Source organism: Cyprinus carpio, chromosome A14 (genome assembly GCF_018340385.1).
Source record: "Cyprinus carpio isolate SPL01 chromosome A14, ASM1834038v1, whole genome shotgun sequence".
Taxonomy (NCBI): Eukaryota; Metazoa; Chordata; class Actinopteri; order Cypriniformes; family Cyprinidae; genus Cyprinus; species Cyprinus carpio.
In genome coordinates this window covers 27,473,808-27,527,512 of record NC_056585.1, presented here as the reverse complement: position 1 = coordinate 27,527,512, position 53,705 = coordinate 27,473,808, and the positions used below count along the sequence as shown (strand labels likewise).

The 53,705-nt window shown below is 33.8% G+C and overlaps 1 protein-coding gene and 1 pseudogene across 1 annotated transcript; one reads left to right on the top strand and one right to left on the bottom strand.

Moving 5' to 3' along the window:
* Positions 1–389: 389 nt before the first annotated feature.
* On the top strand, positions 390–42,344 carry atp10b (ATPase phospholipid transporting 10B). Its single transcript, XM_042770560.1, has 21 exons — positions 390–1,062; positions 11,930–12,134; positions 13,862–13,947; positions 15,566–15,630; positions 20,573–20,764; positions 21,145–21,272; positions 22,897–23,149; positions 23,827–24,041; positions 25,508–25,657; positions 27,700–28,231; positions 29,303–29,409; positions 29,494–29,620; positions 30,979–31,163; positions 33,735–34,041; positions 34,125–34,201; positions 35,320–35,445; positions 36,739–36,939; positions 37,798–37,877; positions 37,962–38,067; positions 39,158–39,345; positions 40,939–42,344. The coding sequence occupies exons 1-21, from the start codon at positions 653–655 to the stop codon at positions 41,090–41,092; spliced, it is 3,894 nt and encodes a 1,297-aa protein (XP_042626494.1). The 5' UTR covers positions 390–652; the 3' UTR covers positions 41,093–42,344.
* A 1,926-nt stretch (positions 42,345–44,270) lies between these two features.
* On the bottom strand, positions 44,271–45,005 carry LOC122147548 (annotated as a pseudogene).
* Between the last annotated feature and the right edge of the window lie 8,700 nt (positions 45,006–53,705).

Below are 53,705 nucleotides of genomic sequence, written 5' to 3'. Positions count from 1 at the left end.
TAATGAAAGCACAAGTGTACCCAGGCTTTTGACTGCTAGTGATGTGTCTTTAGTCAACATACACTCTTAACAATAAAGGTACTTCACGATGCCATAAAATAACCTTTTTGTCTAATGGTTCCATAAAGAACCATCTGAAGAACTTTTCTGTTTCACAAAAGGTTCTTTATGGCAAAAAGAAGGTTCTTCATATTATAAAAAGCTAATAAAGAGATTGACTGAATGGTTCTTTGTGGAACCAAAATTGTACCTTTTAAGCACCTTTATCTGTATGTTGTTATTTCTATGGACGGCTGCATTGAGCTTGAGTATATCCTGCTCCGAGCTTTGATTAATGTAATTGGGTCGCTGTGGTGTTGTTGTGCCTTTGAATCTTGGCTTCAGACGCTGTATCTGTGGCATGCAGTGCTCTGACAGCATACCTTCAGCTCAGACAGGTGTTGGTTCCCACAGAGAGCGGTCAGGGGAGTTTGACAGGTGTAGACTCAACCCACTTCTTCTCTTTCTCTTTCTTTTACTCTGTACTTCTGTGTTAGTCTCACTCGTACAGGTGATGTGAGAGGCATTTCGGTTAGAGGGTTTAGAGGACCCTCAGGATTTCTGTTAAAGCTCTGAGTGTCATGCAGAGGAGGTTTGTTTGAGCTAAGACGTCATGACCTGGACAAACCCCCTTACCCTTCTTCGGCACGGCTGGACGAGGCACTGGAACCCGGACAGACCCGTCAGGACGGTGGTCTCCAACCTGCCCTTCGAAGATCTGAAGAAACGTGAGCAGCCCAACCGTCGGTACGAGGGCAACGCCATCAGAACCAACAAATACAGACTGTGGTCTTTCATCCCCATGAACTTATTCGAGCAGTTCCACCGTATGGCCAACATTTACTTCGTGGGCCTGGCCATCTTGAATTTCGTCCCGGTGGTGAACGCGTTCCAGCCGGAGGTGGCTCTCATTCCCATATGTATAATCCTGGCACTGACCGCTGTCAAGGATGGATGGGAGGACTTCCGGAGATACCAGACTGACCAACAGCTCAACAATACACCCTGCTTCATATTCAGCAGGTAAACTGATCACAACTGGGAAACTAAAATAAATGATTCATGCTATTAAAATAATTGTTATATATTATAATATAAAATATAATTTCAGTTTAACATGTTGGTTTGATGCAGTGGTTCTCAACCTTTATGACTTGAAGGCCCCCAGATATCCCTCAAACACAATATTATGATAAATCGGCTTGTTATTAAACTTTTTTTCTATTAATGTGGTTAATTGATTTAATATATTCATTCAATCCAGAGATCACATTCTGTATTCCGGAACTGTACTGTATGTTCTTCAGTAAAAACAATAGTTATTCAGGGAAAATGAAAAGAAATATGGTTTCAGTTTACTTCTTGTTTTTATGCATTTCTTAGATTTTTAATTTAGATGTTAATTTAATTTAGACTTTAATTTTTAATTAGGCAATTTTAATATATTAATAATAACATCATTAATTAATTAATTAATTAATTATATAAATAATTTTTTTAATTATTAATAATATATTATTTTTGTGAAACTGTTTTTTTGTGTTTTTATTTTTATTTTTGTGTGTTTTTTATATATTATTATAATAATTAATAACAATTAATAATTTAAATATTTTCAAATACCCTCTCATTGAGAGCCACTTGTTAAGTGTGATTAGTTTATAATTACTGTGTGATTAATTACAAATAATTAATAATTTAAATACGTTTTAGAAACCTTCTCATTAAGAACCACTGGTTTAATGTGATTGATTATTTAAAGCAAACACACAAAACCATATCCACCTTATTTTTCAATGCAGAAGAAAGCTATTTTCTGTGAATGTATGAAACGTCTGATTCATTAGCCACTGTACTGTAGAGAAATCTGTTTGCGCTACAAACAAGTGTATTTTTGTTTAAATTTAATGTTTATGATTATAAGTTATAATAATTTTATAACCAATACAAGTTTGCAATGTCAAGCAGCATAGCGGACTGTTTTGTACAGCTAAAATAACTGGAAGCGAATGACACGGGAAGCACTGCTACAACATCCGTCCACAACAAGCTCTTACGTTAAAAAATAATTTGGATAAAAAATTAACATAATTAGTAATGTCCCCTGACATGCATATCAACTCCATAAGGCACTTTGCCACCATTAAATCAATTCTGAAACACTGAAAGCAAATAATGACAGCAGTTTTATGTTTTGGAATGCTAAAAGCTAATAAACAGGGTCCGTTTGCACAACACATATAGAAATTACATCCAAAGATAACAGAATAAAACATTGGAATCGTAAGACACATTTTAAAAAGTTTAAAATTATTTCACTACATATACACTGTAAAAAAATGCTTGTAATTTTAACAGTAAAACACTGTAAAAATGCTACAGTAAAAACCTGTTAATTGGTTAACAGTAAGTTTCCATACTACTGTATATACGGTGAATAAATGTAATTGCATTTAATGTAATTTTACAGTAAAATACTGTTTTTGGAAGTGAAAAAGAAGAAGTAATTGTATAATTTACTGTGAAAAGCTGTAAATTGACACTCCCAGAATTCCTTGCACGACACTTCATATTAGATTTTTTTTTTTTTTTTTTTTTTAAATAACAGTTTCTTAATCTTACATCTAATGTTGTTAGATTAATGTTTATTGCATTATTTCAGTATCATGCGTGTCACCACGATGGGGATTAGTGTTTGTGTGAATGACACTGTGTGCACCTTCTATATATAAGTATTGCCCTCCTCAGCTCGTAGAAAAGCTTTTTGTGATGAGCTTTGGTTCATCACGTGACTTTCTCATAACCACCAGTTTTTGGATGTCAGTGCATTACAATAGTTCAGAACAGATGTTAGTACTTATGTTGGTTTATTAACATTACTCCAGTTAATGAAATACAGTATTTTATTGTGAATATAAGTCTGTAAAACCTAAAATGTTGCTACCATATTTTTTACAGTGAAGTTTTGGCAACCACAGCTGCCGGTATTTTACTGTAAATGTCACAGATTGTTTTTGCAGTGTAGCATCTAAAAAATGTGTCCATCTGGGATGTATTTTCATAGGCTAACATAACAATTATTAAACTCTCTAGTGCAGATCAATGAAGTAGCCCGTTAAAGCATTTAGGTCTCTGTACTGAGCGCTATGTGCATCCTCTATTAAGTGTATTACACTGGAACATTTGTATAGGTTTTAATAAAATATGTAAAATAAATGAAGTTACTGGTGACTATACAGTCAGTCGTCTCATGCTCTCTGTGCTCTTGCTCTCTACATCCCTCCCTCCCTCGCTCTCTCTCTCTTTCTACATCCCTCCCTCGCTCTCTCTCTCCTCTCCTACCAGCAGCTGCCCCCACCTCACTCTCTGCTCTTGCATCCCTCCCTCCCTCGCTCTCTCTCTCTTTCTACATCCCTCCCTCGCTCTCTCTCTCTCTCTCTCTCTACATCCCTCCCTCGCTCTCTCTCTCTCTCTCTCTTCTCCATCTTTCTGTGTGCTCTGTCGTGGCGCAGGCTCGCTTGAATTTGTGTTTCACTTCATCTGTGTTTCGAAACCCCATGGGAATTTTTGACCTAGAAATAAAATTTGTGGGGGAGATTTTTTTTTCCTTTTGAAGAGCTGCACAATGTCTTGCATCCAACGCATTGAGTGCATTTTGACGAGATCCTCATCATTGTGTTGCATCAGAGAAGGCATCGTTTAGATCTATTTTAAAATGACTGAATAGCTGGTGGGGAAAAAAATAAGTAATTCACCACACTTGAGAGGTGGAAGGACTGAGAGACTAGGGGTTAGTTAGAGATAGATAGAGAGAGAGAGAGAGAGAGAGAGAGAGAGAGAGAGAGATTTCACAGCAGTCACAGGTACACCTTGAGATATATTTTTACTTCCAAAAGAGATTCCAAATCCATCACTTATTGCCATGGTTACTTAGTCTCTTTCATTTTATTTTGAGCTAAGCCGCTGCTCCATTTTGTGATTCCCGGAGTGTTTCCAGACGGGGAGCCCAGGTGGCACAGGGGCAGTCCGAAACTCAAACCTACTGCTGTCCTGACATGCCTGTCGTGCCCAGAGGGGCTGTTAGAAAAGCTAGCTCTTTTGCACATTTCTATTATTCACAGTGTGCTGTTGTTTTAAGCGTGTCTCAGTTTTGGACAGCTGGGTTATATTTATCCAGACTTAACAGGCATAATGTCAACATGATGTTGAATGTATTTGTTTATTGACCTTATTTATTTACTTTCTTAATACTTGTTTCTGGTCTTATTGTGTTATTTAGTGCATGCTATTCCAAAAAAGAAAAGATATGTCTTCATAATATTTTATTAAAATTATATAGTGGATGTGCTGGAGCACTTTGTGGCTTAAATATATTTTGTGAGTATACAGATGCAGGTGCACTCATAAAAATAAAGGTTCCTTATTGGCTTTAATTGTTCCATGAAGAGCCTTAAACATCCATGAAATCTTTCCATTGCAGAACCAGTTCTTTATAAAAGGTTCTTCAGATTATTAAAATGCTCTTCACGCTAAATAAAAATGGTTCTTTTAAGAACTGACCCCTGAAAGTTGTTTGTTTATTTATTTATTTATTTATTTTAGTTAGAACTCAAAATAGTTCTTCTGTGGTATCACTAAAAAAGTTTTTAACTTTAACAAAACCAGTTTATTTAGATATTACCATTTTTAGGTTTCAATTTCAATGCACATTTCTGTATTATATTTATTTTGTGTGCACTCTTAAAGGAATAGTTACCCAAAAATGTACATTTGCTGAAAAATCACTCACCCTTGAAATATCCAAGATGTATATGAGTTTGTTTCTTCATCAGAACAGATTGGTAATATTCTGCACTACATATGAATCCTTTGTAGTGAATGGGTGCCGTCAGAATGAGAGTCCAGACTGCTGATGAATACAATAACCCACAAGTAATCCACACCACTCCAGTCCATCAGTTAACATCTTGTGAAGCCAAAAGTGGTGTGTTTGCAAGAAATAAATCCATCATAAGGGCATTTTAACTTTAATCCATCGCTTCTGGCTAAAACTTTTTCACTGGAGAAAGCAATATTATAGAGCACTTGTATTTTAGCCCGGAAGCAACGGTTTGAAGTCGAACATGTCTTAATGATAGATATGTTTCTTACAAACATGCAAGCTTTTTCCTTCACAAGACATTAACTGATGGACTGGAGTGGAGTGGATTACTTGTGGATTATCGTGATGTTTTTATCAGCTGTTTGGACTCCCATTCTGACGGCACCCATTCACTGCAGAGCATCCATATTTAGTGATAAATTTTCCCAAGTATGTTCATATGTAGAAAAAACTCATCCACATCTTGGATATCTTGAGGGTGAGTACATTTTCAGCAAATTTTTATTTTTGGGTAACTACTCCTTTAATTAAGAGTGCACACAAAATATTGTCCAGAAATATGCGCTGAAATGGTAACCTAAAAATGTTAATATGTAAACATCACTGAATCAACTTAAATTTATTATTTATATCAAACAAAACAAATTTTATGGTTTAAATTAAATATAAGTACTGTAGCTCTTTAAAGTAACAACTGCAGTATACCACTTTTTACAGTGTGAGTGGAAGAATTATGATTTTGGATATTCTTACAGTAAGTGATGTTGTGGAAGGTATTACTGTATGTGGAATCCTGATATTTCAGGCCTTCACTGCTTGCTTTGAGATCGTAGTCAATGCTTTTTGAGGCAGGGAGCACAATACTGTCTTCTAACTTTCTCTGCTGATCTGTGGAGTTGCCATTCCACAGTGTGATTGAAAAAGTTAATACACTTTCTATCACTACTCTATAGAACTGAAGCCTTTCGTTCTTTGATACCGCAAAACTTTTTGAGCTGTCATAGGAAGAAGAGCCTTTGGTGAGCTTTTTTGATGATGTAAGTTCTTTCGCTTCAGCACAAGGTTGTTAGCGCAGCACATTGAGTTAGAGAGGAGACCTCATTCCTGCAGCCCTATCTGTGATCAGATCAACCAGTGTAGTGTTGAGTTGGCATGACTGTGTTAAATACCATAGGTACAGAGAACAGCTGCATGGGTAGCAGTTTCTTCCAGCTGTTAAATCTGTTTAATTTGGAATTATTTCCCTTATTTTTCAATGTTGAAGTAAACCATTTCATGTGAACATGCAAGATATTTGATTCAATGGGCACTATAGGTAGTGGTGGGCGCCTTCGAAGTACTGCTTCGTTAAGCTTCGACACCTTTGTCATTTTTTTGTGTCATAGTAGTACAGAGTGCGTATTCAACTGCTAATATCACATGATTTCAGTACACAAAGCTTTGCTATATAATTTTTAGAATTTCAATGGCTCAGCTAGAGGCGCAGTTAACCCTCAAATTAAATTGTTGTAACAGTAAATTGTCTCTTATTGGTCTGACTAGCCAAGCCCTCTATAAAACACACAAAACAAACACTAAAAATTATTAAAATAACACAAATTATACAGACGCATCAGATTTAATGGTATCTGATGATTTGTAGATTACATTTAATAGATGAAATTTTTGAGAAAACATTTGTAGTTGGTTTGTAAAAGATGTGCGTTACATTTTACTAGTTTGATCAGCAGTTTTTTGACAGCATGCGGTGTTTTGACCACTTCAAATCATTTTGCGTAGCAATTAATTTGTAAATCTCTGTTTCTCCCATTATTAGCTATAGGTAGACTATACTAGAAACTAAACTAGAAGAAAAACAAAGTGCAGTAAACTGTAAAACGTTTTGTACTACAAACCAGTGTGTTTTTGATTATGATAATAAATCTAAATAATATTATATTACATACTAGTTTGCAATATCATGACTTTTTAGTAACTCTTTCTGCATGTACTGTAGGTGGCAACAAGTCTTTATGGATGAAGCACTGAATTTTTTTATTTAACCGATTTGTTCAAAAACTCTAATTATACGAGTGTGTCATTGAATAATTGACTTAACCAGTTTGCTGATTCATTCAGGACCAAAACACCACTTCTGTGTGTTGATTTTGCTATGGCTTTGTTTCAAACTATGTTCATTTGCCAGTCAAAAACAGATAAATTGGTAATGGTAAAATGTAATCAGTTCAATATTAAGCTGTTTATTAAACTGCTATACTATAAGCAATATTATATGTGCAGTCATGTAATATTCCTTAAATACACCACATTTTTTTGAGTATGTGCATTTAGTCTAGCAAGAGAATATTCAAGAGAATAAATGTACAGGCAACATCTGTTGTGCTTATGCACCATGATGCATGACAACTAGTAGCGATGCTTTTATTCAGTTGCTTTGCAAGGGCTGTTTTCTCTTTATGACATTGCTTTATCATGCTGGATTTTCATACCCGTAAATAAACAATTCAATTTCAAACGGTTCCCAGTCGTCAGACAATCCCTCGTTCCACTGGCTCCACAAGGGGACCTTCTGTCTGAAAGCAACAAAATCATTACGCTAATCTAATACTTCACACGCTTTTATGCTGTATAGTGTTGCTAATGCTTGTATCCCTCCCATTCTGGACATGAATGAACTGTGGTGCTTTCCTCCAGCGGTCATGATTGATTAGTTCTTATTCTACCCCAAAGGGAGAGAGTTTTATAATGTTGTTCACACACATAGTCAAACCCCCTTTCATTTAAAACAGCTCAGGGCAGACAAAGTGATGCTTATTCCGTCTTGGCTGTTTAATTCACTCTTGCTGAGAATTTTTACTGCTGTGAAATATTCAAGAAAATAAATAGCTAGTCCTTATGTTCATTTAGTGAATAGGACTTCTACACTTTCTGAAGAGTTGTGCTTACCCATGCAAAACTCACTGCCATGATCTTAGGGTGTTCTGGGTGGTTGCTAGGACGTTGCTAGGTGTCTAGATATGAGATGAGTTATTTAATCAAGTGTAATGCTAAGAGTTAGTGGTTTGTTCAGATCCCTAATACTAAATATAAATAACAACCTAGTGTTTTTGAGGGGTCAATAGTGACAATTCTGGCACTTTTTCCTAGTGATTATGTAATTTTGTGGCATGCACAGGGACTGGCTTTAAATCCTGATCTCAAATAAATTTTGATAATTGATTAGTCCAAGTAAAATTGAACTCAACTGAACAGAACTCGACTTTGAATGACCGCCTTGCATTTTTATGTATGGACACCGGAACTGATTTTTTTGATAACGCTGCTTGTGTTTCATGGGACAAACCCTACTCCAAATAAAATTAACTATAAATATATAATCTAATATATATAAATATATATAATTTGTGATAGAACATACTGCTCCCAAACGTTCATTAAGAAGTACATCTGCCACAAACAATGTTAAACTTTAACAGATAGTTGTCAGGTTGTCTGACTCAGATTAGCATGCATGAGCTTTAACGTTTGACATGGCATGCATTTGAATCACAAAAATGTGAGTAGGATGCAGTGTAACTAATGTCTCTTTTCCTGTTGAGTCACTCAGACCTTTCGAAAAATGGTTAAGCTTCAGTACATGCATGCACCTTTGCCACATACTGTATGATTTGTCATGCTTCTAGAGCAAACGTGTCCTAATGTGTTGTATGCAGTGATGCCTGTCATGTGAACTTGAAGGAATTTAGTTTCATCCCCTGCCATTTAACTGAAATGAATGCAGATATATCGGTGGATTAGATTGAAAAAGCATGCTTTGAAATGCTCACAAAAGCATTTGTATGCACCTACTCGTTCATAGTATAATACACTGTGAAAATAAACCAGAAACACTTGAATTCAAAACATATATCGCAGACAGTGCCAGTGAAAGGATGAGGATTTCCAGTTAGAGAGCAAAACCGGTGATTATGATTGATTATGATGAATTGTCATTGTAAACTGCATGCTGTGAATGATCATATTTTAACTCTCGCCACTGTAGTTTTCACTTTGAAGATGCCACGTGGATGCAATGAATTAAAATTGCAGTGAAGAGCAGGTTCAATTCAAGAGCAGGTGTTTGTCTCACACATCATTTTTTGACACGCACACATTTTGACTGACAGTTAAATGCCAGAAATAGACGTCTCGCTAATCACAGATTGCAAACAGTGAGTCCTTCTGGAGGAGCGCGAGATTTATCTCACCTCTATCAGAAACAGTCATCAGCCACTTCATTCAGAGAAATGCTTGCTTGGCACAAAACGGCTTGCTCAGGAGCTAATCTTCTTTCGTCAGCCATTTTATTAGTAAAAACATCACAATTAATTAATTGTCTTCACTTTGTGGTATAAATGGATTTAAGTTTGCGTAAAGGAAACGGGGGTATTTAGTGGGAATTATTTGCCTGGCAGTGGGGACTGAATAGTTAATTTGATATATATAATAATTTGACAACAGCAGGTTGTGTCATATTGTACCTCAACATCAAAAGAAAAAAACTGACATCTTCATTAGGAAAATATATTGTGACATTTGCAAGGCAAATAAGTATATTTTCCCCAATGCTTATTATCGGGAATCTAATGTTGTTAATTGTGTATAATTGTTATTAAAATAATTTCCCAATTAAAAATCTCATTACTGTAATATGGAAAAAAATATTATTTTTAAATAAATATATATATATATATATATATATATATATATATATATATATGTGTGTGTGTGGTGTGTGTGTGGTGTGTGTGTGTGTGTGTGTGTGTGTGTACTTAATTTCATAACACTTTACAATAAGTATGTGTGTGTGTGTGTGTGTGTTCCATTAGTTGGTTAATAATGCATTAACTAACATTAACTAATAATGTGCAATGCATTTGTTACAGTATTTATTAATCTTTGTTGAGTTAATAAAAATACAGCTATTCATTGTTAGTTCATTATTGCTCAGGTCCATTAAAAAATATAAACAGATACTTTTGATTTTAAAAATGAATTAGTTAATGTTGGAATTACCATTAATTAAGATTAATAAATACTTTATAAGTATTTTTGTTGTTGTTAGATTGTTAACCAATGTAGTTAACAGATGTTAACACATGGAACCTTATTGTAAAGGGTTGTGGTTAAGTTGTATTATGTAATTTTATTGATTATAATAATAATAATATTATCTTTATTAGGATGATTCTGATATTTTTTGTGGTTTATTTTTATTTTTGGATAGCATTTTGGGGTGAAATACTGTATGGCCTGGGCATATCTTTGCGAGGATTCACTCCAGACTTCCTTGCTTGCCCAAACATTAAACGCAACTTCATAATTTCACAGCTATTTTAAGAGAACATGGGAGCTCCACCCTGAAGTTATGTTTATAATCGCTCCTCTGTTGTGCGTCAGGCTTTGTGTGTGAGGTGTGACAGTGCTGCTGAAGAGCTGTCAGTCAGTACAGAACCCACCCGACCCAGTTGTGCGTGTAGAGCAGCATACCTGACATTCACATTGTGACTGCAGGATTCTTCAGCTGCTTGCTCTTCATTGACATTGAGACATGCCACAAGATGCAAACTTATCTAGTTTTATTGTATAAGCATGACACAAAATTGACATTTTAAGCAGGGTGTGCATAGATAAAAACCTGGAGATCAAGATGCCTGGCAGAGTTTATATATATTTATTCTGTGTGTGTGTGTGTGTGTGTGTGTGTGTGTGTGTGTATGTATCTCTCTCTTTCTCTCTCTCTCTCTCTCTCTCTCTCTCTCTCTCTCTCTCTCTCTATATATATATATATCACTATGGAAAAAATTAAGAGACCACTTAAAAATTTAATTTTTTTCTGGATTTACAATTTTATAGTTATGTGTTTGAGTAAAACATCATTTTTGATTTATTCTGTAAACTGATGACATTTCTTCCAAATTGTAAATAAAAATGTTGTCATTTAGAGCATGAAATCCCAGTTAGTCATAATAACAAAATAGAAGCAATGTTTTCAGACATGTTCACATTCATTTTTAGACAACACAATACCGATGTTTTAACTTTAGAAGAGTTAAGAAGTCAATATTTGGTGGAATAACCCTGATTTTCAATCACAACTAGCGAAAACATTTGTTATTTTGACCAATTGTCCTTTTCTGAAAAAAGAAAAAAAATCAAAATGACATATATATATATATATATATATATATATATATATATATATATATATATATATATAAAATACACATATATATGCTCAAATAGGCAACAATTATGTCCTGGATTTATTTTAGTCTTACCTAGTCATCAGTGCTGTGCAATAACTGATCACATGTAATCTGGATTATGTAATCAGATTCCAAAAATGAAGTACTTTGACTGTATTACATTTTAAAATACTCTAAATCAGACTGCATTTAGTTTTTTATTAATTACATGATTACACACTATTAACACAATAAAAATAAATTATTCATAATTTACTAATTCTCCCTAATTCTTTTTCATTTTTGAGATTTTAATTTCTAATTCACACAATAAGTTTTGTTATTTTGATTATTGTTATTTTAAAATTATTGATTTTAATCTTACATGTTTATGATTTAATTATAAGCGTTTCATTAAATTCACGAACCCCCTGCAGTTCCTTGACAAACCCCAGTTTGGGAAACTTTGACGTAATGTAATGTTTAAAGCACTTCATGTTGTTACTTTGTATTTTTATATCAGTTTGGCACAAGATTATCGTATTTAAATCAGTGTGATAAATGAGTTGGTTCAAAAGTAATCTGAAAGTAATCAAAAAGTAGTGTAAAAAGTATGTCATTTTGAATCAGTAACGGACTATAATTTGTAAGTAATTTACCCAGCACTGCAAGTAATCATTGAAAAGTGTGTCTGTGCATTTATATGCACTACACAGACACCGAAACCCCACAATGCATCAAAAGAGGACCGAATGAGGCATTAACTGTGGTCTCCTCGCAGGAAGCAGATGTGTTTCGTGGAGAGGAGATGGAAGGATGTCCGAGTGGGGGATTTTGTGAGAGTGCTCTCTAACGAGATCATCCCAGCTGACATCCTGCTCCTGCACACATCCGACCCCAACGGAGTGTGTCACATGGAAACAGCCAATCTGGACGGAGAGACCAGCCTCAAACAGAGGAAGGTGGTGCCAGGCTTTTCTTCTCTGGTAAGAGTGCTGCCTATCACCAAATACCTGCGCTAAAGTCTAAATCTTACACTGGACACACACTGAAACATTCACGAATGTCACTGATAAAGTATTAAATCAAGTGAAATGTGCATACCATTATAATGTGCACTGGGAGCATCATTCCAGAAGTTTCAAGAATCAGATAATGTTCATAAAAACAGTAGTTTTGAGGGTTGAAAAATATTTTAGGTTTTTTTTTTAGTGTTTTAATTGGGTTAAATTATTTACAAATAATACATGTGCAAATTAAAAATGTGTTGTTAATATTCAAAATGAAGAGTAAAAGTATTTTGGATAAAAAACACAAATGTGACCCTGGAGCACAAAACCAGTCATAAGGGTCAATTTTTTAAAATTGAGATTTATACATCATTTGAAAATTGAAAGAATAGTATTTTCATTGATGTATGGTTTGTTATGATAGGACAATATTTGGCAGAGATACAACTATTTGATTTGAAAAATGTTAATTTTGACCCATACAATGTATTTTTGGCTATTGCAAAAATATACCTGTGTTACTTAAGACTGGTTTTGTGCTGCAGGGTCACAAATAAGATGCCAGGTCTTGTGCTTCTCAATTTTTCCTTTTCAAAATGATCCCAATAATCTAAAAAATATCTCGTTCTGAGCAGTGACATTTTTTCTCTCTCTCTCTCTCTCTATGCTGGACCATTAAATTATGAAAAATAATGGATGTATAATTTAAGTTTACTGTATGTGACATATCTGCCTCTGTCAAAAAATACTATATTGAATAATTTGTTTGATATGCACTACCAAATGTTTTTTTATTGCGATTATTTTTATTTTTTATATATTTTTGAAAGCCTCTCATGTTCACAGAGGCTGCATTTATTTGATCACAAATACAGTAAAAACACTACTACTGTGCAATAGTTTTACCATTTAAAATAAATGTTCTGTTTTAATATATTTTAACTGTATGCTAATATATTTTAAATGTAATTTACTGCTGTGAATTTTCAGCATCATTACTCCAATCATCAGTGTCACATGATCTTCAGAAATCATTCTAATATGATGATTTGCTGCTCAAGAAACATTTCTGATTATTATCAATGTTGAAAACAGTTGTGCTGCACAATATTTTTGTGGAAACTGTGATACATTTTATTTTTAAAGGTTCTTTGATGAACAGAAAGTTCAAAAGAAAAGGATTTATTTGAAATAGAAATATTTTGTAACATTATAAATGTATGCACTGACACTTTTGATCAGTTTAATGAATCCTGAATAGAATAATGCTGAATATAAGTATTAATTTTCCAAATGAAATTACTGAGCAGTAGTGTATATTATTTGTTTTTATTATTAATTTTTTAAATCACCACCTTAAATGTTTTTATACCTTATTTTTTGACAGATGTTTCATTATACAGATCTACTGAATCACAAAAAGTCCATAAAGCATAACTCTTTGATTGTGTAATAGATAAGTAACAACTCCCAAACACTTGCATACCTTTCATACAATTCTGAATGACACACAAACCATGTACAGGAAAGACGTGTTGATGTTTATGTGCTGCTCGGTTTGCCACGTGTAGTTTCACTGTAAGCAGCAGTACTTTCTAGACAATGCTCGTTAGTCAGTTCAAATTACCATAGAATTTGAAAAATGAGGAAACAGAAGGAGGAAAAAACATCCTCTCATGTTTTCTCTCTCTCATGTGTTTCAGGGTGAACCATTTCAACCTCAAACATTTGACAGTACTGTAGTGTGTGAAAACCCCAACAACAACCTCAACCTGTTCAAAGGTTACGTGTGAGTATCTAAAATCAATTTCACTCAAATCATTCAATTTCATGCACAATTAACTGCATCACGACTCCATCACGACTGCCTCTTTTGTCAGATCCACACCGATGAACAGCATTTGTTTGGCCTTCACATTTTGTCATTCGCTAATCAGGGAAACTGCTTAAACCCTCTGATGCATCGCAAAGGAAAACATGTTCATGTTTCTTCTTTACTTAAAAACTAGTATATACTGTAACTATTACCAGTTTTCTCATCAGAGGAGCAGTCTGTCCACTGCAATGGAAAGTAGCGGTAAATATTTCAGAGGTTGATGCATGAGCACTTTCATCAGCCATGTTGTTTTAAATTGTTATAAATAATAAAATACACATATAAAGAGGACATTCATCTGAATGGGTAAGGGTCAAAGGTCATGGATCTAACATGTACCAGAATGGTACAAATGGGTTTTAATAGAGAACACCAGCATCAGTGTTAAAGGAAATAGTTCACCAGAAAATGAAAACCTGCTGATAATGCATCAGATCCTCTGCAGTGAATGGGTGCCGTCAGAATGAGAGTCCAACAAAACATCACAATAATCCACAAGTAATCCACACTACTCCAGTCCATCAGTTAACATCTTGCTGAAACAAATCCAGCATTAAGACATCTTTAAAGTGACAGCTTGCCCAATAATCTAAATTCTGTCATCATATACTTATCCTCATGTCAAGATATTTTAAAGAATGTTGGTAAGTAAACAGTTGATGGTACCTATTGACTTAATATGGCAAAAAATACTGTTGAAGTCAATGGTTACCGTCAACTCTTTGGTTACAAATATTCTTCAAAATATCTTATTTTGTGTTCTTCAACAACAACAACAACAACAAAAATAATCTCGTACAGGATTGGAAAAACTTAAATGATGACAGCATTTAAATTTTTCTGCGAACTATCCCTTTAACTTCAAACCATTACTAAAATATGAGTCCATGATCCGTAATAAAACGGCCTCCCGTGAAAATGTGGTTTTTATATTAATTATGGATTATGAACTCATATTTCGTGTTGTAAGCAACATTTTAAAGTAAAAACACCTTAATGATGGATTTGTTTCTGACAAACACGCAGCTTTTCACTTCTTGAGGCATTAACTGATGGACTGGAGTGCTGTGGATTACTTGTGGATTATTGTGATGTTTTTATCAGCTGTTTGGACTCTCATTCTGACGGCACCCATTCACTGCAGAGCATCCATTGCTGAGACACTGATGCAATGCTACATTTCTACAAATCTGATAAAGAAGCAAACTCACCTACATCTCAGATGGCCTGAGGGTGAGTAAATATTTAACACATTTTCATTTGTGGGTGAACTATTCCTTTAAATCTCCGTTGCATACTTTCCCCACACGTCCAGGGCATGAATTAGGCTGGAAAACAGATTTGGCCCCTTTTTTTGTCCTGTTGCAGCCATATTAACTGGGTTATCACACTGAGAGATGATTCTGATGTTCCCAAGCATTATAAAGCTCTTATCCTGCTCCTCCATTCAAAGACGGGCCCGTTCCTCACGTGGCACACAGAGGTAATTAGTCTGGGTGACTAAAGCAAGACGCTGTGTTTGATGTCACAGGGAGAGGCCTGATAAGAGGAGAACGGGTTTGGGAATGGGTTTTCTTCTTCTGTGGTGTTTTTATGGTGGGATGTATTGTTGGTGATGCTGGTGTTGTGGTTTGAGTAGTTGTGTTTGACAGGTACATTTCATCTCCACATTTAGCAGTACACTTCACAGTACTGTGTGCTCACTTGGGATACACTGAAATACACTACATTAACATTTACATTTAATCATTTAGCAGATGCTTTTATCTAAAGCAACTTACAAATGAGGACAGTCAAAACCAACAAAAGAGAAATAATGTGTAAGTGCTATGACAAGTCTTTGTTGGCCTAATGCAGTACATGTACTGTAGCAAGTACACTTTTTTTAAACAAATAAAAAGGAGACAAAACAGAGATAATGTTAGAGGGTGAAGTTATTATTATTGTTTATACTGATAAAAAAAGTAGATAGAATAGAAATAGAATAGAGAGTGCTAGTGTTAGAGGGTCAAGTTTTTTAAATGAATAACAAGAAAACAAAAGTAGATAGAATAGAAATAGAATAGAGAGTGCTAGTGTTAGAGGGTCAAGTTTTTAATGAATAACAAGAAAACAAAAGTAGATAGAATAGAAATAGAACAGAGAGTGCTAGTGTTAGAGGGTCAAGTTTTTAACGAATAACAAGAAAACAAAAGTAGATAGAATTGAAATAGAATAGAGAGTGCTAGTGTTAGAGGGTCAAGTTTTTTAACGAATAACAAGAAAACAAAAGTAGATAGAATAGAAATAGAACAGAGAGTGCTAGTGTTAGACGGTCAAGTTTTTAACGAATAACAAGAAAACAAAAGTGTAGATAGAATTGAAATAGAATAGAGAGTGCTAGTGTTAGAGGGTCAAGTTTTTTAACGAATAACAAGATAACAAAAGTAGATAGAATAGAAATAGAATAGAGAGTGATAGTGTTAGAGGGTCATGTTTTTAACGAATAACAAGAAAACAAAAGTAGATAGAATTGAAATAGAATAGAGAGTGCTAGTGTTAGAGGGTCAAGTTTTTAACGAATAACAAGAAAACAAAAGTAGATAGAATAGAAATAGAATAGAGAGTGATAGTGTTAGAGGGTCATGTTTTTAACGAATAACAAGAAAACAAAAGTAGATAGAATAGAAATAGAACAGAGAGTGCTAGTGTTAGAGGGTCAAGTTTTTTAAACAAATAACAAGAAAACAAAAAAAAAGTTTTTAACGAATAACAAGAAAACAAAAGTAGATAGAATACAAATAGAATAGAGAGTGCTAGTCTTAGAGGGTCAAGTTTTTTAAACAAATAACAAGAAAACAAAAAAAGTTTTTTAACGAATAACAAGAAAACAAAAGTAGATAGAATAGAAATAGAACAGAGAGTGCTAGTCTTAGAGGGTCAAGTTTTTTAACGAATAACAAGAAAACAAAAGTAGATAGAATAGAAATAGAATAGAGAGTGCTAGTGTTAGAGGGTCAAGTTTTTAAACGAATAACAAGAAAACAAAAGTAGATAGAATAGAAATAGAATAGAGAGGTGCTAGTGTTAGAGGGTCAAGTTTTTTAAACAAATAACAAGAAAACAAAAAAAGTTTTTTAACGAATAACAAGAAAACAAAAGTAGATAGAATAGAAATAGAATAGAGAGTGCTAGTGTTAGAGGGTCAAGTTTTTAAACGAATAACAAGAAAACAAAAGTAGATAGAATAGAAATAGAATAGAGAGTGCTAGTGTTAGAGGGTCAAGTTTTTTAAACAAATAACAAGAAAAAACAAAAAAGTTTTTTTAACGAATAACAAGAAACAAAAGTAGATAGAATAGAAATAGAACAGAGAGTGCTAGTCTTAGAGGGTCAAGTAGTTTTTTAAACAAATAACAAGAAAACAAAAAAAGTTTTTTAACGAATAACAAGAAAACAAAAGTAAATAGAATAGAAATAGAATAGAGAGAGCTAGTGTTAGAGGGTCAAGTTTTTTAAACAAATAACAAGAAAACAAAAAAAGTTTTTTAACGAATAACAAGAAAACAAAAGTAAATAGAATAGAAATAGAATAGAGAGTGCTAGTGTTAGAGGGTCAAGTTTTTAAACGAATAACAAGAAAACAAAAGTAGATAGAATAGAAATAGAACAGAGAGTGCTAGTCTTAGAGGGTCAAGTTTTTTAAACAAATAACAAGAAAACAAAAAAAGTTTTTAACGAATAACAAGAAAACAAAAGTAAATAGAATAGAAATAGAATAGAGAGAGCTAGTGTTAGAGGGTCAAGTTTTTTAAACAAATAACAAGAAAACCAAAAAAGTTGTTTAACGAATAACAAGAAAACAAAAGTAAATAGAATAGAAATAGAATAGAGAGTGCTAGTGTTAGAGGGTCAAGTTTTTAAACGAAATAACAAGGAAAACAAAAGTAGATAGAATAGAAATAGAACAGAGAGTGCTAGTCTTAGAGGGTCAAGTTTTTTAAACAAATAACAAGAAAACAAAAAAAGTTTTTTAACGAATAACAAGAAAACAAAAGTAGATAGAATAGAAATAGAACAGAGAGTGCTAGTCTTAGAGGGTCAAGTTTTTTAAACAAATAACAAGAAAACAAAAATTTTTAACGAATAACAAGAAAACAAAAGTAGATAGAATGGAAATAGAATAGAGAGTGCTAGTGTTAGAGGGTCAAGTTTTTTAAACAAATAACAAGAAAACAAAAAAGTTTTTTAACGAATAACAAGAAAACAAAAGTAGATAGAATAGAAATAGAATAGAGAGTGCTAGTGTTAGAGGGTCAAGTTTTTTAAAACAAATAACAAGAAAACAAAAAATTTTTTTAACGAATAACAAGAGAAACAGAAAGTAATAGAATAGAAATAGAACAGAGAGTGCTAGTCTTAGAGGGTCAAGTTTTTTTAAACAATAACAAGAAAACAAAAAAAGTTTTTTACCGAATAACAAGAAAAACAAAAGTAGATAGAATAGAAATAGAATAGAGAGAGCTAGTGTTAGAGGGTCAAGTTTTTTAAACAAATAACAAGAAAACAAAAAAAATTTTTAACGAATAACAAGAAAACAAAAGTAGATAGAATGGAAATAGAATAGAGAGTGCTAGTGTTAGAGGGTAAAGTTTTTTAAACGAATAACAAGAAAACAAAAGTAGATAGAATAGAAATAGAACAGAGAGTGCTAGTGTTAGAGGGTCAAGTTTTTTAAACAAATAACAAGAAAACAAAAAAAGTTTTTTAACGAATAACAAGAAAACAAAAGTAAATAGAATAGAAATAGAATAGAGAGAGCTAGTGTTAGAGGGTCAAGTTTTTTAAACAAAATAACAAGAAAACAAAAAAGTTTTTTAACGAATAAACAAGAAAACAAAAGTAAATAGAATATAAATAGAATAGAGAGTGCTAGTGTTAGAGGGTCAAGTTTTTTTAAACGAATAACAAGAAAACAAAAGTAGATAGAATAGAAATAGAACAGAGAGTGCTAGTCTTAGAGGGTCAAGTTTTTTTAAAACAAATAACAAGAAAACAAAAAAAGTTTTAACGAATAACAAGAAACAAAAGTAGATAGAATATAATAAATAAGTTTAAATAATAAATAAGTTTAAAAAGTTTTTTTAAACAAATAACAAGAAAAACAAAAAAAAGTTTTTAACGAATAACAAGAAAAAACAAAAGTAGAATAGAATGGAAATAGAATAGAGAGTGCTAGTGTAGAGGGTCAAGTTTTTTAAACAAATAACAAGAAAACAAAAAATTTTTTTAACGAATAACAAGAAAACAAAAGTAGATAGAATACAAATAGAGATAGAGAGTGCTAGTGTTAGAGGGTCAAGTTTTTAAACAAATAACAAGAAAACAAAAAAGTTTTTTTAGACGAATAACAAAGAAAACAAAAGTAGATAGAATAGAAATAGAATAGAGAGAGCTAGTGTTAGAGGGTCAAGTTTTTTAAACAAATAACAAGAAAACAAAAAAAGTTTTTTTAACGAATAACAAGAAAACAAAAGTAAATAGAATAGAAATAGAATAGAGAGTGCTAGTGTTAGAGGGTCAAGTTTTTAAGAATAAATAAAAGAACACTATATCTACTTACTACTATACTACTTTGCATATGTCATTATTTTGTGACATCATTTAACAATTATTGTTTTTATCAAAGTAATTTATCATTTGAAACATTTTACTCTAAAAAAAAACTTTCAAAGCACACACCTTTGTACCGTTTTTAACCCCGAAGTGTACATATTAATACCTTAAATGGCAAAGTTCACTCAAAAATAAAAATACTGTTATCAGCAAAATCTAAGAAGACACCAAAGACAATTATGATGTAACACAATATTTCTATTTCAAATAAATTCTGTTTTGAACCTTCTATTTATCAAAGAATCCTGAAAAAAAATGTATCAGCTTCCACAAAAATAATAATATTAGAAAGATTTCTGAAGACTGGAGTAATGATGCTGAAAATTCAGCTTTACATCACAGGAATAAATTCGATTTTAAAGTATATTAAAACAGAAAACAATTACTCTAAATTGTAATAACATTTCACAATATTACTGCTTTTACTGTATTTTAGATGAGAAAGTTAACAGATGTTTAATCAATCGATCAATGCATGCAGCCTTGTTTTTTCAAAAACATTACAAAAACCTTTTTATTTATGTTAAATTACTTTCTCATTCTTTTATTTAGTTTTCCCATAGCTCATCTGCAAAATATTTTGTTTTTATTAATCATAATGTAAATTTTAATTCATCCTCCCTGATCTTAATTCAAAAGATAAAGCCTGCCTAATATACTGTGACTGTAACATCTAGCAGTGCAATAAGCCCATGCTATACTGCTGAACTCTGTTTCTTAAGTCTTTAACATCCCATTTCCACCAGCAGCAGCGATGCAACAAACTAGAAAGCTCTCCCATTATAATCAATCACGCGATCATATAATAGGCGCATTATATTGCAGAAGTTCTCTATAGTCCACTGTTTCTCTTCTGATAAATTATACACATGACATGGCTTATAAATGGCCGTTGCTATTTTACAAATGTTCTTGTTTTTACGCCATGATTTATTCATTGCAGGACACGAGACCAAATCCATGTTAAATAACAGCGGGCCCAGGTACAAACGCAGCAAGATCGAGAGGAAGATGAATACGGATGTGCTCTTCTGCGTGGTTCTTCTATTTTTCATGTGTCTCATCGGAGCCCTGGGTACAGTACGGGGAACAAGCCCCTCGATAATTCAAGACACGCCGAGCACAAAGTACATTACTTTAACATACAAGCTGCAAAATGATGCTCGGATTCTGAACTCTGAAAATGAAGAGCTCCGTTCTTCATCATGAGATAAAGAATAAATTGTTGTTATGACCTCATGCAATCCTCGCACTCTTTTCTTTCTGTAAGGCGTGAGCCAAAGAAAGACACTACAGACACACAGAAATAATTCACTCACACACCAGTCTCTAATGAAAGCAATGATTAAGCTCACTCTCTCTTTCTCTGTGGTTCGAGCTAAGTGAATATCTGCATTGAAAACAGTACTGTCAAAAGCAATGTCATTAATGAATGTAAATGTCTCTTTCTCACAGGCCACGCGATCTGGTTGGAAACTTTTTCCAGCATGCCCTCATACATCGTCCCTGACAGTAATGGCAATTATACTCCTTCAGTCCTCGCGGGATTTTACATGTTCTTCACCATGATCATCTTACTACAGGTACACAATCTGTCACTCGCACATACATGACCCTGGACCACAAAACTAGTCTTAAGGGTCAATTTTTCGAAATTGAGATTTGTACAACATCTGAAAGCTGAATAAATAATCTTTCCATTGATGTATGGTTTGTTATGATAGGAAAATATTTGGCTGAGATACAACTATTTGAAAATCTGGAATCTGAGGGAGCAAAAAAATCAAAATACTGAGAAAATCATCTTTAAAGTTGTTCAAATTAAGTTCTTAGCAATGCATATTACTAATCAAAAATTAAGTTTTGATATATTTACGGTAGGAAATTTACAAAATATCTTCATGGAACATGATCTTTACTTATATCCTAATGATTTTTGGCATAAAAGAAAAATCTATAATTTTGACCCATACAATGTTTTTTTGGCTATTGCTACAAATATACCCCAGAGACTTAAGACTGCTTTTGTACTCCAGCATCACATATGTTAATTAAAAGTAATGACCATGTTTCACCAAAACTAACTAGTTTTAAACTTCATTTCTTCACCCCCATTTAGCCTAAAGGGATAGTTCATCCAAAAAACAAACAAAAAAAAGTCATTATTTCTCACCCTCAAATTTTGAAGAATGTAGGAAACCAAACAGTTACTCGTAGCTGGTTACACTTTCTATTAAGCCCGTATTTAAAATACATTATAAGAGTATTCCTAAGGCATTATAATGAATGCATAATGCATTATAAAAAACTTTATAATATGTTGTATGGTCTCATGAGTAATCATAACAACAGTTTTAATGCATTATAATATTTACTTAATATTATGATGATTTATAACACACAGTGAACACAATGCATCCACTTAACTCACAATGGATTATATTTCTCATAGTTATAATGTATTGTAAGCCTCGTATCTTGCCATTGTTAACTTAAAGCATTATGCATTCATTATAATTCCTTAAATATAGGCTTCATAGAAAGTGTTACCACATTTTTTTTTTTTTTACATTCATCTCTTTAAAATGTTGATTTTGGCCTGTTGCACTTCAGAAACCTTGAGCATGTTGACTGCTTCCAATGTCAAAAATCATATAACAATATCAGGATTTTGATATTCAAGCTATTGTAGTAAACCTTAAGTGTTTATCAAATATAAGGCATCTATTTATTTATATAAAACGTTCCATATTTTTGCACAAGACCATGTTAGCACATGGTTTTACTCATTACAAAAAGTGTTAATAAAATAAGAAAAAATGATCAATCTATTTTTTTTCTTTAATTTATGGAACTGTTGGGTGATCAGTAACTACAAGCCCATATTTTGATCCTAAACTAGCTGGCCCCAACTTAATTTTGACATCTAAGTTTGCAACACCGACTTATTTATGCAAAAATTGCCAACCTCATATGAAATAAATCTAAAATAAAATGGCTTATAATATTTAGTTTCACCTTCTGAGGTGAAATAATATTCTAATATTTAATTTCCCTGTTCCTGAAGGTTAAGCACCTCTTTTCACGGCCCGTTTGTTGATCAAGGAAAAAATCCTTAGTTAAACATATTGTAGCGTGTTCATGAGGCTGAGATTGCAGATTATTATCTGGCTCCTAGCAGTAATTTTTCCAGGACTTTCTCTTCAGGTAATGATCCCTGTTTCACTGTACGTGTCCATTGAGCTGGTGAAGATGGGGCAGATCTTCTTCATCACTCAGGATGTGGAGCTGTACGATGAAGAGCTGGACCGTCGGGTCCAGTGTCGTGCTTTGAACATCACAGAGGACTTGGGACAGATCCAGTATGTCTTCTCAGATAAGACAGGGACGCTCACAGAAAACAAGATGGTGTTCAGACGCTGCTCCGTCATGGGGACGGAGTACTGTCACGAGGAGAACGGTTTGTCTCTGTGATGATTACTATGATATAAGCTTTTACATATTTTTCATTTGTTCTGCAATATTTAGCTCTTAACAAAATGTGTCCCTGGAGCACAAAACCAGTGTTAAGTCTCTGGGGTATATTTGTAGCAATAGCCAAAAATACATTGTATGGGTCAAAATTATAGATTTTTCTTTTATGCCAAAAATTATTAGGATATTAAATAAAGATCATGTTCCATGAAGATATTTTGTAAATTTCCTATCGTAAATATATCAAGACTTAATTTCTGATTAGTAGTATGCATTGCTAAGAACTTCATTTGGACAACTTTAAAGGTGATTTTCTCAATATTTAGATTTTTTTGCACCCTCAGATTCCAGATTTTCAAATAGTTGTATCTCAGCCAAATATTGTCCTCCTGACAAACAATTTGACCCTAATGACTGGTTTTGTGTTGCATGACCACAAATTAGTTTTATTACAATTGAGCTTTTTTAAAACAAAAATGTTACAATTTTTGAAAATTTTAATTTAAATGTTTTTTTTTAATTAAAAATTTATTTATTTTTTATTTTATTTTTATTTATTTATTTTTATATTTTTTTAGTTAAATGTTTTCTTTAGTTTTCTGTAAATTGGTATAACTAGCTTAAGCATAAATAAGGGTGGCTGTTATTTTTGGCGCTCCTCAGCTGCTCGTTTGGCGGTCATCAGTGGAGCAAATGAAGAGGAGGAGGTCACCATCTACCAGCAGACAAAGCTTCCTCCGCTCTTCCCTCTGGAAGAATTACAGGACGTCCACACAGGAGACAAAAATCACGCCAACACTCAAGTCACAGCTGCCAGTCGGCGCAGATCAAAAGTGGCAGCAGAAGCCCAAAGTGACATGGCCTTCAGCAGTCCTCTGGTGAGATCATAGATCAGAAGATGCTGATATCTGTGTGTTCGGGTGAAGGTTGGGATTTCAGGATGATTTGTTTTGTAAGAAATGTCTCTTTCAGGCATATTCTAAGTATGTGACTCTACCTACGTTTTTGCAAAATCCAAAAGCATACCTATACATACAATGCAGTATCCAGCTGAAATGAACACTAAACAGTAAAACAACTTTAATTACTGTTCGCACAAATTATGATTACAGTGCCGATTATCGATTAATAAAGACTTATTTTTACACAGTTCCTTGCACAATAGTGTTATGCCCTCGGAGCACTTTTACCACAGTGCAGGATTTGTAAACAAATACATTTTGATGTTGGCAGTACATACTGTAAACAGCGTATAAATGGATTTTCTAATTTAGTAAACTTGCTCAGTAGCACACCTGGTACAGTGGAGGTTTAATTTCTGAATTGCTGAAATAACTCACCCAAAAATTTAAGTTTTTTAATTTTTTCTTTCTTCTGTTGAACACAAAAGAAGATATTTTGAAGAATGTGGGTAACCAAACAATTGACGGTAGCCATTGACTTCCATTATATTATTTTTTTTTTCCATACTATGGAAGTCAATGGCTACCGCCAGCTGTTTGGTGACAAACATTCTTCAAAATATCTTCTTTTGTGTTTAACAGGTTTGGAACAACATTAAAAAACTTCCATTTTTGGGTGAACTTGCCCTTTAAGTCTTGTTTTCTTATTTTTTTTATTTTGTGATTAAAATAAGAATAAATATCTGCCAATGGGGTAAGAAAAATAATCTTGTTTTCCCTTTGAATTAAGTTTATTTTTAATGGGGTAAGAAAAATGATCTTGTTTTCCCTTTGAATTAAACTAACTAAATTTATATATATATATATTATATATATATATATATATATAATATATATATATATATATATTATATATATATTTTTTTTTTTTTTTTTTTTTTCTTTCAGAAAACAAGATATTTGCAATGGAAAATAAGACAAAATACTAAGTAAGAAAATATTTTTTTGCAGTGTATCGGCAATTCAGTAGATGAGAGAGAAGCTCTCAGATGCCAAACCAATAACATAGTCAATAATTGGAAATGACAGCATATTAAATAATCTGAATAAAGCTGAAATGTGTTGTTTCTGACGTCTCGTCCCTGACCTGTCTTCCTGCATGCTCAGGTCTGCCCGCAGATGGCCGAGCAGTTTGGTGTCAGTTATGAGCACAGCGAAGCTGGCTCTGATTCGCTGTGTTTGGATCTGTTGACATATGGGGCCGCCGGGGAGCATTAAACATGGGCTACTGATACTGTACTGATCGTCTCGCGTCCCACTGCCTCTTCCTATAACATCGTGCCTTTTGTTGTCGTACGATGTTGTGTAATTTTCCATCTATGGAAACAGACCGCATGGTCTTGTTGTGCATGATGTAATCGCAGCCGTATTTCCTCAAACAGGAAACAGTGGTGGTTCCAGACAGGAAGCTGATTCTGGAGGTGGACCGTCAGATGGCGAGCATCCAGACCGGGCCTTACCTGGACTTTTTTCTGGCTTTGGCCATCTGCAACACAGTGCTGGTTTCCTCAGTGACGGCCCAAAGACAGAGGGTGAGAGTGAATGTCGCTGACCTTGCTGGAGCCGAGAGGGTTGGGGACGTGCTCAGAGCTCTGACACACAGCACAAAAACTGTCTAAACATTAACAATAATAGCCCGCCATGTAAACTACGCCTCTAGCACACTGAGTACCTGTGGACACAGTCTCGTTGCCCCGAGATATTTTATTGCTGCCCCTGCATGACTAATTCTTCTTTGGCCAGTGCTTCGTTTTATAATTACTACATTTTAATTCTCAAGCAAGCACTTACATGGGGCAGGCAATTAGATTTTTCATCAGTCGTGCCCCACACATCCGTAATGAGTCGAGTCTGAGAAAGAAGTTTAGTGAAGCTGAGTATCCTTCACTGCTGGTCAGCGCTGATTTCCCAAATTGCACTCGAGGACCCCGAGCGAAGCACTTTGTCCAGGGTAGAAATTATATTTGGCCTCAGACCTGTAGCACCGAGACGTTCAAAGACATCGGGTCAACATTAATTAAGTTGATTACCAATGGAGCATGATTGTATCACCCTGGGTCCGTCACAGCTTAATGTATGCGGGTCCACAGCACCTGAAGAACTCCAGTATTAGTGTGTTTTAGAGCATTATGAAGGAACATGGGCTCCGTTTCAATATTTGCAATATTTCAGGTTCATCATAATTAACCGAACACACAGTTATAAAAGAAAATTTGATTTAACTGATTCATTTTAGAATTGAGTTTTTACCAATTATTAAATATATATATATATATATATATATATATATACACACACACACACAACATCTACCTTTATCTCTACAGAGAGCAGACTATTTGTGATATTCCAAATAACCAATATGTACACTACCGTTCAACAGTTTGGTGTTCAGACTATTGTGAAATATTATAAATTGAAGTAACATTTGCATTTTAAGAAATTAAATTACATTTTCAGCATCATTAATTCAGTCTTCAGTGTCACACGATCCTTCAGAAATCATTCTAATATGCTGATATGCTGTTCAAGAAATGTTTATTCTTCTACATATTTATCAGTTATATATATTAGGGCTGTCAAATGATTAATCACGATTAATCACATCCAAAATAAAAGTTTTGTTTACATAATATATGTGTGTATACTGTGTATATTTATTATGTATATATAAATACACACACATGCATGTATATATTTAAGAAGAATATGTTATGTTTATATATTAAATATATTTTACATATAATATAAAATATAAGAATATAAATATATAAATGTATATACATGTAAATATTTTCTAAATACATAATTTATGTGTGTGTATTTATATATACATAATAAATATACCCTGTACACATACATTATTATATGTAAACAAAACTTTTATTTTGGATGTGATTAATCGTGATTAATCATTTGACAGCCCTAATATATATATATATATATATATATATATATATATATATATATATAGATATATATATATATAATATATATATATATATATATATACAGAAATAGAAGTGTTTTGTAAAATTATAATGTCTTTACTGTCAGTTTCATCGATTTGATGCATCCTTGCTAAATAAAAGTAATATTTATTTTTTTTAAAATTGAAATTGCATGTGAATTTCACATGCACCTTGCACATGCATGCTAAGAAATACTTAGGTTGTGTTCGAAAAGCATGCATACTTTGCATACTATTTCTGTAGCATGCATACTGAGTACAAAATGGAAATACCTATTGTATTTGTCAAAAAGTGTAGTACACAACAGATCCCATCATGCTGGATACTGTGTCCTACAATGCAATCCACTTGTGAAGTACAGTATAATGTTTTTTTTTTTCCTTCGTTCTTTAGTAATCATTTGAAGACTTTATTAAACAGATTTAATAATTAATTTTGGACATAAGTGAACTCTACAAGCTAAATTGGCATGCAAGGTTTCAAATGCCTTTAAAAAAATGCAATAATGCAGTAATGAAGCAGTAATAGTGGTGTAATAATGCAGTATTCTAGTATTCTGTGCAGCAAATCTGTCAAGCAAATAATTGCTCGTACTTTTTCAGGTCAAGGGGCGCCGTAGCTCCTCGTACTCAGGAGGTTCGTTTCATAACATGCGGCAGTGGTTCAGAAAGTGTGGTCTGGGAAAAGTTTTCACCTCCATGAAGTTCTTCAAGAGAGGAGGAGAGACACTCGCAGATCCATTCTCCATCGATGAAGACGAGTCCGACGGGTTTCACAGCTCCGATGTCTCAGACGCCGCGGGGCAGAAGGTCATTTCCAGTGAACGCAAGGTTAAAAGCGGTCTGTCTGGATCAGAGGAGGTGTGTTACGAGGCCCACAGCCCAGATGAGGCCGCTCTGATACACGCAGCAAAGGCTTATGGGTTCACCATGATGGAGCGCACTCCTCATTATGTGACTGTCAAGCTGCCCGATGAAGCGCTGCTGAAGTTTGAGGTGCTGGACATCCTGACCTTCGACTCCACGAGGAGGAGGATGTCCATCATAGTGCGACATCCACACACTAAAGAAATCATCATGTACACGAAAGGAGCTGATTCTGCCATCATGGAGAGACTGGGAAATGTTTTTTCAGGTGAGCATGAAAGATCAAAAACATGATGCAGCGTACACCTTTCAAAGCTTTGGGGTCAGTAAGGCTGCGTTTATTTGATCAAAAATACAGTAATATTGTGAAATATTATTAAAATGTAAAATAGCTGTTTCCTGTGTCGATATGTGTGAAAATGTAATTTATTTCTGTGATGTGCAGCTGTATTTTCAGCATCATTACTCCAGTCTTCAGTGTCACATGATCTTCAGAAATCATTCTAATATGATGATTTGCTGCTCAAGAAACATTTCTGATTATTATCAATTTTGAAAACAGTTGTGCTGCTTAATATTTTTGTGGAAACTGTGATACATTTCATTTTTCAGGATTTTTTAGTGAATATAAATTTTAAAAGAATAGCATTTACTTGAAATAGAAGTATTTGTAACATTATAAAAGTCTTTATTACTTTTTTATCAATTGAATGTGTCCTTGTTGAATAAAAGTAAACATTTCTCTTTTTTAAAAAAAATATAAAAGTTATATCTATATATTTATATTAATATAAATTTTAATATAAACACAAAAAATTGGACATAAATGAGTTTACAATTTTAATAGTTTTTATTTATATATATATAAAAAACATAATTATGGCTTAATTATAGAAAATGTTACAATTTTTTTATTTGTTTATTATTATTATTATTTTTTATTTTTTTTTACATTTTTAAAAAATGTTTCATCATTTACTTCTTTTATTTAAACATTATTATTTAAATTTTTTTTGTATGAAACCAAAATGAAGATGGTTAAAAGAAAATGCTTGTTTTATTGAAACAGTTCTTTGTTTATTTTTTAGACTAAACAAAAATGGAGATAAAAAGATGGTGATTATAAATCTCCAAAATCCACATGAAAGTAAAGCATAATAAAAAGTATAATGGTCCAAATGATTTGTGCACTATATTCCAAGTCTTCTGAAATCATACGATAGCTCTAAATAGCAAAGGAACAGGCTAAAATTGAAGTTTCCAGCATTCAGATAAAATGTAATTGAATTATAGTCACCGTGGCAGATTTGAATGTGAGTGTGTCGTTTGTTTTTCACAGATATGTCACAAGTGAATAGTGAGGCCAAGCAAACTGCTGTAAAAACTCAAAGAGACCTTGACATGTACGCCAGGAATGGATTACGGACGCTCTGCTTTGCCAAAAAGGTAGAAGTGTTGCAGAGATTGTTGTAGCAAGATTAAATGTGTTGAGCAGTGGTGCGGATGGAAAGCTGTGTGTTTTTCTCTGAAGTCATCAGTGAGCAGGAGTTCAGGGCCTGGTCTGCGGTCAGACAGGAGGCGCTGTCAGCTATAGAAGAGAAAGAGGAGCGTCTCATGGAAACCGCAAACTTCATCGAGAGCAGCTTCACTCTGCTGGGTACAGTCTGTGCTCTCTTCATGTGCCACCGATGATTATCACTCTTAAAAATAAAGCAGCAGGGCCACAGAAGAACTATTTGGGGTTTCCCAGAAACCCTTTCAGTGAACACTTCATACAAGAACCATTTTTTTCTTAGTGTGAAGAGGATGTTAGTTAAAAAAGATTAAAGAAACAAGGTTCTTTCCTTTTTCCTCTGTAAAGAACGTATGGAAGCTTGTTTTTTTCCTTGCAATTGTGAGTTAATATCGTGCAGTTCTGACTTTTTTCTCTGAATTCTGAGTTTACATCAAATTTTTTTTTACCACGGAATAAAAAAATTGCGACTTTAATATCTCACATTTCTGATCTTACACATCTCACAATTTTGCCTTTTTTTCTCTGAAATCTAAGTTCACATCTTGCGTTTCTGTTTTTTTTTTTTTCTGCCATGGAATAAAAAAAAAACTGTTCATGGTGACTTTTCATCTCATAATTCTGACATCTAAGTTTAAATCTCACAAGTTTGATGGGTTTTTTTTTTGCTCTGAATTTTGAGTTTACATCTCGCAATTCAGTTTTATTTTTTTCTGCCGTGGTTTGAAAAAAATCAAGGTGATTGCAACTTTTTATATTATAATTCAGATTTTTTTCTGTATTTTTTAAATCTCACATTTATGACAATTTTTTTTACATCTCATAATTTTGACTTTTTTTCTCTACATTCCGAGTTCACATCTCACATTTCTGTTTTTTATTTTTATTTTTTATCAGAATTGTGGATAAAAACACAGAATTATCTTCTTTTTTTTCTATCCCGTGGTGGATACAATGGAAATGTTCAACTAATGTTAAATGTTCGTCACAGAATCATAAGTGCTAGTAAAGAATCTTCATTTTTTAAGGGGACATCGGATGCCCACTTTACACAAGTTGTTATGATTCTTTAGGGTCTTCAAGAAATGTCTGTAACATACTTTGGATAAAATTCCTCAATAGTTGTGTAAAACAACACCCTTTTTACCTTGTCAAAAACAGCTCCCGATTCGGTGCATGTCTCTTTAAATGCTAATGAGCTTTGCTGACCCCATGCAAATATGGGACAGTCTGTCATCGGTTGTGGGCGGGGCCTGTGCAGTATGATGTCAAAGTGCTCAGAAAATCAAAACGGCTTGATTATTGGGGGATTCAAATAAAAGTAGTGAATGGATTGCAGGGTGCTTGTGTTCACACACTGCTAAGACACATTTATACGCAAACACCATGTAAAAGTGAATTTAGCATCTGATGTCCCCTTTAAGAGTGTAATCATAAGATAACATTCAATGTCACAGTTTCGGGGCGTGAAATGTAAACTGACCTTCTGGAGTCTCCCACAGGGGCCACCGGCATCGAGGACCGTCTCCAGGAAAGTGTCCCAGAAACCATCCAGGCTCTGAGACGGGCCGGCATGCAGGTGTGGGTGCTGACAGGGGACAAACCCGAGACGGCCATCAACATCGCATACTCCTGCAAGCTGCTGGAGCACGAGGACCTGGTGTTCACCTTCAGCACCAACAGGAAGGTACTTCAGTGCCAACTAACTAATGCTTCTGTACCAGAACAGAGTTTGATCTGTGTTAGTCAACCAGCTTCATCAGGAAAATTAGGTTGGTGAACGTCACGTAAAAAAAATAACAAAATTAATAAATCTAATATTTTGAGAATAAAGTCAAAATTATAAGAAAAAAGTTATAGCAATATGAGATTAAAGTTGTAATATTTTGAGAATAAATTCATAACATTAAATACATGTGAAGAATGAAAAGTAGGACTCCACATACGGTTTTTGTGGAGCAGGTGGAATTTTCACATTAATTAACTTTATTCAAGCAATATACTTTATTTTCAAAATATTACGACAATTAATCTCGTATTGCTCGTAATTTTCTTTTAATTTTGACTTTATTCTCAAAATATTACAAAATCTCATATTGCTCATAATTTTCTCGTTATTTTGACTTTATTCTCTAAATATTACAAATTTAATCTCATATTGATCATAATTTTCTCGTTATTTTGACTTTATTCTCAAAATGTTACGAATTTAATCTCATATTGCAAATAATTTTCTCGTTATTTTGACTTTAATCTCTTAAATATTGCAAATTAATCTCAAATTGTTGATCATAATTTTCTCGTTATTTTGACTTTATTCTCAAAATGTTACGAATTTAATCTCATATTGCTACGACTTTATTCTCAAAATATCACTTCAATCTCATATTGCTCATAATTTTCTTGTTATTTTGACTTTTTTTTTTTTTTTAATGTTACAAATTTAATCTCATATTGGTACGACTTTATTCTCAAAATATTACAAATTTAATTTATTATTGCTATGACTTTATTCCCGTAATTTTGACTTTATTCTCAAAATATTACATTTGTAATCTTGATTTATTTATTTATTTATTTTTCACATGGCACTGACACATCGGCGTACATCAGCATTCTTAAACCGATATCTCAATAAGAGCATGTTGAGTATTTGTCGTGTGTTGCGCATCTTGTTTGGGATTTAAAACACTGAACCTGGACAAAAGGAAAAGGGTTAATTGGTTTATCTGTGACGACAGAGGCTTCAATGTTACACAGTTTCATCCCCTCAAGAGTGAAGTTCTCCATAGCGTGTTCAAACACATAAACACGCTTGCAACAATTTTTCAGATATGCTGTTTTTCATTTCATGTCTGCTTGAGTCTGTGTTTAAGAGCGCTGGGAGAAAGTGCATTCACCGTCTGAATGGCTCATATTGCTGCTCTGTAATCCCATTTTCACACTTCTGAGGAGGGCAGGAAACCGTTCTAGTTTCATTTCAACATTAAATCTCTTCCCCAAGACTTCCACATATTGTTTTACACACATATTATGAAATGCCTCATTTTGTGCATCTAAAACCTTCACTTTCCGTTGTCCTAGTTTTCCATGAGGCACAAGATCCTTTATCATCATCTTATATCTTAGTTTATTCCCCAAATAGAAATCTGTGTGGAAACGAGAGAATCTTGTAACATTTATTCCATTTATGTAACATAGTGAAATGGGCAACAACTGAAATTTCATTTAGCCATAACCCAGATATATTCTCAAATCAGTCGTGTTAAAATATATAGCAGAGCCAGACTGAAGTATGTGGATGTGACGACATGATGATGTCTCTACTCATGAATATTAATTAGATCATGATGTCATTGCAAGATGGCATGTCCATTCACGTAATCTCATTTAGGATCAGATATGAAACGCTTGATGTGCCGTCATGTTAGCGTGTGCCACAATGCTCTTGTGATAAAGAGACAGCAGTTGATCTTCATCACAAACTGAGAGCATGATGGGAAATGACTTGCTTACATCTCAGCTTAGATGGAAGCTCATTGGCTTAGAACAACTGTGACGTTTTTGTCTTGTCTACAGTGTTACTCTGTTATCTCTAATATCATTTAGACTAAAAATGGATAGAGAAAGAATAAATTAAATTATATTTTGAAAAGTTTGGAGTCAATAAGATTTCTTTTTAAAGAAATTATTAGTTTTATTACGCAAGGACACATTAAATTGATTAAAAGTTCCGGTAAAGACGATTACAATGTTACAAAAGATTCCTATTTCAAATAAATGCTGTTCTTTCGAACCTTCTATTCATCTGTGATTCCTGAAAAATAAAATGTATCACCGTTTCCACAAAAATATGAAGCAGCACAACTGTTTTCAACATCGATAACAATCAGAAATCAGCATATTAATATGATTTCTGACGGATCATGTGACACTGACTGAAGACTGGAGTAATGATGCTGAAAATTCAGCTTTGATCACAGGAATAAATTGCAAATTAACGTATATTCATATAGAAAACAGCTATTTTAAATTCTAATAATATTTCACAGATTTTACTATATTTTTGATCAAATAAATGCAGCCTTGGCGAACATAAAACATCAAAAAATCTTACCACAGCCAAACTTTTGAATGATGGTGTAAACTAAAGTACCAGTTTATTACATTCATTGCAACAAAAATGCAACAAAAATGCAAACGTGACTCTTGACGGTCTGTTTTTCAAAATACTAATGCAGTCTCTGTTATATTGCAGTCTTTGTGTAAAATGAGGTTGGAAGACACACTGGGAGAGCTGCGACGGAGCATGCTGCCGCCCGGAGCGGACCATCAGTTCAGGGGCTATAGCTCAGCGTTTACCGGCCCGCTGATGGAGCCCAGCATCGGGCTGGTGATAGACGGGCCGACTCTGAGCATGGCCATGTCGGACGAGCTGGTGGAGCTGTTTGTGGAGCTCTGCAAACACTGCCGTGCGGTGCTCTGCTGTCGAGTGACGCCGCTGCAGAAGAGCGCCGTGGTTAAACTCATTCGGCAGAAACTGAGGGTCATGACCCTCGCCGTAGGTAATGAAACCTTTCTGAAATCTTTTGGTTCGTGGAGTCCATTGGTTTTCTGTTGTGATACATTATGATTTGCGTCGATTCAGGTGACGGAGCCAACGATGTGAACATGATTCAAGCTGCAGACGTCGGCATTGGAGTTTCTGGACAGGAGGGGATGCAGGTTTGTGTTTTTGTGTTTTGTAACTCATTCCCATGCGAAGATAATGTATCAATCAATAAAACCATAATTTTTTTAAAGAGTTATTTCTGATTGACTAGTTCAGGTATGTTTTAAGTCAGCATGAAAAGGAAATTGTGACTGTTTTTCTTACCTATTGTGACATATATCTGAATTGAACTGGAAAATGTGGGGCGGGGCTTGATTTTGTCCAATCAAGAATTGGGGGAGGGGCATGTTATCCTCTTTAAATTACATTCAGCTAAAAGACATTCTGCTGACTATAAGTACATACGTAAGTGCAAGTACATGTCATGTAATTCTACTAACTAACAGTGCTGAGTAGATTATTTACAAATTGTAGTCCATTACTTATTGCAGATTACATAATGAAAATTGTAGTTAGTGACGTAATCTAGGTTATTTATATTAGGTAATGCATTCTGACTACTTTTTATAGATTATTTTTTTTATCTAACTTATTTTAAACTTTCCATTGAACCGTCACGGTCCCCAGCTGTTCTACCCCAGACTGTTTCTGCCTCACAAACTACATGTCCCATAATCCTTTGCTCAGTCACATCAGCACTCATTGTTTGCACCTGTGTCTCGTTGGCCTTGTTAGCTCACCCTATAAATGCCCAGTTCTCTCTGTTGTTCTTTGCTGAGTCTTGCATGTGTCTCAGCTGTGGTTCTGAGCCTTTTTTCCTGGTTCTTGATATTCTGTCTGTTTGTCTGGATAGCTCTGTTTGTCTCAGCTCTGAACTCGTTGTTTGGATTTCTTATTGTGTTTGACCTCGTGTCTGTTTTAACTACGATTGTGGATTATTCCTTTAATAAACTACTGCGCTTGGATCCTCAGCCTTAGTGTCCATGTGCAGTTTTGTGATAAAAAAACATACGTTATCGATATTAAAAAATCTAAGAGAAAGAAAAAATATATATTTTTTAATTTAAAAAAACCTAACAGTCTAATACCGTAATGAGGGTCAGTCAACATGTCTTTGCAAAGTTACTTGTAGTTAGTAGAATGTCTGAAGTGAACTATCAAAATAAAGTGTTACTCTAAAGAATGAGTGTAACCAGTACAGATGATTTCATGCAGTGTTTGTGTTCTGCAGGCTGTCATGGCCAGTGATTTTGCCATCACACGCTTCAAACACCTGCAAAGACTGCTGCTGGTTCACGGACACTGGTGCTACTCCAGACTGGCCAACATGGTCATCTATTTCTTCTACAAGAATGTGGTAATTATCACCATGGCAACCGATTTTGTTACATTTGATTTAAGTAATTAGTGGTGTCAAAGCAGCTTTACAGTTTTAAACAGGAAAATAACGTTTCAATGATGCAAATTCTGCCGTAAAGCAGCTCTAAAAAGAGGACAATAGTAAAGAGTTTTGTTGATAGCTTTTTATCTTTGATACATTTGTATCGTTTCCTTACAAGTGTATCAAAGTGTTGCCAACTTGTAAATATATATATATATATATATCAACATCAACATTTGAAGTGGATCAAAAGTTCATCAAAGTTGTCCTAAGACAAGAATCGCTATTGTTGTGGTTTTAGGACAACTTTGATGAAAGGTTTTTATCCACTTCAAATGTTGTTGAATGTTGTGTATATATTTTTGATTTATGTTTTTTATATATTGTATATTTATATGTTTTTATTGTGTTTTAAACTGTTGTTCAAAAGTAAACTAGTAATACTTTAATAGAGAAAGGACACAATAAATTGTCATGGAAGTTGTTTCCGCCATTGAATAAAAAATAAAAAAGTAAGTTCAACTTTTTATCTCACAGTTCTGACTTTTTTTCTCAGAATTGAGAGATAAAAACTCGCAATTGTGAGTTATAAAGTCAGAATTGCATGAAATAAAGTCAGAATTGCGAGATGTAAATATACATATATATATATATATATATATACACAGTATATTATATAAAGTTATATATAAAACTATTTAAAGTTAATATCTTACAATTCTGAATTTATAGCATGCAATTGTTAGTAATAAAGTCAGAATTGTGAGATAAAAATTTGCTTTTGTAAGAAATTAGTCTTTTTTTTCTCTAAATTGGTCTTTATAACTTGCAGTTGCGAATTTATGTCTCAAAATTCTGAGAAGTCATTTGTATTTATAACTTGCAGTTGCGAATTTATGTGTGAGATAAAAAGCCCGTGAAAATTTCTCATTCAATAACATGAATTGTCTTAAAGATGTTCTATTAACTGCAAGAAAAAAAAATTCAAATAACTTCTTATTTTAACTTTTTAATTTATTATAGAATCCTGGGAGAAAAAAAGTATCACAAAAATATTCAGCAGCACAAAGTGATGCTGAACAAAGATGCTTCGCCATCACAGGAATACATTACTTTTTAAAGTATATAAAAATAGAACCGTTATTTTAAACTGTAATAATATTTCACAATATTACTTTGTGATCAGATAAATGCAGCCTTGGTGCACATTAGAGACTTCTGAATGGTACAGTGACTGGTACACTAACGAACCTGTGTCGTCTCCCTCAGGCGTACGTGAATCTGCTGTTCTGGTATCAGTTCTTCTGCGGCTTCTCCGCCACAGCCATGATCGACTACTGGCTCATGATATTTTTCAACCTGTTCTTCACCTCTGCTCCTCCCATCATGTTTGGGATCATGGAGAAAGAGGTGTCAGACTCCACGTTACTGAGCCTGCCTGAGCTCTATAAGAGAGGACAGCACTCGGAGGTGAGCGATCCTGCTGTCACCGATGACAGTCTATCACTGCTCTAGTATTATATTAACTCAATCTGGAATAACTAAAAAAAAGTTTTTTTGTCAGAAGGTTTGTGATATAAATTAAGAATCAATTTCATTAAACTATGGCAGTTGTAATTAGTTTCTGAATGCATTCATGTACTATTTTCAAAACAAATATCATAGTTTGTTTTATAGAAACCATGGTTACAAGCATAGAAACCTGTAGTTTCTATAAATATCACAGTTAGACTATAGTTGCTATGCAATGCCTTATATAAAGTTGTCAGCCACCACCAGATTTTTTTTTTTTATCATTCTCACAAAATTTTAATGGTCCCCAGAATATTTTGTTGTATAAATATCTAAACATGCAATATGTCAAATTTAATGGCAGAGAGTATTTTTTTTTTTAGTGATATCTGAACATGTCTAGCTTCATGACTTCTTTTTAATCAACACCTGAATGTGCGTAAATTTCATGAAAAAAAAAAAATTACATTTTGTCAACATTTCATGTGATAACGTTAGGCAGTTTTAATTTATATGCTGTTTAACGTTTACTGATTGCGTTATTTTACATATGCATCTGCTTACATACACAATCGCCTGTTTCTTCGCTGTGTTTTGATCCAGAGATTCTGTACTCTTTCAGAAGATGAGTAATAGCGCCCCCTGCTGTATAACAGTGAAATCACGGAAAGCTGGAAAATTGTGTCAATGGCAGGGAAAGAGTTAAAAATTTTGGTTTTGGAACCAGCCTGTGGCTTTGCCTCACTGTTAACAAATAGCTGTGAATATGACATTATTGAAATATTTTGCTTTTAACTGAATATCGTTTGATTACAGGGCTACAGGCGTTCGACATTTTGGATTGCGATTCTCGATGCTTTCTATCAGAGTCTCGTGTGCTTCTTTATTCCATACTGGGTGAGAACACCTGTGCAGTCTCTCATGTTTCTGTCATGTGTTTCCGAGGAACCTGTCGTCTGATCACTGCTTTTTACTTTCTCGACGTACAATGGTTCAGACATTGGCATATTCGCGTTCGGCACTCCCATGAACACAGTGTCTCTGTTCACCATCATCCTGCATCTGGCCATTGAGATCAAGAGCTGGGTGAGTTTATACACTCCACTTCATCACTGCACAATCACACCGCAAATCATCTCTTTGCTCATTAACATTTAAAATACATTCTTAAAGAATAACACTCATAAATAATGTTTATGCAATGCTCAGTTATATATATATAAAAGACTGTCAAAAGTGACAGTAAATACATTTATAATGTTAAAACTATTTCAAATAAATGCTGTTTTGAACAAATGTATCAAAAAAATATTAAGCATAAGATTGTTTCTTGAGCGGAAAATCAGTATATTAGAATGATTTCTGAAGATCATGTGACACTGAAGACTGGAGTAATGATGCTGAAAATACAGCTGTGCATCACAGAAATAAATTACATTTTAACAGATATTTACATGGAAAAGAGTAATTTAAATTGTAATAATATTTTTCATTGTTTTGTGTTGTTTTTACTGTACATTTGATCAAATAAATGCATGATGGTGAGATTTAAGAGATTTCTTTCAAAAACAATAAAAAGTTTACCGCCCCCAAACTTTTGAATAGTAGCATGGTTATTATATATAGTTAAAGTATTACTAAACTTAATCTTTTAAAAACATTCTGGCTAATCTGAAATAAATCCAAAATAAAAACTTAAATATTAGATGAAAAACTAAACCATAGTTACTAACTGAAATGTTTACATTGAAGCAATAAAATTACTATTTTGAAATAAATAAAAAATAAAACCAAAATTGAAATAAAAAGAATAAAAATGAGAAAAGCGCATAACAAAATTACAACAAATTTAAAAAGTATACAAATTGCAGCTTATTCAAAATCTTAATAAAATAATATATATAAATAATGTGATAGTAAATAAATAATACTAAAATAACACTGAAGTAGTGTACAATGACAGAAAATGTATCTTCTTCTCAAATCTAACCTGTTTCTTTCTCCCGATGGCAAATCATTAGGCATTTTATGACATAAAAGTGGGTGTGTTAATATTTAAGTTCTTATTTTTTGTCTCTTTAGTGGTTTTTAAGGTTACAGCATGTCTAATACATTCTCCTTTATGTCAAAATATCAGTATTTTTCCTGAAATGTCGTGTTTTTGTCTGCCGTGCAGACAGCGGTGCATTGGGTGATCATGATCGGCAGTGTGCTGGTGTACTTCATCGTGACTCTGGCCTACAGCGCCATCTGCATCAGCTGCAACCCTCCGTCTGACCCCTACTGGATCATGCACAAACAAATGGCTGACCCCATGTTCTACCTCGTCTGCATTTTAACAACAGTTGTTGCTTTACTACCAAGGTAACCCAAGTTAAGCGCTACCATTATGTGTAGCATTAGGGTTGGGTCAAAAATATCGGTTCACTCATTTGATGAACCGATATCAATTCTTAAAGGGATAGTTAAGCCATCAGCCACCTTGTGTTGTTCTAATGCGGTATTTTTTTAAAATGTCCCGCGCACACTCGTACATATAATGGCAGGACATTTTTTACTGAAATTCTGCTTTTGTGGTCTGAAAAAGAAAGATCAGCAAATGGCAGTAAATTATATACAGGGTGAGTAAATTATAATTTATGACTTGGTTTTCATTTTTGGGTGAACTATCCCTTTAAATCCCAACAATCGTTCTCTGCTCTTTAGAGTTGATGCATGAATAAAACTTGCCATTTTGCTAAGTATATGCACTATATTACATATTCATTATACTTAGTTTGAATAACTAAGAAAAAATAGAATCAACTGTTTACTATTGAAAAACTAAGAAAATTGAACTATTTAAAACATAAAAACAAGAAAAAATAGAATCAACTGTTTACTATTGATTAAATAAGATATTTGAGTTATTATTAACATTTAAATCTTTTTTATACATGTTTAAATGCTTGTATTTCAACAAACTGGAGTAGAAAGATAATTATACAATTAAAGTTATTATAATAAATTTATATTGTGTGTGTGTGCTTGTATTTCAACAAACTGGAGTAGAATATATATGTATGACCCTGGAACACAAAAGCAGTCTTAAGTCTCTGGGGTATATTTGTAGCAATAGCCAAAAAATACATTGTATGGGTCAAAATTATAGATTTTTTTTTTTATGCCAAAAATCATTAGGATATTAAGTAAAGATCATGTTCCATGAAGATATTTTTTAAATTCCCTACCGTAAATATATTAAAACGTAATTTTTGATTAGTAATATGCATGGCTAAGAACTTCATTTGAACAACTTTAAAGATGATTTTCTCAATATTTAGATTTTTTTGCACCCTCAGATTCCAGATTTTCAAATAGTTGTATCTCGGACAAATATTGTCCTCCTAACAAACCATACATCAATCGAAAGATTATGATGATGATGTATCAGATGACTGGTTCTGTGGTCCAGGGTCACATACTGTATATATACTGTATATATGTGCTTCCCAAACCTGTCCTGGAGGCCCCACTGCCCTGCGTATATACCTGTTTATATCGGCTCATTGTAGAGATTGCAAGAACTAAAATTAGGGAAATATTATAAAATGTGCAGGGCTGGGGGGCCTCCAGGACAGGTTTGGGAAGCACTGCTGTATAATATGTATTATATAAAGAAATTATTATAAAAACTGGCTTATGTGCAGTTTAAAAGCTGATGGGCTTCACTGTATAGTTTGCAGCATTAGATTTTTTCCTTGTAAAAACACTACACAAACTATACCTGACTGCTTATATATCCAAATGAATCAATATAGAATTGACTCAGGATCGAAATCAAAAACAAAATGAATTTGTCTCGATACCCAGCCCTAAATAGCATCATATCAGTGACGCTGTTCAGATGTCATACGTGAACACAGAATTTCAAATGCAATATCCTCAGCTTTACCACAATTTTTTTTTTCTTCTCAGGTACACCTTGCATGTCTTGAGGGGAACGCTGGCGCCCTCCCCTCACCTCCTCGCGCGGCAGCTCGAGCGGCTCTCCCCGTCCCATCGGGAGCAGCGGATCAGAGAGTGGCGTGGTCTCCGAGACACGTGCATCTCTCCTTCTCCCAGCGCATAAAGTACACACACAGCACAGTCCGGTGCGCCACACCTCCTCATGCACCGAGAACGACGATGCCACAAAACTTGAATATTGCCAACAAACCGAAACCCATATTTTTGTTTTGCACACATGAGTGCTGGTTTGTGCAGTGCTCATGCATTTGACTTAAAGCCTGTGCGTTTCAATTTCTAGACCCTTTTTGCTCTCATAAACCGAGTTCACAGGTTTCCTGCCGCATCTGTTGTGAACTCGGGTTTAAAGTGCACACTTGATCAGTACATGCGTGTCATTTCTCCACGGCGTGAATGTAATGTGTTCGGTGGATGCAGCTGAGCCTTTTCCCTTCTGTGCAACCTAATTCCTGTTGTCATGTGGACCACATTTATATGCACTTGTGCTTTGAGCTGCTCAAGTAATAATTGAGGTTTGCAGATGTTACATAATATCTCGGCTCATATATTCAGAGCTTGTTGTGCATGCTGACAGAAATGCAAGCGCCACAGTGAGATTAAGGAGGCTGGATCTTCTTCTTCTTATTATGAATTCCTAATAAATTTATTGGCTCATAATGCTTGTTGATGTCTGTGTGTGTAACACTCTAAGGCGGATCACACAGTCATGCGCCGGTTTTTGAATATTTAATTGCCCTGCTGACGTCTGGCTGACGTTCTTCACTCATGATGCGGTCAGTGATGACCTCACGCTCAGACGGATCACGGCTCGTCTCCGCATCCTTCCAGCATGTGTGCAACACACACCACAGTCGAGGCTCAGTATGAAAAAGAGTGCCTTGTGTTGATTCTGTTTGCAGAACCCAAGGTGGTTTTATGTAACCATGTCAGGCTGGTTTCTGACGCGACGCTTCTGCGATCTAGTGGTGCTCTGATAAACTGCAAACACAACCATCCATTTAGAGAGAGAGAGAGAAGACACAAGATGGTTGGAGTCTGAATGTCAGAACAGCAGATGCTTTAATAAACCCACATGACACTGTTTTTAGGCAGGCACTTACTGTAAGGTTTCTTCAAGGGCAAATACTGCAGGTTGTTAACCGAATTAAACCGTTAAATGAAACGACACATTAAAAATATTTATAATATATGCACATTAATGTATTTTTTAATATGCACAGATTCGTATATTAAGTGATATAGACCCCCAAATAAATGCACTTTGTGTCAGAAGCATATTTAAAATAATATTTGATAATACATCTGTATGTAATATGTAAATGTATGAGTTTGTAATAATATTTTATGTATGTAAATGATTTTTTTATTTTTTTTTTTTGAAAAAAGGTCAAAGAGAAACAAATTAGCCTACCATTAAATGCATATTTTAAAAGCTTAGTTTTATATGTCTATTATGATATTTAAACACTATAAAAAGTGGAAACCGGCAACTGTTACCATTTTTTTAATGTGCAATATGATTGATGTTTACAATATGAACTAACTTGATTTAGGAAAATGGCATTTGAATGATGATATTTAATTTTGTAATGGGGAATGTGATTTAAAAAAAATATTAAAATATTTTTAATAAAAATTTTATTTACATTTTTGTTGGCTATAACTGTTTTTTTTTTTTCAACACAGACTAGCACAAATAAATTCAAGAGAAATACAAATTAGCACTTAAAATAACAGACTTGCATTCAGAAAAAAGAAAACAACAACAACAACACGTACCACAGTTTGTAACAACTTTAATAATGAATGACTCCTAATATTGACCTCCCTTTGAAATGTAAATATTTTACAGTATATGGCGTATTCTACATACATGCAAACATACAGTAAACACTTTCCAGTGAAACGGAGCTCGTTTGATGGTTGTTTTGTGAAATACAGTGAAAGACACATTAATTGCACTGGTTTGGTGTTTTATAAGACTCAGTACAGCTACACCAAATCCTAGACACGTGAAGTCCCATGATAAAAGATACTTACAGTATGATCATACTACTGTAATCAGAGGACAGTATAAATGCATATTATGCTTTAAATGTTTATGAATCTACAAATAAACAACAGCACAGCAGGCCAGAATGTTATGTTTTGTTATGTTATTTTGTGGAAAGATTGGTTCAATAAAATGTTCAAAAAATGTTTGGGTTAGATTAAGAATTTCATGAACTAATTTATAAAACATATATATATAGTGTACAGATAAATGTGCAAAGTTATTTTCTTGCCAGAGAATGACTGGTTTTAATGTAGTGAAATATACTTTATATGAACAACTTTTATACTATTTCTGTAAAAAATTACATTTGTTGGGATTTGTCACTTAAATCATATAAACTGAGGAAAGTCGTTCTTTTTCTCTGTAACTAGAAGAGTATAACATATTCTGGTTTAGGGTCGGGTGATGTGGCCAAAAATATTATTACAAAATTTTTCCACACCAAACAATATTGACATTTATTGCAATATTCATAGTAATGTTGAAGGAAATCATTTCCACAAACAAAACTTTAAACTCCACAAAGCTACGTTTTAATTTAGGGCCCCATGAAATCTGTTTTATCTTCCCATAAATTCTGTTTTCCATTTTATTGTTTTTTCTGGATTCTTTGTTTTATGATTCAATACAAATTTCTCATTAAAAATGGTCTCCAGTGAAATCAATGAATAACAGTTTGATCGTGCTTTTAAAACGTAATCAAATTAAATGAATGTACAGCAAAACATTGCATTTTTTTAAATGTCAAGCAAGATGCTGCACAACACAACTGTATAAATTAATGAAAAAAAAATACTTTGGTTGGTTGTATGATATTCCTTTAAAATGTTAGTAGAATTATTTTTTTTTATTATTAATTTAAAATTTACATTTAAGTATACAATAGTAATATATTTCTGTTACAATTTCTTCAAGTTAAACCAGACTTTTATTTTGACAGGTTGCCGTGTAGGTCCTTCAGTTTCCGTGTGTATTTGGCTGTGTATTTGCATATTTGAGTAAAGCTGCTGAAGTGACTCTCGCAGGAACTCTGGAGATAAAGTTCATGCGTTCATGTCCTGATTCAGTGAGACACAGATGCTGCACATGAGTTTTAGTTTGCATCAGACTTATTTCATACACACAGACTTACAGCGGAATGCACTGGCTGCTGTTGCCTTTATTTCTGCTGTCTGATAGTCAAAATGAAGAAAAGTGTCCATTGATATCATTTATTGCCCAGCCTTATTCTGGCCTATAAAAGAAAGATTAGGCCCTAAAATACAAGTCCAATAGGGCCATTCTGTGCCAATGAATTTCACATAGAGAACCGGTTTTGCATGTGCACACTTGTGTGCAACTGTAAACATTTTGCATTCAAATCCAATCACAAATCCTGTTTCTACAGCAGCTCCTCCACACTGACGATCCAGATGTGTCGTCAGATGTTCCCATGCTAAATTTTAATTACCCCATTCTGTCTAACGTCTGCCGTGCCCGCCGAACACAGACTGCTTGTCTAGAGTGGATATCTAAATGTTTTCATGTATCGGCTGCGTTTCTACCACGCGGGCATCACATCAGGAAACCAATTCCTGCCCAAATGTTTGGAGACCTCGCTGTGGATCTGCTCGAGGTGTTGTCTGGGATGAGCACCTCCTCCATGATGGACAGCTGGCTCAAGCGGCCGCCGCACATCTTCACGAACTCCATGAAGCCGCTGCAGGTGACCTCACACTCTCCCAAGCTGATGTTCATCCCGATGCGGCCCAGCATGTCTTTACTGACGGCCCGGCCGAAGTACAGGTGAGTGACGGGTGTCTCCTCGCAGAAGAAGGGCTCAAACTACTCAGAAGTACATGACGATGTTGACCTGGGGCGAGTGGTGGATGAGGGCGTCCCAGCTGCTCTTCTTGATGGTGTGGAACTGCATTTGGCCTGGGTTCTCGCTCACCAGGTGCGCAGGTGCTCCAGGTTGCATTTGGCCTGGGTTCTCGCTCACCAGGTGCGCAGGTGCTCCAGGTGGATGTGTGTCTCAGAGGAGAGCGCCAGCAGAAGCTCGTCGCTCAGCAGGTGGTAGTTCAGAGCCAGTTCGCGCGGGCCGTGACACTGATCAGCCACACACAGTAGTTCAGAGCCAGTTCGCGCGGGCCGTGAAAGGTAGGTGATTACAATACACTTTCATTGTGGACACACTTGAAATAGGGGTGTGAGAATGAGAAACAAACAACCAGTTCGCGCGGGCCGTGACACTGATCAGCCACACACAGGGGTGTGAGATATTAAGAAAAACAAAATGTGACTCGCAAAACTTTTGATATTCTTTATATTCTGTGAGGTGGTTAGTATGGAAGCCCATTTCCGCCACTAAATAAAAAATAAAACAAGATAATTGTGACTTTTTATCTCACGATTCTGACTTTTTTTTCTCAGAATTGCGAGTTTATATCTCGAAAAAAAGAAAGTCAGAATTGTGAGATATAAAGTCACAATTACCTTGTTTTATTTTTTATTTAGTGGCGGAAATGGACTTCCGTATGTTAGTTTGCAGCAGTAACAGAAATTAACCTTTCTAATTAGTTTAAATTGATTTTTACCTTATATTGGCATTTTTACCTTTATAAGTCATTTTTCCCCTAACCTAATTAAATATATGCACCATCTTTTGTGTTAAATCCTTACATTTAATTCATCAAATTTGAATAGTAAGACATTATAGTGCTGTTACCTATCAAATTAACCTAATTTAATTTATGCTTTATATTTTGTGTTAGTTTTTTAAATTTGTGGCGTATTGGTTTAATTTTTGAATTGGTGTTTAATTATTTGATTAAAATTACTTTTAATTGTTTGTTTAGTATTAGTTGTATGTTGGTATTTAGCAGACATTTAATTCTTTGATCAAAATTCCCACGCTCCTTGTGGTGTTTTCTTTGCAATGTGTGTAGCAGGGTTATAATTAGGACTTCTTTATATGATGAAAAGCAGAGCACGAATTACGAGTTATGGGTCCAATTCTTGGGGGAACACGTCATGTACAATTCTGACAGTTTTAACAAATTGTAATTGCCAATGGTTATATTTCGCATTTTCTGAGAAAAAGCAATAATTAGAATTGCAATTCTTTATATCAAAACAATTCTAAAACAATATTAGAATTGCAAGTTGGTATCACACAATTCTGCATCTCTAAAAATCTCTAGAATTGTGATTTTTTTTTTTAATCACACAATGCTGAGAAAAAAATAATAGAATCTTTATAGATTTTAACAACAATTCTAGGCAAAAATAAAGTCCAATTGTGGGTTTTTTAATCACACAATTCTGAGAAAAATATAACTTGAATTGCAAGTTTATAATCATCGCAATTCTGAGTTTAATAGCAACAAAATAAAAAATTAGAATTGTGAATTTAATATCACAATTCTGAGAGAAATAATAGTATTGTTGTGTTTTTTTTATCACAATTTTGTGAGAAAAATAATAATATTATTGTGAGGTTTATAGAATTGTTAGTTTTATTTTGAGTTTTTGATAAAAAAATTATGGGATTGTGAGGTTTTTTAATCACAAAATAATAGAATTTGCGAGTTTATATATCACACAATTCTGATAAAAAAATATTAGAATTGAGAGTTAATATCACAATTCTGAGGAAAAATATTAGAATTTCGAGTTTATATCACAATTCTGAGAAAAAAAATATTAGAAATATTATTAGATTTTGGTGTTTATATATTAGTTCTGAGAAAAAAAATATTAGAATTTCGAGTTTATATCTTAGAAAAAAATAATAGAATTGTGAGTTTATATGGCAAGTCTGAGAAGAAAATATTAGAATTCGCTTATTAGAATTTCGAGTTTATATCACACAATTCTGAGCGAAAAAAAAAATCAAAAAAGTTCAGTTAAAAAGTCACAATTATCTTTTTATTTTTATTCAGTGATGGAAACAAGCTTCCCAAGTGTTTAGGTTCATTAAAGTTATAGTCAACAGAAATTACATTATTAATATTAAGTTTTCACGGAATGAACTTCAAAGCATTAAAACTAAACCTGTGTTATCATTCTTTCAAAGAGATTTTCAAAGAGAGGAAACTCTAAAATACTGCACACTGCCATAACTTACAAAGTTACTTATTTTCATTCAAACAACAATCTCCAGTCTAACAATGATATGATATACGGTGTGCCTGAAGAAGTGCTGCGGTTAAAATAAATAGGTTTATTTGGGATTTTACAGGATGTGTGTAATAATTTATAAAAACGTCTGGATAATAAAAAAGACATTCAAGTATGAGTTTAAAATGATGTACCTTCTCAGTGGCATGACTTATATTAGCTTATATTAAATGAATAAACTCATGCAAAGTGTATATTAAAACATAAAGAGGTCAGTTTGGATTTCTTGTTGACTTGAAACCAAGTTCATATGTTCATATTAGATCTGGCGTGACTCAGACGGTGATGCACTGACCTGCAGGAGACACATGAGGACAGCTGCTCATCTTCAGCAGCTTGAGCGTGTCGCTGTTGTTGGCCACCAGTACCTTCAGGGAAGGGTCATCAACCGGTGTGTCATCAGTTTTTATAGAGGATAGGGACTTGGAATTCACAAACACCACCGTCAAAGCTGAGACAAAGTGTGAGTGAGAACAGAGCAGACGAGACAGTCAGAGCCGAGGGATCCTCATACCCTTTACATCGAGCGTTATTTCATTATTTCACAGAGACTATGCTGCTGTTTGTATCGTGGACATGCTGGTTCAATTTCAAACATGTCCAGAACTATCAACATAAAACCACAAACGTATCTTTAAATATAATACTTATACTATTAATTAAAACAAACTCACAATTGAATTTATGCATTTTTACACTGCTTCAAAAAACTACAATTATTACATTTATTCACCCTCAGACCATCCAAGATGTAGGTGTTTTTTTTTTTTCTTGAGTAGGACAGTAAAGAAGATTTTTAGCTTGGTGATTCATAAAATGCAAGTTTTTGAGAATAAAAAAAGCATATCAATAAACACAAAATTAGTGGCTCCTGGCAATATATTGAGGTCTTATGAAGAGAAATGATCAGTTTGTGCAAGAAACTGAACATCATTTACAACATTATTACCTGTAATCCAGAGCCTCAGATAAACGGGAATCTGATTCTTATCTGAAAACTGGTTCTTTGGGACAGTTTGTTTCAATGAACTGGTTCAGTTCACTAGTTAATTAATGTAATCATGTAATGATGTAATGTATATGCAGTTATATTATTAAAGCACCCAATAATGATGTGAAATGTGGATGTTTTGCATGTCTTAAACATATAAAGTGAATAAGCTAGTCTTCATCAGCTCATCTTTTTACATAAACAATGAGAAACCATAAAACCACTTGTTGTTGGAGGAACTGGAGCACTGAATGATTCATTCATCACAGGATCAGATATGCTGGTATTTCTGCTCATTTCCAGTCTGAGTGACTGTCAGGCATCTGTAAGTGAGTTTTGATTGAGGAACCTGTAGAACTTGTTTTGAACTGGTTCAACTAGTTCACCAAAAAGAACCAGTTCAAAAGAATGAATCGTTCACAAACCAGACATCACTCTGGACTGTTTGTCTGAGGCTCTGGATTACAGGTAATAATGTTGTAAATAATGTTCAGTTTCTTGCACAGACTGATCGTTTCGCTTCATAAGACCTCAATATATCGTCAGGAGGCACAGGGATTCATTTTGTGTGCATTGATATGCTTTTTTAGCTCTCAAATACAGGAAGACGCTGACTTGCATTTTATGGATCATAAGGACCACGGTTTCAGCTAAAAATCTTTTTTGCTCTTCTACTGAAGATAAAAACTACATCTTGGATGGCCTGAGGGTGAGTAAATAATAGCACATTTTTAATTTTGGGGGGGATTTGTGGTTTTTATGCTTTTAGAGATGTAACGAGATGAACGATCCAAGGCGAATCACAACTTTGCAGCAAAAAAGTATCTGAAAATCAGACAAAAACTCAAAGGTACAAGACTGTGCACTTGACAGCTTTAATGACAAAAAGAACTACAATCCCATGAAGCATTACAAATGACCTAATTAAATGATGACGATAACTGTTAAAGTTTATCTATAGAAACAATATATTTTACTTGTATTGCAAAATATGCAAATATTTACAAACAGCTAAACATATCACGACTTATTTTTGTCAACCTCCCTGAGGTTTGCACGATTTCTCGCCGCAACTGTCTGATTGGTGGAATTCTCTGTAGAGCATCATGGGTAATGTAGTTTTTCACCACGAATTCAGCTGTTAAACACAATTATTTCAAAATGTGAACAGATGGCTTCAACAAAAGCATACACCATTGATTAACAACCTCAAAGCTCACAGTCAGTTATGCTGCCGTGTTTCAGACTGTCAGGATTTGGTGGAGGGTGAAATTACAGAGAAATCCTAAGTTTGACAGCTGTGACATTCTAGTATGTTAGCGACAGGGTTTAAAACAGATGTTTGATGTCATATTCAGCTGCTCGTGTGTTAAGGGTGAATGAGTTTCTGTTGTACCTGGGACACGTCCATGAAGCTCGGCCGTGCTGTGGAAATCAGACCCAGTGTTTTAATGGTGCAGTTCACCAGCTGTGAGAGGATGTTACAGGCTGCTTCTGCAGATTCTTCTTTTTTAATTTAGTTTTTTTTATTTTTTTGTTTTTTTATTTATAGTTCACTCAAATTTTTCTTTTTTTATTTAGTTTGTTTGTTCACTCAAAAATGAAAATGAAACCCTCAGTTTGTTCCAAATTAGTTTCTTTCTTCTGCTGAACACAAAAGATTATATTTTGAAGAATGTTAACAACCGAACAGATGACTGTAACCACTGACTTACGTTTTGGTACCAGCATTCTTCAAAACATCTTCTTTTATGTTCAGCAGAATAACATAAATTTATACAGGTTTAGAACAGCTTGAAAGTGAGTAAATGATGAAAGAATTACAGTTGTGATTAATTTCTTAATACAACATACATGTATAACATTAACTTTTTTGATTAGATGGATCTTTAAAACAATTTATTTAGAATGTTTTCCCACAACATACATTAGAGTTCTAAAACAGTAAAACAGCACTGATCATGCAATATATATTTTTTTTAAAAGAAATTTATACTTTTATTCACCAGGAACACATTACATTTACCAAAAGTGATAGTAAAGACTTTTATAATGTTATAAAGATTTCTGTTTTAAATAAATACAAATGTTCTATTTCTAAAAATAAATAAAGAAAGAAAGAAAATTCACAAAAAGTATTCTCGTATAGCTTCATAAAATTATGGTTCAACCACTGATGTCTCATGGATGATGTCCTTACTAGCTTTCTGTGCCTTGACTGTAGTAGTTCCCTTGTTGTCTATGCAGGGTCAGAAAGCTCACGGATTTCATTAAAAATATATTAATTTGTGTTCTGACGATGAACGAAGGTCTTATGGGTTTGGAACAACATGAGGATGAGTAATTAATGACTGAATTTTCATTTTGGGTGAACTATACCTTTAATTCCTGGCAATATCGTCGACTTGATTGCACAGATACTATTTGAACTGAACTGGACGATGACATCACTGAATTAATGATGAACTGAGTGTTCACTATTGTAAAAACAGGAAAGTTTGAGACCACACTAAAAATATAGATACTTAAAAAAAAAACTTAAGTTTCTATATTAAAAAAATAAATAAACAAAGAAAGGTTAAAATGGCATGAATGAAGAGGAAATATTTCAGATTCTGTGCTATTTCTGAAGACAATGTAATTTGTAATGAAATTTTTGCATTGTATTAAATCAGAAAATAATGCAACATGAGCATTTTCACTAATATAAGCATTTTATCTAATGGTGCAAGACGTTTTATGGTTGTGTGAGAGTATTATATATAGCCTACTGTAAATAGCCTACTGCAAAAAACAATACATTAAAATACAGTATGCAATATTGGTCACAAATCTGTGTTCTGAGCAATAATTTTTCTTTATATACTTTATACAGACCTTATATACAGACATACTGTATATACAGAACCCAAACCTCGGCAATACTTATCAATATTCTGCACAAGCGAGGAAACCATATCGCTTTAGAATATCATACTCACTAGTTCCAAGCTTCTTCGTCAACATAGAAAGGCATACCATCCTAAAACACTCTGACTTGCTTTGCTGTGAAGTTTTACCAGTTGCAAATGCTCAGTCTACGTCTGTCTCTGTTGCTCTACAGCGTCTCGTAATGAAGCGCATGCACTGCTCTGTGCCGCGGGAGCGCGCCTCAAATAGTTGCCATGTCAATGTCACGTGACCCAAACTCAAATCTCAAATCAGAAGTACTTTTGATTGAAACATTTATAAATGTATATGAATCAGTCACTGCGTTAAAGCGGTTTGTTTTAAGCGCATGCACATTTATTTTTATGTTTTTACTTATAGACCTCATATATATTTAAACATATATATTTTAGGATATTGCATGTTTCCCTGGGTAACATGCATGAGTTAATATACCTTCAGTGGAGCTTTGCACGTAGCTCAGCGAAAGTAGGTCAGTGTGTCAATGAAAAACGTCACAGCTCAGTGTCATGAGAATCTGGCGATGTTGACAAAGTAAATAAAGCGTCCTGAATCTCAGTTTCTGACTGTGTTGACAAATACGCAGCTTGTTCCTCTGAAGATGTTTGTAATATGGAAGTTAAGTCCTCAGCACACAGCATGCACACAAGCTGATCGCTGGCCAGTCTGAGAATCTGAATATGAAATATGAAATTTATTGTAACCAGTAACAATTCAGTCAGAAAAATCTCTAATTAACAGTTACAATTAAAGAGCTATCTAATTCAACTCAATTGCAATTACAACGAATTTAAAGCTAATTTAACTTGCCATACCTTTTAATGTTTTCAGCATTACTGTCTTTTTTTTTACTAGGAACAATTCAGTTAGAGAGCTCTCTAATTTAATTCTTACTAGTAAAAATGCAATTATGACGAATAATGTTGGGGGAATAATAATTCGGCTTGCCATTTATTTTCAGCGTTGTGTCGTAACTTTATTTTTACCAGCAGCAATTTAAAGTGAGAGAGCTCTAATTTAATTCTTTCTAGTAGTACGATCATTTTTTTTTTTATTTTTTTATATCTCTTATTATATTGTTAGAATTGCCAAAAGACTTTATCACATGCAGTTGCGACTTTATATCATGCAAACTGACTTTGCAACTCGTAAAGTCAGAATTGTGAGATAGAAAGTCGCATTACCTTTTTTTTTTTTTTTTTTTGCCATTATATAATTATATACAAAAACACACTGCATGCAAATCACTATGACTTTGCAAGAAATACACAGTATGCACAAAGAGATGTTGACACATGAGAAAGAGTAGGACTATGTATTATCTTTTGAAAGTAAAGAAACATGTATTATATACACACATAATGAAACCGAACTAAATAATGAATCAGATTGTTGATTGGGAGACTCGCTTATGGAAAGCTTCACCCAGCATTTCGTGTCATAACTGCATTTTTACTAGTAACAGTTAAATTAAAGAGTTCTCTTATCATAACTGTACTAGTAAGAATTAAATTAGAGCTCCCTCTCATTAAACAGCTGCTAGTAAAAATGCAGTTACGACACGTGGCGCTGAAAACATTAAAAGCTATGGCAAGCCAAATTATCATTCACTCAGCTTTATACATAATTGCATTTTTACCAGTAACAATTATTAGAGAGTTATATAAAAGCAATTGTTACTTGTAAGAATTAAATTAGACAGCTCTCTAACTGAATTGTTACAAGTAAGAAAGGCAGTTACAACAAGTAATGCTGAAAGCATTAAACGCTTAATCAGCTTGCCATACTCGCTATTAGCAGATCTAACAAAACAGTGTTCTGATATCTCCCTGGAACCCAGACATAGACTTTTGTCCTCTGTAGAGGAGATCATATTTTAGTGAATTTCTCTGAGACCTTACATGCCACGGGTTTAATCATAAACACTCCTCTCCTTGTTCTTTAAATATGACTGAGACAATGATCAAGGGAAATATGACTCTTAGGGAAATATGATGATGTTTTGTAATTATAATTTAAATCGGACTCAATTTTTATTTCTGTAGAAGACAAACGGCTGTTAATCAGGCATTTTGGGGAAACACAACAAGAAATTATAGATCAATATTCCTATGAAACATAAAATATTCCTATGAAAATTTTGCCAATTATTAGGCTACTCCCATGATTATTACACTTCTTTTTTTTCATTATGGTTTACCCTAAGAACACATTAATATGCAAATTAGATACAATCTATAAATACATTGGAAACATCAGTTTATGGACTATTATTCCATAAAGTACAGTAGAATATCAAATCATCTTCTGTAACATAGTTGAGAATCATCTTTGTACAAAGTTTGGTTAAAAATAGACTGAAACCTAAAAACTTATTGGTGAATGTAAAAATAAAACCTATGCATGCCTTTTCATGCCTATGTTTTATTTATTTATTGTTTTTGAATAACTTAGTCCTGGCGCCTTCTAAAAATGACAGAATAAAATATGAATGAAATATCGTTTTTCAAAAAGACTTGTTCTCCGTTTGTTTCTTACGCTCCAACCAATGTAATAACA

What these genes read in the sequence shown, in the direction of transcription:
- atp10b (XM_042770560.1), top strand. Translation starts at nt 653, where the DNA reads ATGACCTGGACAAACCCCCTTACCCTTCTTCGGCACGGCTGGACGAGG. An exon ending in GTACTGTCACGAGGAGAACG is followed by an intron (nt 23,150 to 23,826) that starts GTTTGTCTCTGT and finishes GGCGCTCCTCAG; the next exon opens with CTGCTCGTTTGGCGGTCATC. An exon ending in TGACGGCCCAAAGACAGAGG is followed by an intron (nt 25,658 to 27,699) that starts GTGAGAGTGAAT and finishes GTACTTTTTCAG; the next exon opens with GTCAAGGGGCGCCGTAGCTC.